This window comes from Macrotis lagotis, chromosome X (genome assembly GCF_037893015.1).
Source record: "Macrotis lagotis isolate mMagLag1 chromosome X, bilby.v1.9.chrom.fasta, whole genome shotgun sequence".
NCBI classification, from domain to species: domain Eukaryota; kingdom Metazoa; phylum Chordata; class Mammalia; order Peramelemorphia; family Peramelidae; genus Macrotis; species Macrotis lagotis.
In genome coordinates this window covers 10,794,358-10,855,305 of record NC_133666.1, presented here as the reverse complement: position 1 = coordinate 10,855,305, position 60,948 = coordinate 10,794,358, and the positions used below count along the sequence as shown (strand labels likewise).

At 42.1% G+C, this 60,948-nt stretch overlaps 1 pseudogene; it reads right to left on the bottom strand.

The window, feature by feature from the left end:
* Positions 1-325: 325 nt before the first annotated feature.
* LOC141498597 (uncharacterized) lies at positions 326-26,121 on the bottom strand (annotated as a pseudogene).
* Between the last annotated feature and the right edge of the window lie 34,827 nt (positions 26,122-60,948).

The window sequence follows — 60,948 nt, the reverse complement described above, 5'->3', positions numbered from 1 at the left end:
CCTTCCTTTCATTCTCTTGTTTTCATGGTCTACCTCCTTGGCAGGCATGGGCAATAACTCAATCTCCTTCTCAGATGTTTGATCCTAGTTCCAGGGTAGTGACTTCAGGCCTTCCTCCCTTCTCTACCTCCTTTCTGGTGGTAGTGGCTTCAGGCTTCCTCCTCTTGTTTTGAGGAGTTAATTTTGTTTTAGGAATTTGGGGGGAAGCTAGTTCTCTGGAACTCTTTTGTTCAGAACATTTCAGGTTTCTCAATGATAGACAAGATTTACCTCTACTAATGAGACACACTATCAAGTCTGCCAGCTGAGCAACATCTCTCCTGCATTAATTATATTCACAGAATTTCTCTCCACTGTGAACTTTCTGATGTCATATAAGATGTGATTTCCTTTTGAAGGCTTTTTTACATTCATTACATTCATAGGGTTTCTCTCCACTATGGATTCTATGATAGTGAATCAGGTGTGATCTCCTCCCCAAGGCTTTCTCACACTCATTGCTTTCATAGGGATTTCCCCCATTATGAATTCTTTGATATCCAATAAGATGTGAACTCCTACTGAAGGCTTTCCCACATCCAATACATTCATATGGTTTCTCACCACTATGAATTCTTTGATAGCCAATAACATGTGAACTCCTACTGAAGGCTTTCCCACATTCATTACATTCATAGGGTTTCTCTCCACTATGAATTTTTTGATGTTGAATGAGATGTGAACTCCAGATGAAGGCAATCCCACATTCAATACATTTATAGGGCTTCTCTCCACCGTGATTTTTTTGATGTCCAATAAGAGATGATCTCTGACTGAAGGTTTTCCCACATTCATTACACTCATAGGGCTTTTCTGCATTGTGAATACTCTGATGCTGAATGAGGTGTGAGCTTCTGCTAAAGGCTTTCTCACATTCATTACATTTATATGGTTTCTCAGTATTATGACTTCTCATGTGTCTCACATATTCTGATTTTTTGCTTAAAGGTACAGCTATATGAATCATAACTCTGGGGCTGTTCCCTTATTAAATCTACCTCATTGGAAATTGGATGGCAGTCTGACTTACATCCACTGAGACTCATCATTACATATTTCCTGATTATGAAGAGATTCCATATTGCCCTTCTCAGGCCCATCATCTGAAATGATAAGAACAAATCATAAATGTCACTTGCAGAGAAGAAAAAGTGTATCTAAAGTCAAGGAATGAGGTTCACACTTAAATGAAATCAGTGCTTGGATGACATTTCCTGCTGCTTTATAGAGTTGAATTTGTTGTTGTTTGTTGTTCAGTCATGTCTGATTCTTTGTGACCCCATTTGGAGTTTTCTTGGCCAAGATACTGGTTTGACATTTCCTTCTCCAGTTGAGTTTACAAATGAGGAAACTGAGACTAGTAGGGTTAAGTGATTTGTCCACATAGCTAGTAAGTATCTGAGGCCAGTTTGAACTGAGGAAGATGAGTTGTCCAGACTTCTGGCTTAGAACTCTATCCACTAGTCACCTTGCTGCCCCAGATTTGAGTTTGCAGATCCCCAAATCTTACTTTATACTTGTATAGAAACTTCACATTTCCAAGGTACTCAACATTAATTATTTCATTTGATACTCACAATAACTTCCTGTGGCCTTATCACCCTCATTTTAAAGATGAGGAGCCCAAGACTTCCTAGAGGTTAGAAGACTTGGCCAAAATTACATGACTAGCAAATGGTAAGGATTTTGGATTCCTAAGCCATTGACCTTTCCATAATCTGGCTACAGGTACCTTTCCAAATTAATTTAACCTCTTTTTCTCCTACATATATTCTATATTCTAGCCAAATTGGCTAGTACTCACTATTCTATCTCCCACCTCTAAGTCTTTGAACAGGCGGTGTTCCACTGCTTGGAAAAAAACATGCTCCTTTTGTAGCCTCCTCTGGCTACTTGAGTTCAGTTCTGCCTATGTGGAATCATTATTAAGAATTGGGAAAGCAAGGGTGGAAATAAAACAAAAATTTATTAAAAGAAGTTACAAGGGGGGCAGAGCCAAGATGATGCTGTGAAGGCAGCATTTCCTGAGAACTCTGACCCCCCCCCCCCCCCCAATAAAGGATGGCTCTAGACAAAATTTAGAGGGGCAGAACCCACAGAAAGACTGAGTGATACATTTCCCCAGTCCAAGAGAACTTAGAAGTTCCTTGGGAAAGCTGTGTTTCACCAGGACCAGGGTGCAGTCCAGCCCAGCCAAGCCTAGCGCAGCCCAACCCAGCTCAGCCCAACTCAGTTCAGCCCAGCACAAGAGATCACTGGCAACAGCTTTAAGGGGCAGGGAGGGAACTCTGCTGCACCTGGGTGAGTATAGAATGAGGAACATGGCTGCAGAATCTGCAGTGAGAATTGGGAGAAAGCAGCATGCCCCCCCCAGAGATGGTAAGGGAAGTCTGCAGAGATTTCTCTGCTCTCCCTGGGGTAGGACTCTGCTGTTTGCCTACACTCACATATTACAGTTTGGGTTTCCATACTAAATATCCAAGCTGTATCTCTCCTTATAGCCCCAGGGCAGAGGGTAGTGCTGTGGTCATCTACATATCAAAGCACAGACTAGAGAGCATAAGACCTTGGAGAAATAAAGATACCAGTGGAGTGTCCCCCCAAAAAAGCCCAAAGCCTTGTAAGTGCAGTAAATTAGTCTTGTGCTGAGGAAATGAGTAAACAACAGAAGAAGAAGAATCTGACCATAGAGAATTATTTTAGTTCAATGGAAGATCAAAACACATACTCAGATGATGACAAAATCGAAGCTTCTGTATCCAAAACCTCCAAGAGAAATAGAAAATGGGCTCAGACTATAGATGAGCTCAAAAAAGACTTTGAAAAGCAATTAAGGGAGATGGAGGAAAAATTGGGAAGAGAAATGAGAACGATACAGAAAAGTCACGAAAACCAAATCAAAAGCTTAGTGAAAGATATACAAAAAAAAAATTGAAGAAAATAATATGTTAAAAACCAGTTTAGGCCTAATGGAAAAATCAAAACAAAAGGCAAATGAGGAGAAGAATGCTTTAAAAAGCAGAATTGGCCAGCTGGAAAAGGAGATAAAAAAAGCTCAAAAGAGCCATCAAAAGGGAGATGCACTGGTATGGGAGACCACAAAGAAAATAACTCCTTCAAATACAAAATGGAACTAAAGGAAGCTGAAGACTTTGCAAGAAAGCAGGAAGAAATAAAACTCTTCCAAAAAAGTAAAAATTAGAAGAAAACGTGAAATATCTCATTGGAAAAACAACTGACCTTGAAAACAGATCCGGAAGAAAAAAATTAAAAATTATTGGGCTATCTGAAAGCCACAATCAGGAGAAGAGCCTAGACTTCATTTTTCAAGAAATAATACAGCAAAATTTCCCTGAGATCCTAGAAGCTGAGGGTAAAATAGAAATCAAGAGAATTCACAGGTCACCCCCTGAAAGAGATCCCAAAAGAAAAAACTTCCAGGAATATTATAGCCAAATTCCAAAACTCCCAAATCAAAGAGAAAATTCTAAAAGCTGCCAGAAACAAAATTCAACTACTGAGGCTCCATAGTCAGGATTATACAGGATCTAGCAACATCTACATTAAAGGCTTGTAGGGATTGGAATATGATATTCTGGAAGGCAAAATATCTTGGTTTACAACTGAGAATCAACTACCCAGCAAAACTGAACATTCTCTTTCAGGGGAAAAGATGGACTTTCAATGAAACAGGGGACTTTCAGACTTTCCTATTGAGATGACTAGAGCTGACTAGAAAGTTTGATCTCCAAGTACAGGACTCAGGTGAACCATAGAGGGAGTGGAAGAGAGGGACTAACTATGAGGAACTTGATGATGTTGAACTGTTTGTATTCCTGCATGGGGATAAGATACTGATAACTCATATGAACTTTCTCATTTATAAGAGCTGATAGAAGTAGCATATATAGACAGGACATATGAAGGAGTAGAATATAATGGTATGATCTGGTAAAGGGATGGAGTCAATGGCCGATGGGGGAAAGTACTGGGAGGAAGGAAAAGGGGATAAAGAAAAAGCTGAGGGATTTCACACGAGAGTCAAGAAAAAGTTTTTTCAATGGAGTGGAGGTGGGGAGGCAAGGGGGAATGAGTGAGCCTTCATTCTCATTGGAAATGGCTCAGGGAGGAAATGACATACAACTTAATAGGGTGAGGGAATCTATCTTGTCCTGGAGAAGGATGGGAGGAAAGGGACGGGATGGGGGAATGGGGGGAGGGAAGGGGGGAAGAGGCGATAGAAGGGAGGGAAGATCGAGGGGGAGGGTACTCAGATTCAACACACTTTTGGACAGGGCCAGGATGAAAGAAGAGAGAATAGAATAAATATGAGTGGGGAGAAATAGAGTGGAGATACAGCTAGAAATAGCAACTGTGGGAGAAATATTGAAGCAACTTTTCTGTGGGACTTATGATAAAGAAAGCAACTCACACCAGAGACAGAGCCATTGGAGTCTGAACACAGACTGAAGTACAGTTTTTTTTTTCCTCTCTATATTCTTGAGGTTTCCCATCTTCTTGGGGGGAGAGGGGGTTTATGTTTATTCTTATGTTTACTCTTATAACATTCAATTTACATCAATGTATGGCATGGAAACAATGTAGAGACTGTCAGACGGCCCTCAGAGGGGGGTGGGGATTGTAGAATTCAGAGCCTTGAAAAAAATGATGGGTACATATACTATTGTATATAATTGGAAAACAAATAAAATGTTAAAAACAAAAAAAAAAGAAATTCAATGGAGTGTCACCATCAGGAATAACCTGTAGGCCGAAGTGAAGTGAAGGCTGCAGTGCTGCAGTATAGCACTAATTAGATATGTGAATCTACTAATTTCATAGTTTTTCTTTGTAATTAGCTACAGAAGAAAGCTTGTGGGGTTTTGAGCTATTGAATAAAATAAAGAGTTGTCAAATATAAAATGCATAATAATAAATTTAAAGCTTTTCCTTAAAAAAAGAAGTTATAGCACATAGGAAGGGGTAGGGAGAGGGAGAGGGAGAGAGGGAGAGGGAGAGGGAGAGAGGGAGAGAGGGAGAGAGGGAGAGGGAGAGAGGGAGAGAGGGAGAGAGGGAGAGAGGGAGAGAGAGAGAGAGAGAGAGAGAGAGAGAGAGAGAGAGAAACGAGAACAGCCAAGCAGCATTGGCTGGGCCAGCAGGTCAGAGAAGATTGTGGCTTTGAGTGGGAGTCCAACCCAGGTTTTTATGTCTTGTGTCTCATCCAGAGGCCAAAAGGTGAACTCCCTTTCGCTTACTGGACCCCAGAATTAGGTAGAAGGTGAAGCCTAAGGAGATCAGGATACAAATTTTACATTAAACAATGAATCAATGGTAGTTGATTTACATCAAGAATGGTGATCTCCACTCTATTTGACAAGATTAACAGCCTTTAAGATTACAAATTTTGTTTTTTAAAATCATAATTCTCTACATCTCCCCCCCCCCCATAGTCAATTTACATCTCAAGAGCAGGTGCTAGTCAATTTACATCTCCATCCAATTTCTACATTAACAATTCTCTTCATCTTTCCCCTGCATCACTTTCACTTTGAATCCTTAGGCTCAAGGATCAACTCAAATATTACTTTCCCAAGGGAACCTTTTCCTGAATTTTCTATTAATTAGTGCTCTCCTCCTCCTCAGATGATCTTGATTTTAGTTATTATCTGCTTGCATGTTAGATTCCATTTTATCTTCATTTGCCCAGCATCCTTGCATAAGAGGTAATTAAACCTCTAATTAAAGACTAAATTACATTCTCCTGTCTAACCTCACAAAGGAGAATTGTTTCTTACTATCCACTATGCCTACATTCATTTAGTATTAAAGGTTGACTAGTGGTGCCTTGAGTTACAGCTCCATGGGGGAGCTCGCTGAGAAAATGCTGTCACCTCCAAGAAAGTCTGGCCAGATTCACTTCCTTTGCTTTTCTAGCAGGGATACTGTAGAGAATGTTTGTTGAAGTTCCCTTCTTTTTTTGTTTGAAGCTCCTTTCTTAAAGTGCTTTGTATTACTTTGCATTTATTCTGCATCAACTTGTATGTGCACTTGTTACCGCTCCCCGTTGAAGCGCCTAATAGTAAATGAGGCATAGTAGGTGCTCCATAAATGTGCATTGATTGATTGGTCTGGGTTACCTGGATCTCAGCAAGACATTTGGGAGATTACATCAAGAAATAACTGTGACCAACAGAGAAACACATGAACTGAAAGATAATGCTGTTCAATGGATGAGGAGCTGGCTAAGTGCACAGACCTAGAAGCTGGTGATTATTAAATTGATGTCCAGTGGTCAGATGACAATCTGGGGGTGAAGGGTCTCTGATAGAGTGCCACAGGGATCTATCCTCTGCCCAATTCTATTCAACGCTTCTATCTATTTGATGAATGCACCAGATGGTGGGTTTGTGAAACTGGCAAATGACCCAAAGTCAGAAGGCATAGCTATGTGAAATGTGGGATGAAAGACCCAGGGTCCAGAAAGCTCTTGATAGGCTAGAACAATGAGCTCAATTTAAAATGAAAATTAATAAGGATAAATGTGAAACACTTAATTTGAATTCAAAAAGCTAACTGCATGGTTAGCAATGTGAAAGGCCTAGCTAGACCTAGGTAGAAACAAATTCTATGAAGATTGAATAGGTTGGGGCAGGGGAGGGAGTGTCATGCCTTACTGAATGACTCAAAGCAGCAGGTAGGTGGGGATGCTAGAAGCCCAAAGTCATGTCTGGGGTCGAGATTGGATCAGATGACCCTTCTTCCCAAGATTCACTTTCTTCAACCCTAAACAAAAAATCTCTCCTTAAATTAGCTTCATATATTCAGAATTATCACTGATCTTAGCAATTTCCAAGGTAAAAAAAATTTAAGAATCAAATTTAAAGAAATACAAACTCTTGGATACCTTCATTTAAAAATTCATCAATCTGACAATCAGCACTGAAGCAAACCTTGGCTTTTTAAAACCTATTCTCTTTTAAGAAGAAGCTTTTATTTTTCTCCTAAGGAGCCTGACTCCAGCTTCTAGCACCTGACTTCTAGTTCTGACTGCTCAAGTGAAAATTTATCTGTGTTCTGTTAATTCCAGGGACCAAACATCCCTGTATAACATTCCTTCAACTGTGAAATTGGTTTTTCCTCCTCTGGCTTTCTCAGCTACCCTGTGGTTCAGTACTTGGTCAGAAGGCAGAGTTTAAGGAGACATCATGGGCGAAGTGGGCTTGTTTTTTACCAACTTGATGTTTCCTGGCAACAGCTTAAGAGTCCCCATCTATATCCAAACTGATCAGTGTCTAAGTTATTTTGATTCTAATGACCTAGGTTTCATCGTGGGCTAGCCCCACTCAAGCCTTGTCCTTCATCCCAGACTGCTTTGTAAAGGGGTTCCCTCTGACTTTGTCCCACCAGAATATTAAAAAGACACTGGAAGAACATTGGTCTTCTCGCAAAGTTGGGCAGCTCCCCAAGTGGCCTGTCAAACTTGAGAGAGTAGAATTGGGGAAAAGGGCAGGGCAATACAATAAGCCTTTGGTAAAGCTGGCACAAGCTTTCCTTCCTGCCAATCACTATGGACAGGAAGTCGGCCCAGAGAACTGCAAACCAGCTTGGGGTAGGGAGGAATAATTAGTTTGTATTTTGACTGGAAAGAGGAATGTCTACCTATGAGAAGTGTGGAAAAAACCCTACAGACTTCAGGAAGAGGTGTCATCAAGAAGGGAAGTATGGAGAGTACTCTTCATGCCACTGTCCACACTGCCAGCCTTTCGGCCTTCCAGCAAAGCTAGGCTGGATCCACTCTTTGAGACCCAGCTGAAGTCCCCCAATCTCATTAGGCTCCCTCAGGGGCTCCAGACCACACACAGTTCTCCTTTTGGAACCCTTCTGGGATTCACTACCTATAGCACACAACACATACCTCTCTGTACAAAGAGTTTTGTTCTTTGACCAATGTTTTTCAATGATTTATAACAGGCAATTATTTTTGGCCCAGTCCTGTGGTTTCAACAGTGGAGGGAACCAAGTCCTCAGAAATGAAAACTTCCTCTACCAATGTAGGATGTAGGGTACTGATAGATGAAGACACTGGACCAAGGTCACATAGCCAGGACTGGTCACACTTTCCTGACTCTTATGCCAGCTCTCCATCCACTACACCAACAGGACCTCTCATTATGAGAGAGTGAGAAATGTCATACTGTCTTATAAACTATTAGGGCTAAAAAGAATAAGAGATTATCTGCTCCAACTTGCCTTATTCTAATGATGAAAAGAGACCCAGATGTGAAATGACTCCCTCTAGTCATCACCCAATTTCACATTTATTTGTTTTGTCTTCTTCTTTAAAACTCAAAGCTCTCTGACTGCTTGAGTCAGGTCTTATGTTTCCTTGTTTTACAGGTCACAGTCCCTCCTGTTGGTCAGCCCACATGCACTCAATAAATGTTGTGGGGTTGACGTCACTCTCTTACTTACCAGGTTGTATAGTTTTATCATCTTCTGTCTCCTGTACATCTGGGACCCAGGGCATTTCGCCTTGCTCCAGCTGGGAGATCATTTCAGGCTTGCAAACAGAAAAACCTTCTCCCATGGAAAGGAGAAAGATATGAAACCCCTCACCACCCCCTCAAGTGATCATCTACAGAGCTTTCCTCCCTATTCCAGACAAACTTCTGGAAAAAAGAAGGAAAGAGGGGCAGCTAGGTGGCGCAGTGGATAGAGCACTGGCCTTGGAGTCAGGAGTACCTGAGTTCAAATCCGGCCTCAGACACTTAATAATTACCTAGCTGTGTGGCCTTGGGCAAGCCACTTAACCCCATTGCCTTGCAAAAACTAAAAAAAAAAAACAAAACAAAACAAAAGAAGGAAAGAAATGCACATTTCTTGGGTACTTACTATTTGTCAGGTACTGTGCTGGTATCTAGGGAGGGGGGTACCAAGAGAGGCAGTCCCTGCCCACAAGGAGCTTACAGTCAACATCCTAATGGGGAAAGACCTCTCCCCCACATACACACAAACAGACACATCTCTACTACCTTTATTTATTGTTTCCTCTTTCTCATCTCCCACTCATTTCTGCTCCCTGCATTCTGGCCTCCATCCCACCACTCGACTGACATTGCTCTCGCCGAGGTTCCCAGAACTGGCAACTTCTATTGATAAACTGAATGACCTTTTCTTGATCTGTAGTCTTCTTGACCTCTCTGAAGTCTCTGACACTGCTAACTTCTCTGCCTGGGATCTCCTATCCTCCCTGAGGCCACATGGCCTTTCTGTGGTCCTTTGCTTACCTAGTGAATGCTCATATTTCTTTGCTGGCCTACCAACTCTATTCTATTCCCTGTGTAGGGGTGGACTCCAGAGCTCCATCCTGGGTCTTCTCCTCTTCTCTCTAGGCTATCTCATCAAGTGTCCAAGGTTTCAATTCTCATCTCTATAAAAGTGACTGGATGCTCCAATATAGAATTCATGATCTTTCACCCTCCTTTTAATTTCCCTGTTTCTGTCAAAGGCACCACATTCTTCATGTCAACAAGGCTCCCAGCCCACGTGTGACCTTTGCCTCTTCACTTTGCCCTGCCCTCCTCCACCCCCAGGCCCTGTCCCCCAGCTAATCAGTTGCTAAGTCTTATAGACTATCTCACCATCTCTTGTATCCATCCCCTTCTCTCTACTCATACTTGACTATGTTCATTAGAGCCCCCATTGCCTCTTGCCAATAGAATCCTAAGAGGTAGCCTCGACATAGCCCTATGTCTAATTCTCTTCTCTCTAGAGCAGCCTCTATTCTAGTGACAATATAATTTCCTCAGGCTCCTGTCTGCTCATGACATCCCTCTGCTCAAGAGGTTCCAGTTGGGGGCAGCTAGGTGGCACAGTGGATAGAGCACCGGCCCTGGAGTCAGGAGGACCTGAGTTCAAATTTGACCTCAGCCACTTAATAATGACCTGGTTGTGTGACCTTGGGCAAGCCACTTAAACTCATTGCCTTGCAAAAAACCAAACAAACAAAAGTCAAGTGGTTCCAGGGGTTCCCTCATTGCAAGGGTTTGCTTTGTGTCTGCCTTCCCAGTTGCCCAAACATGATGCTCCTAGAGTTCAGCCCTCCCCTCTTAACCTGTGTGCTCTTCCCCATCCAGGACATTCTTCTTTCCATTACAATGGCTATCTGGACAAAGTGGGTTGTTGTGGCTTGCTTCCTTGGGGCCCACAGTGACAACTTCCCTCCAGGGGAGCTGAGAATAAGGAGTCAAGCCACTACTGCCTTATGCCTTCAGCTCAATTTTATTACTGCTTAGCTATTATATATATACCGTTAGGTCTTCCAGAGTAGAACAAAGAATAATGAGGGAATGGGGATGCAAGCATTATGTATGTGCAGTGTCTTGCATTACAAGATAGGGGGTACGTTAGGGAGGAGATGATAAGGCACAGCTGTGTCTAGTGCCCTTGGTCAGTGGGGTGGAATATCCAGCTCCCAAGGACTCCAGCTCACCTTATCTCTCAGGGCGGCTTGCCAGCTCCTAAGACTGTCCAGGTGGCAGTTTACTTGGGAATGATTTGTGTCATGGCTGTTAGAATAGCCTGTATACCCACAGTGGGTGGGTAACTCAAAGGGGCCCAGGTATTTCTAGAGTAGGAAAAAGAAAGAGGCATCAAAAGGTTGATGCACTGGTATGGAAGACCAAAAAGTTTGTTTGCTTGACTTCAAGAGTGGCAAAATCAAAGGGCTGAGCAAGCCTGTACCAGGAACCTGAGAAAATAGGGCAAGTTCACTTTCAGGGAATGGGACCAATGGAAAACATCAATCAATGAACATTTATTAACTGCCCGTTATGTGCTAAATGTGAGGTTACAAAAAGAACACAAGACAGTCCCTATCCTGAAGAGTTTCCAGATAACTCTTTTGTTGCTGAATTGTGAATGGCTGGCTGATGTCTACACAGTATTTTCTACTGAATTAGCTTCCCCTCTGGTCTATGTAGTATTCAAGTCAACCAAATTAATCAAATTTAACAAACATTTATGTCAAGAAAATATTATATGTAGTGATCTTTGATGAGTAGGAGAGATAGAAATATAGACAGGCATTGGGTTTGGAGGCAGGAAGACCTGGGTCCAACTGCAACTACAGATACTTAAGAACTGTATGATCATGGGCAAACCTCTCCAGGCCTCCGTTTCCCCATCAAGAAAATAGGGATAATAATAGGAGGTGGTTCTAGTCTGCTGTGAGAATCAAGTAAAAGAATGGCTGCAAAGTGCCTGCCAACCTCAAAGAGTCATCTGTGGAAGTTGTTATTACTATGAAAGATGACATATCCCTGTCCTCAAGGAGTTTTTAATCAGAGATACACAAATAACCTTGCCCACAACAAAACTAGTCAGTGTCTAGCATGGGAATTGAACCCAGCTCTTTTCTGCTTTATATAGAGAAGTAGTTGGAGGATGAGTGTAATTCTCTTATAGATACAGAGGATTGCTTGTAGGAATTTCCAAAAATAATATGATTGCAGAACAGACTCTCCATTCAGTAGAATGGACCAAAGGAAATAGTGTAAAATCAGACTGTGAAAGGAAACTGGGATAGACTGTGACAGTTGGGGAACTGATTCTACAGACCATGGGGAGCTAGCAAAAGCTTTGTAGCAGGAGACATGCCCTAGTCTGTGCCCTCACAGCTCCCATCCTAGTGTAGGCCCTCAACACCACTGACCTAAATTGGTGTGACAGCCTCCTAAGTGGCCTCTCTGCCACAGGTCTTCCCATTCCAGTCCATCCTTACCATGAGATTTTCCTATTAAGTGCTTCCTATGAGGTAAGCACTGCTGGATCATAGATCCGCCCATGACTCCATCTCTCAACCAACTTCCATGGCTCCCTATCACCTCTTGGATGAAAAGGAAACTTCTCTGTTTAACCGCTTACAAACTGGCCCCCAAACCTATCTTTCCAACCTCACTGGTCATTATTCCTCCTTCTGCATATTGTCATGGGGTCACCCTGGGTTTCTCTCCATTCCATCTCCTGACTGGTTGCCTTTGCACCAGTCATCTGCTTTTCCTGGGATGCCTTCTTCCTCCTGACTTAGATGCAGGTTCAGGACAGCCTTCCCTAAGAAGTCCCTTTGGATCCACCCCCACCTCCTAGTGCCTTCCTTCCCTCTTTCTCTCCCAACCCACCTTCTCTTGAACTACTTTGTATGGATTCTTTTTCCACATACCATATACTTATAGACACATCGTGCTTCAAACACGTAGAACATACATTCCCAAGAGTAGGAATGGTTTTATTCTTTGTACTGTATCCCCAGATCAATGTCTGGCACATGGTTGTACTTAATAAAAGTTTTGTAAAATGAATTTTGACTTTTTTTTATTTTGTATTACTCAGATCTGTCCATCAAGATCATATAGGGAAGGCATATAAAGTTCATTAAAACCCGAAGGAGAATGGAGAAGAGAGGAAACACAGGAGAAAGACTCCGGAGGCAGATTGCTACTTGGACCCTGAGAACTGTTTAAATTAGGTGGGAGAAGGTGTAGTCAAGAGGGAATGGTCAAAGACGCTTTCCAACCAACAGTAACGTCACTGACAAAAACAGAGAAGCCGGGTTCCAAATCTGAGAGTCCTAGGCATAGAGATAATAAGGAAAGCCAGGGCAAATGAAATTGATGGAGGGGAGTGCAGGAGAGAGTGAGAGACAGCCTCGGGTGGAACCCACATATAGGTGTCCAGAAGGAGAGGAGTTCAGAGTCTGAAGGGATGTATGATGTTTTCTACTCCAACCCATACCTGAAAGGCAATCCCAGACTGACAGATATGATCACCAGTCACCTGACCCTTTCTTAAAGATCTCCTGTGAGGAAGACCCAAAGGAAATGGTCATCTACAACGTCAAAGGCAACAGAAAGGCCCAAGAACTTAGGAACGGAGAAAAGGCCTGTGGATTTGGCAATCACGTAATTGCAGAGAAAATGTAAAGAATGAAGGGACAGTTAGATGGCACAGTAGATAGAGTACTGGTCCTAGAGTCAAGAGGGCCTGAGTTCAAATTTGACCTCAGACACTTGATACTTACTAGCTGTGTGAACTTGGGCAGTTAACCCCATTGCCTGGCAAAAAAGAGCAAAATATAAAAAACAGAATAGGTTTAAAAATCAACCAAACAGAACAAAATAGAGTTGAGATCATATGCCAGACAAGGTAGTCCAGTAACTGCATCTAGCAACCCCAAGAAAACCAAACAAACCAGAGGAAAAGGAATTATGCATCAAACAGTAAAACTAAAACTGAGGTCTACATGATAGATAATCAAATATAAATATCATGAAATAATGTCAAGAATATGGTGAACAAAAGCAAACTTACACACTTGATTCAGGGAAAAAACAGCTAGGGTCAGGCCTGGGCAATTTAGTCTGGGTAATGACCCACGCTCAGATAACCTTCATGCTAACAGCCAGCCTTGGCAGTCTGATCTGGACAGCACTTTGAGGTAAATAAGAAAGCTGAAAGCCCAGAAGATCCAGAGAGAGAAAGGTTGAATAGAAACTCACAAGTGGCTAAATGGACAGAGAAGGTCATAAATGCCAGAGGGAAAGTGAGTATTAACTCAAAAAGAGGTCAGAACACCAGGTACAAGTGCTATATAAATGAGAGAAAATGAACCCAAATTATCCAATGAAAAGGTATCCTGTGGCCACCCAAGAGGACCATGGAACAATAGCAAGAAATTTCAGAATGATCCAAAAGAGAAAGAACTTTTTTAAAATAAGAAATTGGAAAGGATACAGGTCACAAATCAGAGGTCTCAACAAAAAAAATTTTAAAAATACAAAGACCAGCAAAGGGAAAACTGGATGTGTGGTTGAGAATCTCTCTAAAGAGAGACTCAAAGAGGAAGAAAAACAGATTTGTAATACAAAAATACTTAACAGGAGAAAAACTGGCCCAAGAGAAGGTCCAACAATAATAGAACACAAGAATCTGATATTAGCCTTGTTATCTTTCTTTTTTTTCTTCAGGTTTTTGCAAAGTAAATGGGGTTAAGTGGCTTGCCCAAGGCCACACAGCTAATTATTAAGTGTCTGAGGCCGCATTTGAACTCAGGTGCTCCTGACTCCAGGGCCGGTGCTCTATCCACTGCGCCACCTAGCCTCCCCTATCTTTCTTTTTTTAAAAAAAGTTTTATTTTTCACACTCTTTTTTCTTTTTACTTTGAGTTCCAAATTATCCACTTCCCTCCAGTAGATCACTCTTTTTCAAACAGGATGTGCAGAGATAAATTAAGAACTCTAGGCATCCCAAAAGAAAAATAAAAAGGGCTGAGTAGTATTTTGCAGGATATAATGTAAAGAGCTCTGTCCAGAACTTCTAACTAGAGATAGCAAAATATTAGTTGGTAGCATCCAAAGAGAGATAAGGATGGGGAAATGGGGTTTGGGAGGAATTCGTCTTTCCAATTTCAGAGCACATAGTAGTTATATTTCACAATTTCAACAAGGAATACCCTATTCAAACAGCCAAAAGAAAGATCTTGAAATATGAAGGAAAGGCCTTTTGGAAAAGCCAGGATCCTTCTGTTTGGAAGAGAAATCAGAGAGCAGAATAGCTTATTATAAAAAGGGCTCAAGTTGCAAGCCAAATGAACATTGCCTCATTTTAGGCAAAGCAGCAGCACCACCTTCCAGAGGGGATTAATTATTCAACATGCCAACACTCCAAACAAAAGAAACATAAGAAAGTAGATAACTACATAGAATTAGCAAGAAAAGGTTAAGTACTGAAGTCATTTCTGTCATTGAGAAGCTTTTGCTTTATAAAAAAGAAAACCAAAAAACCAGAAAGGTTGTATGGGGTAAAAGAAATAACAAAGCCAAGTCACCAAGGGCGCCTAAAATTGCCAGAAGGGGCTCAAGTTTGATTAAGGGGCACTTTGAAAGTTAGGAGAAAAGAAGGAAGAAAAGCTGAAATGATCATACTTTGTAGACAAAATCTGTGAACATCCTCAAAGAGAATCAAGACATTTTATGAGAGGGAAGAACTAAATGAGAAATTGATGAGATGAAGAAAGAGGGGATGAGTGACAGGGGGAAGGGATGATATGCCCCACTATAGTGAGAGATCAGCTGCTAAGAATTTCCTCCAGTCCTCTGATAGGAGCAAAGGATGTGGGAGAACAGGACTGAACAAGGACTGAAGGAAGGGAAGGACAGGGGAGCAAAAAGGGATCCAGGGTAATTAAAACTATCCTCAGTGAGGGGAGATATTGAGACAGGGATCTTATAATGGGTTCCATCTTGGGGAAATGTGTATATGAGAAGATGAACTTCTCTGAGAAAGAATCGTATCCATCCTGGGAGAATATCCCATTCCAAGAGTGGGAATGTGTGAGGATTAAAGGAGAGGCATCAGCGAGCAGAGTCAGTTGAACATGACTTTGGCAAGAAAGACTTGATGTGGGTTTGGGAAGGTTGGGACTATGTCTAATGAAGAGACAACAGAAGGATCAGCATACTATATTCTTCTATCTGATTGCTACAGCTTCCTTCACAAATTGGAACGTTGAAGAGATTCTTCCTCTGTCCTTCTCACATCTCATCTGTTGCCAAGGACCATCCATTCTACCTGGGTAATAACTAACTCTTACGTGTGGCCCTTCCTCTCCTCTGACCCAGGCCCCACCCTGGTGCATCCAGACTATGGCAATAGCTGCAGGTAGGTCTGCCTATCTCAATCTCTCCCTACCCCAGACCATTCTCCACTCAACTGCCAAAGTGATATTAAAGCCTAGGCCCCTGATCAGTGAACTTCAGTAGCTCTTTATCATCTCTGGGAGCAAATATAAAATTCTCTTGATTCAAAGTCCTTCTTAATATACACCCCATACTCTTTCTAATTTTCTTGTATTCTAGGATCAAGTGACAGTGGCCTCCTGGCTAATCTTGCAAGACATTGATCCCTACTTGATACACTTTCCCAAATGAGGACAATGCTTGGAAAGCTCTGCCTCATGGCTGCCTTCAAATTAGCTAAAATCCCACCTTCTACAGGAAGATTTTCCCAGTCCCCCTTAATTCTGGTCTCTTCTCTCTTAATTCTGTGAATAGCTTGTTTGCACAAAGCTATTTGAATGTGGTGGTTCCCCTGTTATCTGGGGGCTTCTAGAGAACATGGTCTTGCTTTCTCCATCTCTGGATTCTCATAGTAGACACAATGTTTACTGGCTGACTGACTGGGTGACCATCTGCAAAAGGCTACAGCTATGCTTCTCCTTCCCAGTCTATGCTCATTTCCTCAGTTTCTCTTTCTTGTCCTAAAGGGCATGCTGCTGCCTGACTGAACTGATACTGCTTCCTTTACCCCTTGATGATCCCCTGGGTCTCTGGCATTGAAGAATTCGGTACAACCCAACATGGTCCCCCTCCCTGTGCCCTCCATACCCACCTATCACAAATAACTTCTGGGTCTTCTTCCCACCCATAGGTAAGTTGCCCCTTTCTGGGACAAAAAGCCTTAGGGGGCATCAGATGGGTTTCCTCCTAGGTTCCTGATCTTGGAACCATCCATCTCACAGAGCTAGATAATTCAGTTCCTCTGAACTCACATTTATTATGCAGCTATGGGCATGGGCATGGTGTTGCTTTGGGCTGCTGAACCCAAAGAAGTGAGATGGGGACCGAGCTATGAATTTGGGGGAGTACATTTTATTACCAATGACTATGTGGGGATGCCTCCTCAGAGCGCATAGCACTGAGTGTCCAGAGAACAAGGTTTTTACAGTATTTTGGGGGGGAGTATATTGTGAGCAAGCAGGATACAGACACAGAGACAGCGGTTAGATAGATTTTCTTGTCAGATTATTACAAACATATGCAAACATATGGCCTAGTATAGATCTTGCTTTATGTCTTAACATGTTTCTCGAGACAGAGGGAATCACAGATTCATGGGCTTCCCACAGGTTCAAGATGAGTGGAATTTACTATCTTATGGTTCCAGCTGTATCTGGGGGAAGGGGAGGCAGTCTTTGGAGAAAGCAGGAATTTTACAGATACAGCAAAATGATTAGGTTAACAAGAGTGTTTTGTGTATCTCAGACAAATTTATGGTATATCTCGTGACCCCCAGAGTCAAGCATTTGGGTCCGATTGTTCTCAGACCCAAAGCATTTGGGTCCGATTATTCTCAGATCCAAACACGCCTAGCCAAGTTTATATTTCTGAGGAGTTTCTCAGGGCCCATAAAGGTGTCAAGGACCTCTTCTATACAGGGATTACACAAATATTGATACTGTACTTTAAGGCAAAGCTCTTTCTGTATAAGTGACACCTCAGCAATGGTTCACCTTTGTATGTGTGAATGAATTTTCCAACTTAATTCAATCCAATATGCAATTATTAAGTGATTACTGTATGCCACATACTGTATGCTCGACATGTGAAAAACAAAACTGAAAGAGACCCTGGCTTAGGGAGACTGCACACATACAAGTATATATGGGGTATAAATCCTATAATAACAAGAAAGGTCAAGAGACTGGGAGTGAGAACATCTGGGAGAATCAGGAAAACTCTTTTGTAGGAGGCAGCTTCTGAGTCAGACTTGGAAGGAAGCTGGGGACTCTAGGATGTGAGAAGGGGAAGTCCTGGTGACTTAGGGGCAGTGTGGGCACAATCTACCCACCCACCTTGCCTCAAACAGGGGCACCATCTGTATGGGGAGTGGCAGGGATTCCCAGATGCTCAGTTCTTGGGAGGAACGGCAGAGCAGCTGGGCAAGCAGAAACTTTCATGTAAGGAGGCTGCAGCTCTTCTGTGGTGATGGTCAAGTTTGTTATACCAACTTTTGGACTGGGTTCTTGATCTGTGATGGGCTGCAACAGGGCCTGGGATGTGACTGGGTCAGGCCCATGGATATTGGGAATATTTGCTATTCATTAATTTTCTCAATTTTACTTTTAAGAAATGGTTCATTCAGAAGAACGTTGTACACCCTAATAGCAACATGGGGGTGATGATCATTATTAATGGACTTGTTCATTCCATTAGTGCAACAATCAGGGACAATTTTGGAGTATCTGCGATAGAGAATGCTATCTGTATCCAGAGAAAGAACTGTGGAATTTGAACAAAGACCAAAGACTATTTCCCTCAATTAAAAAAAAACTATTATCTTATTATGTAATTTTGCTATCTTTTATACTTTATTTTTTTCCCTTTAAGGATATGATTTCTTTCTCAACACATTCAATTTAGATTAATGTATAGCAGGGAAACAACATAAAGATTAACAGACTGCCTTCTCTGGAGGGTGAGGGGAGGGAAGCAAGTTTAGGAGGAAAATGTTAAATTCAAAAATAAAATAATTAATTAAAAAGAAGAAGAAATGGTTCATTGTCATGGCTACCAAGTGGGTATCATGTAATGAACAGTCAAAATGACTTGGTCTCTTAAGGAAGAAATTCAGAGAGAGTGGGAGATCAAGAGCATTCCTTTAGCCACCCTGAACCTGCAGGAGGCAATAAAAGTTTAAGAGCAGCTGAGGGCATTCTACTGGGGAAGCAGAGGGTTCATCTTTTTAGGTTCAACCAATACCTTACTATACCAATAGATGAAAATGAGGCCTATTTCCACAGGAAGAAGCTCCAGGTCTCAGAACTAACAAGCACCAAAGCCCAGATCTATTATTTCAGCCTAGGGGCCAGACATGGCAGCAAGAATGCAGATACAGATGCATCATGATTTGAGATAGGAGGATCATATTATAAGCAGAATAGAGAATGGACCTACCTGTGCTTTCATTGGTTTAAGGGAGAGGAAATCTCCCAATGCAGCATGGGCATGGTGTTGCTTTAGGCAAAGATCTTTCTGTATATACACCTCAGAAAAGAACTGACCTGCTCAGGGGTTATCAGTCAATGCAGAGGAGGTGGCTAAACCCAGGTCAGTTTACCAGCCACTTTACCTTGCTATTTCTAGTAGAAGACAACACCAATTTGCTGACTTTTAAACAAGGAAACACCATCTGTACTGTGCTCAATTTACTGTCAGATGACCTGTATGCAAATTCTGACCCATCTACCTTTGTGACCTTGGGCAAGTCACTCTGGCTGTCTCAGCCTCATCTGCTAGTCCCAAATCCATGACCCCAGAGACTACACCTTATATCCTCCATTAAAATCTGACACCAATGTCTCATTCAAGTGAAGCAGGGACTCTGGAGGCTGAAAAGCTGTAACCATTCAATATGTCCCATGGAAAGCTGGAAAGGTTTTGAGCTAGGAATCAGGCAACTCTTTGTGTGTCTGTGTGTGTGTGTGTGTGTGTGTGTGTGTGTGTGCGCGTGTGTGTGTGCAGTAGGCTAAAGCCCATATGGCACAGTTTATCTCCCTTTGTTTAAGAAGTGGGGATTGATTCTGAGTCCTACCGTGAAAAGTAGGCAAGGGGCAAAATCCTTACCAAGTGCAAAGTAGGCAAGGGACAAAATCCTTACCAAGTGAGACCACATTCCCATAATTCTCCAGCATCACATCTTTGTAGAGGGCTCTCTGAGAAGGGTCCAGTTGACCCCATTTCTCCTTTGAGAGATACACTGCCAACATCCTTGAAATGTCACCAGTTCCTAGAACAATAGATGCCTGCTGATCCAAAGGATGAGGACAGAGCCTGCAGATGTCAGAGAGCAGAGGAAGGGGCCTCCAGCAGTTAGAAACTCTGACAATAGTGATTAGTGGGCAGGGGGAGACAGTGAAGGAGAAGCCTCCATGCTGTCACCAGCCCCAGCAGGAGTCAGAAGACTGTTTTCTAGTCTTGCCTCTGCCATGAACTTAATGTGTAAACTGAGGCAAGTCATTTAACTTCAAAGAGCCAGCCTCAGTTTCACCATCTGTGTAATGAAATTAATCACTATCAGAGGGAATAGCAGTGAAAAAAATTAGAATTAAAATCACAAAAGGAGTAGAAAGAGTAGTAACCTGGGTTGTCGATCTAGATTTGTCATCAATAAACTGTATGACCTTGGGTAGGTCACTTAGATCTCTGCTCTTGTATCCTCACTATAAAATGGAGATAGAAGGGGAGAAGATAATAATAGGTAATCTTTACAATGATTTTCATATGTTTCAGCATATTATATTCATATACAAGAAGGACTGTGATCCCCATTTTACAGATGAAGAAACAGGCTCAGAGGAAGGAGGAAACTTATCTAAGGACATGTGGCTGTTAACTGGGAGTCAGGATTGTCCCCAAGCCTGGAGTTCTATCCCCGTGGTCAGATTGCCTCTTCAGAACAGCCCAACCTGTGTCTCTTGTGTTTCATATTAGAAGGCTATTGCTGTGGAAGCAAAGGCATCAGGTTGTTGATACCCAGCAGTACCAACACAAAACGCATTAGAAGCTGCTAGAAAGAGGAACTCAGTGATGTTTCTTTAGTAAAGGAACTGATTCAAATTTGTAGGACTAAGAGCTATTCCCCAACAGATAAGTGGTCAAAAGTTATGAGGTGATAGTAATTAAAGGAAGAAATCCAAGTTACCAGCAATCATATGAAAAAACATTCCAAATCACTACTAGAGAAGTGCAAATTAAAGCAACTCTGAGGTTCCATTTCCCTTCTATCAATTTGGCTAACATGACTGAAAAGGAAAATGACAAATGTGGAAGGGGAAATGGAAAGGCAGACACATTAATGCACTGCTGGTGGAGTTGTGAACTGGACCAAGCATTCTGGAGGGTAATTTGGAACGATGTCTAAAGGATAGCAAAACTGTGTATAGCCTTTGGTCCCAAAACACTAGGTCTGTATTACAAAGAGATCCAAGGAAAAAGAAAAGAACCTATAAGCACAAAAATATTTCTAGCAACTCTTTTTGTGGTGGCAAAGAACTGGAATTGAGGTAACAACTGGGGAATAACTGAACAAATTGTAGTATATGATAGTGCTGGAATATTATTGTTCTGTAAAAAATAACGAGCAGGATGGTTTTAGAGAAACCTGGAAAGATGTACATGAACTGATGCAAAGTGAAGTGAGCAGAACCAGGAGGATAATTTAAACAGTAGCAGCAATATTGTGAAAAAAAGGAACCATTTTGAAAGGAAATTAGAGCTCTGATCAATTCAATGGCCAACTCTGATTGCAGAGGCCTGATGAGGAAGCCAGTTGGCCACCTTCTGAGATAGTGAGGTAAGGGATACATATGCAGAATGAGACATGGCCAAAGCAGAAATTTGGTTTCTGGTTTGGTTTTTTTCTTTTCAAGGGTGGTGGGAGGAAGGAAGAGAAAATAAATGCTTTTGAAAAGTGTGGAGGAAGGAAAGAAGGATGGGAAGAGAGAGAGAGAGAGAGAGAGAGAGAGAGAGAGAGAGAGAGAGAGAGAGAGAGAAGAAAGGGAGAAAGACATGAGGAAGGGAGAGAGGAAGAAAGACACAGAAGAAGGAGAGAAACAGAGAGAAAGAGGGGGGATAAAGGGGTGTATCTATCCACACAGGGCAGGGAGGGAGACAGAGGAATGGTCAAAATACTGAAGTAACTTTAGATGCCTCTGCAGTCTCATGAAACCTATGAACAGCTCGAAATTTTTTTTTAATGTATAAAATTTTTAAAAGACAGGATTATAAAGAAAATCAAGTAATTTGAAATACAAAAAAAGTTGACAGACTCCAGGTTAAGAACCCTTGTCTTCAAGTGATTGAAAAGATAAACTGAAATTTTATGAGTCAAACTTCATCAAAGTATAAATAATTGATTCTTCAATTGACAAATGGTCAAAGGATATATACAAAGGCAATTTACAGATGAGGAAAAAAAGCGATCCATAGTCATATGAAAAATTGCTCTAAATCATTACTTTTTAGAGAAATGCAAATTAAAGCATCTCTGAGGTACCACCTCACACCTCTCAGACTGGCCAATATGAACAGAAAGGACAATGATCAATGTTGAAAGGGATGTGGGAAATCTGGGACACTAATACATTGTTGGTGGAGCTGTGAACTCATCCAACCATTCTGGAGAGCTATTTGGAACTATGCCCAAAGGGCAACAAAAATGTGCATACCATTTGATCCAGCAATACCACTACTGCGTCTATACACTGAAGAGATGATGAAAAAGGGTAAAAACATCACTTGTACAAAAATATTCATAGCAGCCCTGTTTGTGGTGTGCAAAGAATTGGAAATTCAGTAAATGTCCTTCAATTGGGGAATGGCTTAGCAAACTGTGGTCTATGTATGTCATGGAACATTATTGTTCTATTAGAAACCAGGAAGGATGGGAATTCAGGGAAGCCTGGAGGGATTTGCATGAATTGATGCTGAGTGAGATGAGCAGAACCAGAAAAACACTGTACACCCTAGCAGCAACATGGGGGTGATGATCAACCTTGATGCACTTGCTCATGCCATCAGTGCAACAATCAGGGACAATTTTGGGTTATCTGCGATGGAGAATACCGTCTGTATCCAGAGAAAGAATTGTGGTGTTTAAAGACCAAAGACTATTTATTATCTTTAACTTAGAAAAAAACTGTTATTATTTAATTTTGCTATCTCTTATACTTTATTTTTCTTCCTTAAGGATATGATTTCTCTCTCATCACATTCAACTTAGATCAATGTATACCATGGAAACGATGTAAAGACTAACAGACTGCCTTCTATGGGGGTGGGGGGGAGGGAAGCAAGATTAGGGGAAAAAATTGTAAAACTCAAAATAAGTAAAATCTTTCTAAAATATAAATAATTGCAAAGCAAATATAACTGTTTATACTGGTGCTTAATATTATTTGCAATAACTCATTTTCAAAAGCAAGAGAAGTTGTGGGGCAAAATGGGCCTGTAGGGATATGAGCTTGAGGAGAACAACAGAACCATATATCTCACCTGGGGCCTAGCCATCAGGATAGCTATCATCAGCTGGTCTCCTCTGGGTCCTTAAGGGAGAAATACAGAAACCTGGGGATAAAAAACATAAATTAAGATTTTATTTATTAATTAATAAGCTTGGTTCACTCACCAAAAATCACTGGGTACCTCACTTTACAAGCCATTTAAAAGTAACAGAGCTTGTAACTGAGACATCCTCCTCAAGGATAGGAGCTCCCATCTCTCCAGAGGCTCAAAGCATCCCAGTGTGACTTCCCTGAATTCTCACTATCCACCTGTTCTCAGGATAAAGGCAAGGTTTTCCTTAGGCAAAATGTCTCATTTGGGCAAGTTTGATTCTGTTCCCCTCCCATCTTTTTCTTCCTCCTCCCTAACTCCTAGAGTACTCTGCATCTTCCCATTGGCTAGTAAAAGCTTACACTGAGTTGTCCTACACCCAGGCTTGCAGCCACTGTGATCCCATCTGTGCCCAAATGAAGGGATATAGGAGTTTCCCTGAAAGGGAGAAAAAGAAGCCTTGTATGAGGCTGGCAGCCCTGGGACCTGAGTTTCTTCCTGTCCCAGTTTATACTTACACTGTATGCCCTCAGATCCCATGCCTGGGGGCTTCAATAAGAAATTCTGGGCAGCCCCTCAACCTTGCTCCATTCCCAGCTCCAGGATGAGTACAGTAACATTCTCTTGATTCTGGCTATAGCAGGCTCTTTGCTGCCTGCCTCCCTCCCAGCCCAAGCTCTTATCCCAAACCCCCCCCTCTTCTTCACTTCCTTATTCCCAGTCCACCAGGTTTACAACCTAGCAGTCATCCTTAATTCCTTCCTATCTCTTTCCTTGCAGATCCAATCTGATCCCAAGCCCTGTTGATTATACTTCTGAAACATCTGACATTGGCACTGCTCTAGTGCAGGCTTTTATCATGCCACATCTGGATTACTGGAATGGCTTTCTCAGTGGTCTCTCTGCTTCAAGTCTTTCTTCACACTAGGCCATCATCTACTCAGTTGTCAAAGGGAATTTCCTAAAGCACACAGCACCCCCACTTTCCCTTCTCCCTGCTCCCCTATCACCTCCAAATCCTCTATTTGGTCCTTCCACAGGTCCACAGCCTCTGCCATCCAGTGAGATGGACTTCGCTGACTCCACCTCCTAACTCAGGCCATTTTCACTGTCTCCCTTTGTGCCTGGAATGCTCTCCTTCCTCACCTTGACTTCCTGATTTCCTTCATTCTCCTGGCAGCCTCTCTTGGTCCCCTTGAGTGTGAGTACCTTCCGTCTCTTAATTATCTGCAGTTTGTCTTGGATAGATTTGTTTGCAAGTTGCCTCCCTTGTTGGATTGTAAGCTCCTTAAGGACAGGGACTGCTTTTGCCTCATTTTCTATCACCCAGCATTTAGCAAAGTTCCCAATACAGAGTAGGTGCTGCCTGCCTGGACAAGCAGGTTTATGGCTGAAGATCTCCGGGAGAAGGTAACTCCAATTTGGGCTGGAATTGTAGCTTAAACTGCCTGACCCAATAAGAACAAATCTAGTACTTCCTGCAGTAACAGCCCTTCAAAAATCTGATCAAGGTTATAACATGCCCATAGAGGCCCTTTTTCAGCTCCTTCCTTCAATGTTCACACAACATGAACCAAAGTCCCTTCACCATCCTGGCTGTCTCCCTTCAGCCCCTCTTCAGTTTATCAAAGGCCTTCTAGTAAAAGCTTACTTTAAGTTGTCCTACACACAGGCTTGCAGTCCCCTAAGCCACTGTGATCCCATCTGTGCCCAAATGAAGTGATATAGGAGTTTCCCTGAAAGGGAGAAAAAGAAGCCTTGTATGAGGCTGGCAGCCCTGAGACCTGAGTTTCTTCTGGGCCCAGAAATGTGAACAGAGGACTCCAGAAGTGGTCCTGCTGTAGGCACATTCAGCTGGGTTTCCTTATTCCTGGCAACTATGCCTCAGTTTCCTGGGGTTCATTTGGCTGCCCCATCACTCTGTTGACTTAGAGTAACTTCAAGGTGTCTGAACAAGCCTGGAAACCTTTGCAAACAAACTGTGTGCCCTCTAATCTTAGTTTGAATTTGGGAGGGTGACTTTTGGTCCTCCAATGTAAGATGTTACACGTTCTCTCTTTTTTTTAATAGTTTGGAGATTTTATTCTAATAGCTTTAATTACAGTGAAATGAAAACTGAAAACAAGTATACAAAACAGTCCATTACTAAATGTGTACTGAAAGCAGTAAGTCATCACATTCTGACAGCGCAGCAGTAAATACATGAGAACTCTGAGGAATCTCAGGGGATACAACGGGAAGACACGAATGAACTAAAGTGAGAAAAAAAAAAACAGTTCCAGGTCAACAGTAATACACAATGCCCTACCCGATGTAGGGCACCACGTCGTATTAGGAGCACTGAACTCTGAGTGACTGGAAAGCCAATGGGGCAATTTCTGGCACTCCTAAGCAATATTACTCAGTTTATTTTATTGTAAAAAAATCAACTCACTGTTTCATACTGGGAAGGGATTTAAAACACATTGACACTTGGGTTGCTGGGCGTTAACGTGCAAGCAGCAAAGCCGAATGCTACTCCTACTGGCTAGTGAGACCTGTGTTGAGATCCATTTTGGTGGTTGGTTTTTAACCTGAACTCGGTGTATTTTTTTAATATGAAAAAATGTAAAAAAAGACAAGTAAAACACTTGAACACAGAACAGAGAAATATGCTTAGTACAGGTTTTGCAGTAACAACTTGAATACCAGACCATTGTAATCATCTGCAGTTTCTCTTTTGAAACTTGAGAAATGACAAAAAATCAAACAAGTAATCAATTTTGCATGGTTAAAAGAGAGATCCATGTAATGCTATTTCTTTGGATCTTTATGTATTTCATAGAGTTTGTGCTTGTATTTGTGCTCCCATGGATCCTTCTTAGGAAAAAAAGCTTTGAGGTTGTGGTTCTGAGCAGGCTGCACATTGAGATTATTAGATCTTCAATCATAAACCGTTCATAACTAGACTTTTTACCCCTTGCAGTTCAGGTCAGGCTGTGATTAGTTCTCTGTCACACTTTACATTAAATAAGAAACCTTTTTCAGACCTGAATTGGCCACATTAACAGCATGGTGCAATACATTCTGTGACAAGGGGTGAGAAAAAACAGCTTCCGGACTCCATACCACAGAGTAGCACAGTTTGCTCCATGAGAGTAGAGCGAAGGGTGAATAGGAGGAAATAAGAGGGAGAGAAGGAAAGAGGGAGGAGGAACTGCTGTTGTTTCATTCCTGGTTGCGGAGCTGATCGGACAACCTGTCCAGTCCTTCATAGAGCCCATGCCCACTAGTGGCACAGGTGGCTTGGATGTATCAGTTTCTGTGACGAAGAGAATGCAGTCCAAGCTTATCTGTGATTTCATCTGCATTCATGGCATTGGGAAAATCCTGTTTGTTCGCAAACACTAATAAGATGGCATCTCTAAGCTCATCCTCTGCCAACATTCTCATCAGTTCTCTGTCATTACCGTCAACCACAGAAATCAGCCCTTGTGTGTTCTGGAAGTAACGGGGTCAGATCTTGTCCTAGCCACTGACATCCCACACCGTGAAGCTAATGTTTTTGTATTCTACAGTTTCTACGTTGAAACCTATAGTGGGAATAGTAGTTACTATTTCGGCCAACTTCAATTGTACAAAATAGTTGTTTTTCCTGCAGCGTCCAGACCAGCCATTACAATTCACATTTCCTTTTTGCTAGAGCCCCATGTTCCAGGTGTGATGTGTTGAACAAAAGAAACCTCCCTTTTCCTGAGCCTCGGGCTTCCTGGCTCCTCACCCCCACGTTCTCTTTACTGAGCATCCTCAGCCCAATGTACTAGTCTGTTAGGATATCATCTCCTGTCATCCAGTGTATCGGTTATCCTCTCCAGCTCTGAGTTATCTGTACCCCATCAAGTCTCCTGGCCCCAGCTTGGTAATCAATTCTTCTCCATAGAGTTGAAACTCCCCGGGTAATTTTTAGGTCATTCTCTGATTCTATAAGCTGCTTAGAATGGGAGCACTGGTGGCCGGGGTGAGACAGAGCCTCCCTACAATAATCATGGGGGGCAGGACAGTGGAAGGACTCAGAGATTAGTCTCTTGGGAAATGAGCTCAGATGAACAGAACTGTTGGGTATCAAAAGAGTAGAGGGGGATGGGTAGGGAAAGGAAACAAAAAATTCAAGAACTTCTTCTATTATGCCTTTCCTTCTCCATGGAAAAATGTGCCCCTTGGCTACATTGTACCTGGTCCAATCCTCCGGGGCCAAGTAGAGTATGAGTCAAAACTTTTCCATATGATGATACTGGCAAATACCATCAGGGCTCCTATTAAGGTTCCTCAATTTGTCTGAATGATCCACATCAAATTTCAAGTCCCATGCTATGTGCTCCAGCTCACCAACTATCATAATGTGGCACCCAGGGCAAGACAGACTATTCTAGCCATGGTCTATCCAGAACAGAATAACGTGGGGGCAGCTAGGTGATACAGTAGATAGAGAACCAGCCTTGGAGTCAGAAGGACAGAGTTCAAATCTAGCCTCAGACACTAGCTGTGTGACCCTGGGCAAGTCACTTAACCCTGATTACCTCACATCCAGGGCCATCTCCAGTTGTCCTAATTCATATCTGGCCCTTGGACCCAGATGGTCTAGAGGAGAAACTGAGGCTGGTGTCTTAGCATAGCCCCCCTTACTCCAATCCAATTCATGTGCTTGTCATGGCATCACCTCCCTGATGGCATGGCATTCTTCAAAATTGGACAAAAACATTATTAACCTGGGGAGTATCACCTTCCTTATTCTGGATACTGCTTCTCCAGCAATGGAAGCCAAAGTTGCAGGACTGTTGAGTCCACTAGGAGGGAACTCAGACACACACCAATGTGATGCATTAGCTGGTTCCTTTATTGATCACAGGATACATACTTTTATACTCTTCATTTACGTAACCACTTACATAAGTGTTTTAGCAAGCACTTTTTCACATGCATATCCTTGTGTTTGTCTTAGGTGAATGTTTTGAGAACCAAACAGTGTTTTAAGAACCAGAGTGCAGAATGCTTTGAGAACAGTGCAGAAGGTATTTTCTCAGAATGTGCTTTCTTATCTGAGCCTGGGAATACATCTTGTTAGCTCAGACATGTAGCTACTCCCTTATCTAAGCTCTGAAGTACATCTTGCTTGTTAAAGCACGTAGCTATTTCTGTGTTAACCCTTCATAGCTCTTCTGAATCCAAATTTAGCACTCTTTCCAGTATTATTATTACCAACAGGGCCAGGGTCATGGTACTCATCCTTGGCCTAAAGTGAAAGGTGGACACACACCTCTGCTCATTCACCATTTTGGATGTGGGGAAGCAAGAAGGCAGTCCTGTAATTTCATTAGCAATTCTCTTTCCCTAGGTAGATCTGCAGCTTCTAGTGGTTAGAGGTGCCTGGGCCACTGAGAGGTCACAGAGTTAAGGACTGCAGAAGGGTCTGCCTTCAAATCTTGCTGATTTCCAGGACAACTCTGGACCAGTCACTGTCTCCCTTGCTCACTGCTATTACTTGTATCACACCAAGCTGGGGGGTGGGAGAGGGTAGGGAGCAGTCATCACATTCTGAAAGTGCAGCAGTAAAAAAAATGAGAGCTATGAGGAATCTCAGGGGATACGGGAGGACACAAATGAACTAAAGTGAGTGAAATAAACAGTACCAGGTCGGCAGTAATACACAATGCCCTTACCCAATGTAGGGCACCACGTATTAGGAGCACTGAACTCTGAGTGACTGGAAAGCCAAAGATGAGCCCATAGTCCACAAAAGGAAACTTCCTCCGGAGTTAGGCAAGGGGCCCCCTAACTGGGAAAACGGCCCATACACCATCAAATGAGATCACTCGAGCAGTTGGTTTTCTTTGTTACAAGAGAAGGTAGGAAAGAATATATCCAGAAAGGATCATGATATAAAAACAGAAAGGCATCAATAAGACTTGTTTTTAAAAAAGGAAGAATGAGAAAGATCATGCCCAAGGGTGCAGTGACCTCAGATACAGAAGACCTGGGTCCAAGAAGAACAATGCTTAGGAGAAAGAGCCAAAAGGCAGAGCTGCTCCATGTATTTTGCTGATTTTTCCAGCCAAGGAGAACAATCTTTGGGTTGGCAAGGTTAGAACAAAAATGTTTATTAGGGAGTTGATACCAAAAATGATTATTAGAGGTACAATAAGAAAGTACTTAACTTCCCTAGTCGAATTTGAGTCCCTTGGCCCAGATAACTGAAACCAGTCAGCAGCAGATGTAGCTGCTGAGCCATGCTGAGAAATCATGGCACTCCTCCCATTCTCCACAGGATCAGAGAAGAACAAATAACTCAATTTTGGGAAAAAGGGCAGAACAGAGTTTATAAGAAGGGAAGAACAGACTCCTCAGTGAGTTTGACTTCAGTTCTTGGCAATTCTAGAATCTATTATTAAAGGAATGCTTAGTGAACACTTGAAAAAGGAAGTGGTAATCATGAAGTCAGTTTGGCTTCATGAAAACAAGGCCACACCAAACATTTTCTCTTTGAAACAAGGCTCTAGACTGGCAGAACTCAAGAAATGCTGTAGGTATAGGTTACTAAGCTTTTTTTTAGGTTTTTGCAAGGCAAATGGAGTTAAGTGGCTTGCCCAAGGCCACACAGCTAGGTAATTAAGTGTCTGAGACAGGATTACCGCCACCTAGCCGCCCTGGTTACTAAGCTTTTAAAAAGCATTTGACAAAGTCTCTCACACCATTATCCTGGACAAACTGAAATGGCCTAAAAGACGATGGGTTTGGATCTGATGGAATGATGGCTAATTGGAACTGGTGGAATGATGGCCAACCTCGGAGATTTGCTGCTCTGGGGACAACCCAGAAGGAGGTCTCTAGGGGAGGATCCCAGGGATCTATGTTTAACGATGTGATGTTCAATGTGGCCCTCGATGACTTGAGAAAGGACACAGGGATGATACAAAGCTATGAAGAATAGTTAACATGCTGAATGAGAGTAAGAATTCAAAATTACCTCTGCAAACTAGAGACTAAATGATAAATGCTGGGTTAGGTGCCACAGGAGATGGATTCAAATCCCAGCTTGGTGGGATGTGATACTAGCAAGACCTTAGCCAAGGAGCTGGATTGGATGACTTTCATCATTCCACTTCCAAATCCTAGGAACATTCATTAAGATAAAATTTGACAGGGATATTTGAAAGGTCTGGATTTTTGTTCAGTTGTGTCTGACTCTCATTTGAGGTTTTCTTGGCTGAGACACTGGAGTGGTTTGCCATTTCTTTCTCCAGCTCATTTTACAAATGTGGAAACTGAAGCAAAAGTTATTTGTTCAGGGTCACACAGCTAGTATCTCAAGCCACATTTGAACTCAGGTCTTCCTGACTCCAGGCCCAGTGTTCTATCCACTATGACACCACATGGGATTTCAAGTCCCATCAAAATCCAGGTTGCTGTGTGCTCCAGTTTACTAATTCTTGGCATGTGGCATCCAGGATGAGAGAAACTATTCTACAAATGATCTGTCCTGAACATAATAGACTAGTGAGTATCACCTTCCTCATTTTGAACACTGCTCCTCCAGTTTAGGCTGTAGCTCCGTGGGTGGGGGGGTGTTGGAGTTTATGGAATTCAAGGTCCAACAGTATGAGAGGGCCACCAAAAAGTTATCATGGCCTTAAGTTGCATCATACCTTAGAACAAGGGAGATGAAAATTCTTGATTGTCTCATGGGTCATATTGACTTGAGTTCTAGATACCATGTTTTAGGGGATGAACTGATAAACCAGAACCCCCAGAGCATGGTGACTGGAATGGTCAAAGAATATGAAGATCTGATGCTGCTGTCATTAATAAAATACAAATTCAATTCAAAGCATTATTCAACTCAGAGAAGCTTCTTTTCATTGTAATTTTCTCAATTGCCAGACATTAAGAGTAGAATTACAATCACAGATACTATGACAAAGGACCTTAGAGATTTTTTGATGCAATCCTCTTCTGTGAAAAATGAAGAAACTGAGGTCAAGAGAGGTTCAGTGACCTACTCAGTGTCGTGTAGGTCATTAAGTAGCAGGACCAGACTTTGAACCCACACCTTCTCTAGCTTTAAATACAGCACTAGAACCCATTTTTTCCTTTCTGTGGGGAGTCCTTACACTTGCAGCATCATGTATTATATCTATTTGTCTTGGTGTCTCCTAGACTCCTAGAAGATTGTCACTTCCTTATAGGAAGGGATTGTCTTGAACTTTCCCTAGCACAGTTGATGTTTAATAATTGTTTGTGCTTATTACTGCCTTAGATGTCGTTATTTTGCACCTGTGGGCTTGAAGTCACGAAAAAATCAAGATGTCAGGAGCAGAAGGTCCTTTAGAAGGCATCTCTTGCAAATGGCTCTTAAAAGATATGCAAGGAGGGGTGGCTAGGTGGCACAGTGGATAAAGCACAGGCCCTGGAGTCAGGAGTACCCGGGTTCAAATCCGGTGTCAGACACTTAGTAATTACCTAGCCGTGTGGCCTTGGGCAAGCCACTTAACCCCATTTGCCTTGCAAAAAAAAACCTAAAAAAAAAAAGATATGCAAGGGGCAGTTAGGTGGCACAGTAGATAGAGCACTGGCCCTAAATTCAAATCCAGTCTCAGAAACTTAATAATTGCCTAGCTGTATGACCTTGAGCAAGTCACTTAACTGTTAAATAAATATCTTAAGATCTTAAATAAATAAAAATTAAAAATTAAAATAATGATATGCAAACAGGTTGAAAGTTATGACTCATCTCCAGTAGCATGGCTAAAATCTCCAATATCTGGAGTTCTCATTCTCTTTTAACTCTTTCTTCCTCTTCCTTTTTTCTTCTCTTCTTCCTTCCTTCCTTTTCTTCCTTCTTTCTCTCCTTCCTTCCCTCTAACCCATTCTGGCTGTGTGACTATGGACAATGCTAGTTCTCTAAAACCATGAGGTAAACAGTAGTTGTAGATCTGCATAGGGACTACTACATACCCACTGAAATCACAGAGTTTTTTCAAAAGCATTTTTAGAGGCTAAAGAGATGGCTCTTCCCCTCACTACACATGCTCTCGATCCAGCTTCATTGCCTTCCAACTTTTGTAGGCTGTACAACTATCATATCCTAACTCTAATCTTTGTTCCCTCTCTGCTGCCTACAAAGCTCCTCTCTTTGAAAAACTGATTCTATCATCTGTGACAATTATCAGCCTTCATTTCCCTTCTGTCTTCATTCCAACTCTGAGAAAGCCATCAAAATACTATGTTTCTCTACTTCCTATCCTCTTACTCACTTAACCCCCTGCAATCCAGCTTCCAATCTTATTATTCAATTGATCTTTCTCTCTCCAAAAGTACCAATAATTTCCTCTTTGTCAAATCAAATGCTCACCCGAGACCTCCCAGCTGCATTTGGCCCTGCTGATCCCCTCTCCTCCTGAATAATCTCATCTCTCTGGGTTTTCAGGACACTCTTCTCATTCTGTTCCTTTTACACCCTACAGCTGCTGTCTCCAAGTCTTCTCTGAAGATTCAACATCCATTTCATACCTAGTTAACTCTTGAGTGGATTCCAAGGCTCTGTCCTAGGCCCTCGTTTCATTTTCTCTCTATACTTTCTCTGGGTGACCTCATCGGCAACATTAACTTCCAAGACCTAAATTTACAATCCTTGTCTGTCTCGAGCTCTAGTCCTCTATCACCAAATGTCTATTAAATATTTCCTGGATGTTTCATAGATATTGCACAGGCAACATGACCAAAATCAGAACTCGCTCCCCCAAACTCACATCCGTCTCGTCTAAAACTTTCCTAGTATTGTCATGGGCACTGTCCTCCTTCCAGAAACTCAGGTTTGTAAACGTAGTATCTACTCAACTCTATATTCATCCCCCATATCCAATGAATGGCCAAATCTTTTTCTACCTCCACAGTCTCCTCCTAAGGAAATAGCCACCACACAAGTTTGGGTCTCTAATGACACCTAGGTCTCCCTGTCTCAATCTTCTCACCATTCTGCCAAAATGATTTTCCTAAAGCACATTTGATCAAGTGGCTCTCTCCCTGCCTCCACTTCCAACAAATTCCAGTAGCTTTCTGTCACTGAAAGTATAAACTTTTTTGTCCAACATTCAAATCTCCTCCCAGTGTTTCCTTTTTCAGTCTTCTCATGACTTACACCCCTTTTACAACTCTGTGATCCAGTCATGCTAGCCTATTGGATGGTCTGCACATAGAATAGTCTCTCCTGTCCATATACCTGCAGTCCACTCCTTCATCATCTCCATCTCTTGGGATCTTTTGGTTTCCTGTCTTCAAGAGCCAGATCAAAGGCTGACTTCTTCAAAGTCCCAGGACTTCCTGGGCCCCAGAGATGCTCTGTGGCCCTAAACTACGTGATGTTCATTTTGTGTGTATTCTACGTATAATCATATGTGTATACATTTTACCCATTAGAATGGATGTTCCTCCAGAACAGGGACTGTTTCTCTTTTGTCTCTATATCTCCAGTGTGGAGTTTGTATTTAATAAACACTTGTTCATTTGATCTTCAATTCCCATTTCCTGGGATCCAATCTCTTATGAAAAAGATGCAAAAAAAGAAAGAGAAAATCTTTATTAATACCAATGAACATATATATATATATATATATATATATATATATATATAGAGAGAGAGAGAGAGAGAGAGTCTGAAGTGATGGGGAACCATGTCAGCTTCAGGGCACAAGTATATTTTTTTCTATTCTTTTCTAGAACCGAGCAAGCAACCCATATGACAGCTTGTTCCTTCTGTTGGCCTCAGTGGTAGATGGAATTAGAAAGGGGGCACCTATGGTATGGTAGAGAGATGGAAACGTTTAGAGATCAAATCCCGTGTCTGCTATTTATTGTGTGACATTGGGGAAGCCTTTTTTTCCTCCCAGGGCCATATAGGGAAACAAAGAGGGCTCCCTATTTGTAAGATCATAGGTACTACTAAGTTAACATTTCTTAGGCAGCTACTATTTATTGCTGAAAAAGTAGTAGGCACAAATTAGTATCTCGTTCATATTAAAAAGCTAGAAGAGTGCCACTTTATTTTATCTATACTATTCTATATTTATTCCATACAAATGCAGAAATAGCATATTTGTAGGTTTTTTAATATGAAGAAATAGGAATTGCCTGCTGGCCAACTACTTCTTCCACACTATGAGCCCAGCACTGTGCTGTCCTTTTCAAATGTTCCGGTGAGAGGAGCTATATGGGATGAACACGTGAGTGTCCCTTCTGCTCCTCCCCACAGCCCTGGGAGGCAGGTGCTGTTATTACCCGCACTTCAGAGAGAAGGAAATGGGGGCAAACGGGAAAAGTGCCTTGCCCAGGCTCAGGCGGCTAGCAAGTGTCTGAGGCCGAGTTTTCCCCAGGGTTTTTTGGCCCCGGGGCAACAAGGGCTTCTCTCCTTGTAAAATCCACCAAGTGAAAGGGCTGAATTAGCTGGCCTGGGGGGGGGGGGTCGTTCACGTCTGGGGGTCAAAGACCCCGTGGCCTCCCCTTTGGCCCGTCCTTCTCCCGTCCCCTGGCACCAGCACCCCTCGGGCTTCCCAGGGCCACCCAAGCGTTCGGTGGATGGAGGAGCTTCTTTCGGCCTGAGGTGCGCGCCCCGGCAACGACAGGCCGCAGGGGCGGCAGGGCTGCGCCTCAACCGCCCGTCCCGCTCCCTCGGCCAACGAAGCAGGGGCCTTCGGTCTTCTGGCCGGCCGCGCGAAGCCCGCTCAGCGCGCGGGGGCCTGCCGGCGTCTCCCAGGAAGCGCGCGCAAGGCCGAGCGGAAGGAGCGGCGAGGCGCCCGGCGGCGCAGCGGGGCGGCCCCCGGCGGAAGGGGCCTCTCGGCGCCTGCGCGCCTCCCGGGGCCGCTTGTAAAGCCTGCACAGGGGCACCTGCAAGGCGAATTATGGAAGTCTCATGGCAACGGGCCCCACGAGGAAGCAGCGCCTGTGCCGTGCAGCGGCGCCTGTGCCGTGCAGCGGCGCCTGTGCCGTGCAGCGGCGCCTGTGCCATGCAGCGGCGCCTGTGCCGTGCAGCTTCCTCCTCTAATGCACTCGGGCTCGGCGCCTTCCGCCGGCAGCGGAAGCGGAAATGTGCTCTTGGGGACTTCCTGCTTGAGCCGGCTCGCGGCTTCCGGGCCTTCTCCTCCGAGAGGGCGGGATGCGCCCCCCCCGGCCCGGCGCGGGCTCCGCCGCTTTCCCGTCGCTGCCCTTTGGCACCCCTGTGGCCCGAGAGGCAGCCCGGAGTTTGGGCCTTTCCGGGGGGAGCTACAGGAGGCCGTTTCCAGCCCGGGAGCGCGAGCCCTGGGGCCGCGGAAGCCCGGGCCCCCCGGCTGGCTGGGGCGGCGGCCGGGGGCAGCGCCGATGAGCCGCGGCGCACGCAGGGAGGCCCGTGAAGGAGGCCACCCAAGGCCGGGGCCTGCAGGGGCGGCCGCGCCGCAGCTTCCGGGGCCAAGGGACGGGGGCGGCTGAGTCGCGGGACTGGGAAAAGGGGCCTCTCAGGCCGATGCCGCGGAGCAGAGGTTCCGCAGGCCAACTCGGGTCCCGGGCGGCCCACGAGCCGGATCCCAGGCCACAGGCCCGTCACATCCGGGACCGCGCTCCCCAGAGGCCACGCCCCCAGCCCGAAGGGGGGGGTGACAAACCTCCTTGTGCAGAGCACATTGTGAGCATGTACACACACACACACACACACACACACACACACACACACACGAGTCTGCCTGTGGCCGCACCCATGGACTCAACCCCACCTGGACCAGACCCGAGATGAGATGAGCCCCGCCCCATGGGTGGAGCTGTGTTACTGTTGCCTCCCCTGCGCGCATTACTGTAGTGACCAGGACAGGGACAATGTATGGTGGTGAATGCACCAGGTAGATTGCAACCCTGACTGAAGATTGGCATAAAGGGCAGGAAGAAGTCTGTCAAACTACATGGAAGACTGGACCTTGTACTTTGCCGCCTTTTCTAGCTAATGGCACGACCTCCTGCAGACTTTTAATAAAAGCTATTTTAATCACTCTAAAAATTTTTATTATTATTATTGCCAATCATTATACATAATAATATCTATAGTATGACAGTTGATAACATGAGATTATTATGATAATTATGACCACATTAACATTGATCATCCCCACAGAAGAGTTGCAGCCTCTTTACATGAAAGATGCCCCAGGAAGGTCACAACTTTCCTAACCAGCTGCTCTGCAGCTCCTCCCAGGAGCTGGGCATCTGGGAGCCCCTGCCATTCCCCAAACAGATGGTGCCTTTATTAATGGACCAAAGAGCAATGTCTGATACCCCCTGTGGCTTTTCATCCCAGAAAGAGGCAACCCAGAAGGAGTTGGTCTCCTCAGAAGGAGAAGGTGTTTCTAATACATAGGAATAGAGGGCACAGGAAGGGTGACCATGTTGAGTCGTACCAAATTCTACAGGGCCAGAGACCCAGGGGATCACTGAGGAGTAAAAGGAAACAGTGTTAGCTCAGTCAAGCAGCAGCATGTCCTTTAGTACAAAAAACTGAGGAAATGCACATAGACTGGGAAGAAGCACAGCTATAGCCAAGCAATGATACTCCAACTCTAAGACCTCTGAAGGATCCTGTAAAATCAATTGAAACAATATCAGGAAAGTTCAGCAAACATGATGAAAGAGGAAAATGACAGAGGTTGGTGGGGATATAGACTATTTGGGCTGTATGAATTGGGCCAACCATTCTAGAAGGCAGTTTGGAACTATGATCAAAGAATTGCAAAACTGAACACCCTTTGCCTCACCTATACCACTCTTACCGATATACCAGAAAGTTATCCAGAAAGAGGAAAAGGATCTACAAGTACTAGAATCTAACTGGTCTTTCTTGTGGTAGCTAAAAATTGTTAACTATGGTGGTGTTTTCCTACTGGGAAATGGAAAAGAAATTATAGTGAATGAATAAATTGAAATAATGTACCATAAAAAATGATGAAATGTACAATTTCAGAGCAAATGGAGAAGACCCCTGTGCAATGATGCTAAGTGAAAAAAGCAGAACTAGGAGAACAATGTATACAATCCATACAAACATGATAGAGAAAAAAGTTGTTTGAAAGACTTTAGAATTTTGATAAACACAATATAGAACCCTGAATTGAAAAGAATAAAAAAGAAATGACAATCTCACCTACTAGAGGCAAGATGAACTTAAAAATGCAAAAAAAACCCCAAACTTCTAGCTAATATGAGAATTTGTTTGCTAGATGAAAGTATGTTTTGATATTTTTCATTTTTCTTTTTTTATAATTTGCTCGGTGGAGAGAGTAGGAGCAACAAATTTAAAAAAAAAAACCTTGTTACTTGAAAAATAAAAATAGACATATTAATTTACAAAGTTCAAAATGGGCATATAAATATTTTAAAAGACCAAACTTTTACTCTTTGCCGGCACTATGGTAAGTACTGGAGTTAGAGAGAAAAGGAAAAAGTTTTTCTCCTCAGAGTTCACAGTTTAATTGGGGAGAAAATATGTAAGTAGTATGGTGTGTACCAGTTATATACTGAATAAAGTAGAGGTAATCTTTGAGGGGAAGTGACTAGCAGTAGAGCATGGGAGACCAGCAAAGGCCTGCTTGAGCTGAGTGTTCAAGGAAGCCAGGAAGCTGAGAGATGGGGTTGAGGATGGAGTATTCCAGACATGGGGAGCAAGCAATGCAAAGACAAGGAGACGAAAGATGGAGGGGAGTGTAGGAGGAAAGGAATATAATGAGGAAGGGGTGACATAGGGAGATCTCTACTTCAGGAAAATGATATTGACAGCTTGGTGGCATGGAACCTAAAAAGCGAGACAGAGACCAGAATTTGATAAGTTTGGAGATCTTTATTATTTCCCAGGGACAGCCTGGGGATGGAGTACCCAAATCAGACAGTACCTGAGTGTTCAGGGAATAGGGTTTTTATAGTGTTTGGGGGGAGGGGGTACTGAGAGCAAGCAGGATACATACAGAAGCAAAGACAGCAGTTAGACATATTGTCTTGTCATACTAAAACATATGTAAACATATGGCTCATTATAGATAGGGGGCTAGACAGAGTAGGAAAAGGGTCAAGGTCTTTGTGTTATGTCTGAACAGATTTCCTGAGACAGAGGGAGTTACATATTCACAGGCTTCCCACAAGTTTGAGGGAGTGAAATTTATCTTATGGTTCCAGCTGCACCTGGAGAAGGGGGAGGCAGTCCTGGAATTTAACAGATACAGCAAGATAATTAGTCTAACAAGGGCGCTTTGTAAATCTTTAGACAATTTTATGGTATATCCGTGACCCCCAGGGTCAAGAGCTTGGGTCCTATCAGCCTATACACAAATATTGATATTGCAAATTTATGGAAAATCTGTGACCCCCAGAGTCAATCATTTGGGTCCTGTCCAGTTATTTTCAGAATCAGAGAGGCCTAGCCAAAGTTACATTTCTAAGGAGTTTCTCAGGGCCCAGAAGGATGTTAGGGACCCCTTTCTATGCAGGAATGTCACAAACATTGATATCGTATTTCATTTCCCACTTTTTTTGCAAAATAACTCAAACCCTTGAGTTTTCATCTTCATAACCTGGATAAGCATAAACTACAAGCATCTTTACCAAGGATCCAGGTATCATGACATCTCAATCCACCTAACTCTTTAAGTTGTACAGGCCAGCTAAATCAGAGATAAGACTCTTCTTAGATACGATATAAACATACCACCCAATAGTCTTCCTCCTTTTCTTTCACTGGAGAACATCTGCAACCTGCCTCTCCTCCTTTCCATAAGGAAAAGGGCATAAGGAGGGGTGTCACACTTACATTATCAAGGGGAGGTTACAAAAACATCCCTTGACTCTACAATGTATACATAGGTGAGAAATGGTAGAGATGAACTGGTCCAGTGTCTCGTCTCTCTTCTCTCCAATGTCCTTCTGCATCTTCTGAATCTGTTCCAAAAAGGCCTCTCCAGCTCAGGTGACTAGTTGAGACTTTGTCTTCTGGTAAAGAATCTGCTTAATATTTTACTCAGATCAAAACACATGTTTTCTTTTCAAGACAATGAGATTTTGGAGCTTATTGCAATTTACATTTTGCCTTATTGCTATATTGATGCACATACTTCAGTTTAACACAACAAACTTTCATTAGTGTTTTGCTATATGAGCAAACTCCCAATGAGAATGATCATACTGACCTAAGTTTGTAACATACATTGAACAGTCATCTACCCAGCATATGGTTTAAAATAGAACAATCTTAGCCTTTGCTCTCATTACAATAATGGCTCAAACATCCTTAACCAAAATGAAGTTTTTCAAAATATTCTCAAATATACCATTGATTTTCTTTTTCCTGATATACTTATCTGACTCACATTCCTTTACGTTTTTTTAGATTTTTGCAAGGCAAACGGGGTTAAGTGGCTTGCCCAAGGCCACACAGCTAGGTAATTATTAAGTGTCTGAGACCAGATTTGAACCCAGGTACTCCTGACTCCAGGGCCTGTGCTTTATCCACTATGCCACCTAGCCGCTCCTCACATTCCTTTACTTAAGCTAGGCCTTAAAACTGTAATTATCCTAAGAATTTCCCATTCTTCTTCTTCATACCTAAATACCCCTTCTAAAAATTAAAGAAACTTAATTCCTATCTTAACATGTAGCTGTTGGCAGGTGTCAGAGCCACACACCTAACACACCTAACCTATCTCTGGCTATTAAACCCAATTTACCTAAAATTTCTTTTTCTAGTTTGCTTAGTAACTAACTATAAAGATCCAGGACATTAAAGGAAAATTCCTCTACAGACATAAGTATTGAATGTCAGTGTCCAGGCAGAGGTCACGTGGGTAAGTCAAATGTCTTAGGCCAGATTTATTCTTCCAGGTAGATAGTAGCCAAATGTCATTTTGGGGAAATCAAGTTAAAGGGGTCCAACCTCAGCCATACTGAGAAGTTACCCCTTTGGCTGCCCATCCCAGTCACCCGACATCTTGGCTTCCTTTGCTGCAAGAATATGACATTTACCCAGTAGCATTTCCTTTTGCTGACCATCCTGGTATCTGATATAAAAAGAAAATTGATTAAAAGTCCAGTGATCTAAGTTGTTTTACCTAATTAGATCTCCAAGTGAATCCACTTCACAATTTAGATTGGGGGGGTGTCATAATCAGCTCCCTTATACATATATCACATATATGTACTCTGAGTGTCCGTCATTGGAATACATTCAATAGGGTTACTTTCTAAACATTCAAAAAGCAGGATGTCAGGGACCCCTTTCTATGCAGGAATTTCACAAACATTGATATTGTACTTCAGTGGAAGCTAGATTGGAGTGGAAAGACTTCTGGCAGGAAGACTAAGGCTATGGTAATACTCTACTTATTTTTTTTTTTAGATTTTTCAAGGCAATAGGGTTAAGTGACTTGCCCAAGGCCACACGGCTCCATAATTATTAAGTGTCCTCAACCGGATCTGAACCCAGGTACTCCTGACTCCAAGGCCGGTGCTGTATTCACTGCGCCACCTAGCCGCCCCCAATACTCTAGGAGGTTGTGAAGGGTCTGTATCAGAGTGGGGGCTGTGCAAGACGACAGAAGAGGCAAAGAAAAGAGATGTTGGAGAGGTTCCAAATGTCAAGATTTGGTAGCAGACTGGCTATGTTGGGTAAATATGAGGATTTGAATATAGCACTAAAAGTTGGGAGTCTGGGTGAGTGGGAAGATGCTAGTACTCTTGACAGTAATAAGGAGGTTTAGAGGTGGGTAGGGGAAGACAATCAGTTTTGTTTTGGACATGTTGAGTTGTAGATAAAAACAGGACATCCAGTTCAAGATCTCTGATAGGCAGTTGGTGATTGTGAGATTGGAGGCCAAGAAAGTGTTTAGGACTGGATAAATAGATTTGAGAATTATGTGCATAGAAATGATAATGGAAACCCTGAGAGGTGATTAGCTCACCAAGTGAGATCTTGTGTTTTGCTCTGTTTTTCCTTGTATGCCCAGGGCCTAGCATCATACAGGCTGTCATAGGGGGGAGAGAGTGCCAGCTTCAGAATCAGGAAGACCAGGTTAAAGTCCATATCTGATACATACTATTTGTATGAGAAACTCACTTAGCAAGTGTCCAGTCTGGGCAACTTTCTGTCCCTGAAGGACAGAGCAAGTGTTAGTCTGTACTAGTAGAGATTCATCTTCTGGAGATTCCTATGTGTCTAATCTCCCCGCCCCCCATCATTACCTGGTGCAAAAGTTGACCAGCCCCCAGGAAAGCAGTTAGCACAAAGGCAGATAGTGAAAGGGTTTTTACACTCCATTGTAACAAGGAAGGGTAATGAAGAACAGAAGAGGAGAAAGAGGGAGAGCATGTAGGGAACAGGATGAGAGGAAAAGGTGAATTTGGATATGAGGAGGAAAACCATTGGATTATATAGACTTGGGAGAAACCAAGGAGGTCAGAAGGAGAGGAAGAGTTCCCAAAGAGGAGAAAATGAAACAGAGTGAAGAGGAAGCTATAGAGAGGGGGTAGAGAAGGATGTGTAAGAAGGATGCTAGAAAGAGGGGGGAAATCCTCTTGGTACAAAGGTGAATGGCACCAAAGTGAAAAATGGTTCATGCATTGCCGTACCCTCTCTTACTGTAAGTCATGCCATATGAGAATTAGTTAAAAAAGGGAGCCCTTTAACCTGTTTAAGAGATGACCTGCGGTTGGGGCCATGATAGCTTATGTGATGACTTATGCCATAGAAGAGAACTTGTTCTGCTTGGTCCAGAGGGCCACCGAAGGACATTAGGGGGGACATGCAGGCTTGATGTAAGGAAAAACTTCCTAATAAAGCTAACTCTTTTGTTTTGGTTTGGTTTTTGGCTTTTTTGCAAGGCAAATGGACTTAAGTGATTTGCCCAGGATCACACAGCTAGGTAATTATTAAGTGTTTGAGGTCACATTTGAACTCAGGTTCTCCTGACTCCAAGGCCAGTGCTGTATCCACCTAGCTGCCCCCCAAAGCTAGCTCTTAAGTGAAATTGGCTGCCTCCAGAGGTAGTATAGCTCTTTCCTCCTTGGAGGATTTCCAGCAAACATGCTAGAAACATGTACATATGACTAATCACCATGGTATGTTGTACAGGAGGTACTTGTTGAGGTGGGATTAAAAGAGATCTAATGTCCCTTCTGATATTGAGGAGGAGAGTCTTTACTTCTTTTGAGTAGAATCTAATGGGAGCTAAGGAGGAGGCAGAGTGGTCAAACCCCAAAATTAGCCATTAGTGGTTCCATGTCAACTTGGAAGGGGTTCACCAGGCTTAAAGGATCTAGACTTGACCTGGTGCTATTTAGTATTTTTTTGCTCATCAAACATTTTTTAAGCCTTTCATTTGTGCCAGTTGACAAAAATCTAGGAAAAAATAATACTGTTGAGATCTCAGAGGATCTGAGCTCATTTGAAAATTGGGCTTAGTTGATTAAGCTGAAATTTAAGAGGAATAAATATAAACCCATTTGGGTTCAAAAAATCAACTTCATAGCACAGTGGTTAACAGTGAAAAAAATTAAGTAAGAAAAACCTTAAGAGGAATAGAGAGTATAATCCTTAACCTCTATGGGTTTATGCATCCTGAGGAAGGAAGACTTAGTTTGGACAGAGAAGTAATTCATAGGCTTATCTGGAACATATATGATCTCCTAGGCTAATTTGCATGGCAAATCATCTCCTTTATCAACACACCACACATAGCTTACCCATACCTAGGGTAAGGTGGTTTTTCTGTTTTTGATCTCTGTCCCCACCTGTGCAGGATACTTCCCAGGGAATGACTTATGCCTGGATTTAGGATCTTCCAGGGCAAAAATAGCTAAGGCAGAGTCTATCTTGTCCCTTCTTCTATGCATATCCTTGTATATCTTTTCCCCTTTTTGAGTATCTTTTAGTAAAACTTCAATAAAACAGTTAAGTGACTCAATGGATAGAGTGGAGGGCCTGGAATCAGGATGCCATGAGATGAAATTTGGCCTTAGACATTTTCTACTGTGTGACCCTGGGCAGTTGCTTAACCTCTGACTGCCTCCATTTTCTCCCCTGTAAAATGGGAAGAAATCTATTTCCTAAGGTTGGGGGTGGGGATCAAATGACATAATGCTTGTGAAACACTAGCACAATGCCTGCCACGCAGTATTCACAATGTAAATGCTAGCTATTGTTCAATGAAAACAAAACTCCAATGTTTAACTATTTTGGACCATTTGAAATCTTTAACAAAATCATTACAAACTGTTTCACTTTGAGATATCCAGTCTCCCATGAGCCATGTACTTAATTGATACTAGATCATGATTTCCTAACCAAGGTTCATGATGTAATTTCTCCAAGTGTGCCTTAGAAAGTGGGCAGATTTCATATGTGCAGGCACCTTGTCTCCTGGTTCTTACTGTTCTGTAGATAAACATGATCCTAGATATTATTCCTGATGTTTCTCTTTTGCAGCTTTAGTCCTAGACAAAGCTATCTACACTTGCTGCCTCCTCCTCATCTTCTCCACATCTTAACTTTTCACAATCTGGTTTTTCTCCACTATCTTTGGAAAATAGTTTTGGGATAAAGTTCTCTCCAAAGTTACAATGCTTTCTCTGTTGTCAAATGCTCCGGTCTTTTCTCAGTCCTGATTCTTTCTGAACTCTCTACAATGTTTGACACTGTTGACTACATTTTCTTACTTGATACTCTTTCCTGAGTTTTTGAGAATACTTTTTTTTGCAAGGCAAATGGGATTAAGTGGCTTGCCCAAGGCCACACAGCTAGGTAACTATTAAGTGTCTGAGACCGGATTTGAACTCAGGAACTCCTGACTCCAGGGCCGGTGCTCTATCCACTGAGCCACCCAACAGCCCTGAGAATTATTTTTTGATGGCTCTTTCCAATCTGTCCAATTGATTCTTATCAGTTTCCTTCACAGAATCATGATCCATATTCCATCCCCAACCATGGATGTAGCCCAGGACTTGTCCTGGCTTCTTTTTTCTTTTTACTCTACTGTAGTGATCTCCCAGAAATTTGACTATCCCCTCTGGGCAGATGATTCCCTAATCTGCAAGGCCAGCCTTCTCTCATCTTTCTCCTGAGCTCCAACCTCACATTTCACATCTCATTTCCACGTTGATGGTCCATAGGTATCTCAAACTCAGCAACTCCCAAAGCAGACTCATTATCATTACCCATAAAACCCAACCCTTTTTCTGCCAAGGGTACCACCATCCTCCTAGTCACCCATGGTCACAAAGGAGTCAAAAGCAAACAAATGGGTTGTTGTGGCTGTTCAGTTCTGTTGAACTTTATTTAGCAAAGACAGATACTGAGAAAAGTAGTAAATTGGGAAACAATCTTTACAATTAATGATTCTGACAAAGGACTCATTTCTAAAATATACAGAGAACTGAGTCATATTTTTAAAACAAAAAGCCATTCCCCAATTGACAAATGGTCAAAGATTATGCAAAGGCAATTTACAGATGAGGAGATCAAAGCAATCCATAGCCATATGAAAAATGCTCTAAATCATTAATTATTAGAGAAATGCAAATTAAAGCTTCTCTGAGGTACCACCTCACACCTCTCAGACTGGCCAATATGACCAGGAAGGATAATGATCATTGTTGGAAGGGATGTGGGAAATCTGGAACACTATTACACTGTTGGTGGAGCTGTGAACTCATCCAACCCTTCTGGAGAGCTATTTGGAACTATGCCCAAAGGGCAACAAAAATGTGCATACCCTTTGACCCAGCAATACCACTACTGGGTCTATACCCTGAAGAGATGAGGAAAAGGGGTAAAAACATTACTTGTACAAAAATATTTATAGCAGCCCTGTTTGTGGTGGCAAAGAATTGGAAATCCAGTAAATGTCCTTCAATTGGGGAATGGCTTAGCAAACTGTGGTCTATGTATGTCATGGAACACTATTGTTCTATTAGAAACCAGGAGGGACGGGATGTCAGGGAAACCTGGAGGGATTTGCATGAACTGATGCTAAGTGAGATGAGCAGAACCAGAAAAACACCGTACCCTAACAGCAACATGGGAGTGATGTTCAACCTTGAAGGACTTGCTCATTCCATCAGGGCAACAATCGGGAACAATTTTGGGCTGTCTGCAAAGGAGAGTGCCATCTGTATCCAGTTAAGGAACTGTGAAGTTTGAACAAAGTGCAAGGACTATTCCCTTTAATTTAGAAAAAAAAACAGATATCTTATTGTCTGATCTTTTTACCTCTTAGACTTCTCTTCTCTTTAAGGATATGAGTTCTCTCTCATCACACCCAATTTGGATCAAGGTACAACATGGAAACAAAGTAAAGACTGACAGAGTGCTCTCTGTGGGGGGAGGGGGGGAAGCAAGATTGGGGGGAAAATGTAAAACTCAAATAATATCTTTAATAAAAATAAATTTAAAATAAAAAAAGAATTAAGGAAACTGAGGTAAACAGTGGTTAAGTGACTTTGTCAGGGACACACAATGAGTGTCTGAGTCTGGATTTGTTGACTCCCTGCCCAGTGGTCTAACCACTGCATCACCTAGTTGCCTCTAGTGGAAAAGCATTAGACATGAGCCATAACCAAAGCTATAACCAATTTGTCCCTGGAGTGCTGAGGTAGGGAAGGTAATGAGCCAAATAATGTGAGGAAAGGGAGCCCAGCCCCTCTAATTAGAGGTCATATTCCCCCAGGGCTGAATTGAGTTGGACTGTGAATCAGTCACTCCATAAACATTTATTATGTACTTCCCACTGTATTGCAGGTGCTAGGCTGCAATTTTCAGTGTTAAGCCATTCCCCCCCCACCCCGCCCCCCACATAGACCAGAAATGCTCTTCCTTCTCACCTCTTCTTCATCTCCTCACTTCATTCCCCAGCTCCCTTCAAAGCTCAACTCAAATACTTCTTCTTTCAAGAGCTTTTTCATGATTACCTCAATTGTGGATATTCCCCTCTCCCAGCTTATTTTCTGTATATTCTGTAGAATAGAAAATCTGTACAGTTATACCTTTCGCATTGTGAGGATGAGGGCTCAGTGCCCCAGTGATCTGGAAAATCCACATAAAACTTTTGACCATTCCTTTGTCCCTGAGAAGTCTGAATTTTTCTTTTTCTTTTTTATGGGATATTTACAGTAGTGATGCAGGGGAAAAGATGTAGAGAATTATGAATGTAGCAGAACCAAAATCTGTAATCATAAAGGCTGTTAAATCTTGTTAAATGAATGGAGGTCCCCCACTCTTGAAATGTAAATCGACTGCCATTGTTTCCTTGTATCCTGCTCTCCTCAGTCTTCAACCCTCTACCTAATTCTGAGTCCCATGGTGGGAAGGGAATTCACTTTTTGTCCTCTAGATAAGGGGCAAGACTGTAAACATCTGGGCTGTACCTCTGCTCAGGGTCAGTCATCTCCGCTTGACTGATCTTTTATCTCTGTCTCTCTTTACCAATCACTTTCATATGGGTTGTAACTTCTTTTAATAAATCTCTATTTTCTTCCACACCTACATTCCCGGGGTCTGAATCGTGATTCATCACAGGCAGATCATTGAACTCAAGCTAGTGGCAACAGTAACTTACTGTCAAATTTGTCATAGGCTCAATGTTGTCTGCAGGCTTTTACAGATTGTGGCTTCCAAAAAGCTTCTCCATGATCCTCATTTGATTTCTTATGCTGACCCAAGATACATCAAAACTACTATGGGGAAAGTTGTGATGTGGAAGGGATAACTATTTATTTAACTATGAAAGTATTATAGACACCCTCAGGTAAGGACTGTGCCAGGTTTGTATTTGTTATCTCCAGTGGTCACCAGCACCTAGAACATAGGAAACACTAAATACTCGATTCTCTCCATCGGAGGGGTTAGATTTTAGAGATCCTGGCAAACAGGGAAATTGACAAGTATGTGTTGCTGAAAATGTACAATTCTCTGGCCAAGCTGCCTGGGTTGTTCTTGGGAGCTCTCATTTCTTCAATGTTCAGTTCTTATAATTCTATCAGGAAGACTGCTTCTCTGAGTTCTACTCTCTATTTGACCTCTCTATTTAACATCTGCTAATTTGCTTCTTAACATTGTGCTCAGAGAAACTCCACCATTAGAAGTAGCAGCAGTAGCTATGACTGACATACATAAAAGGTAGAGAGCTGGTCTTCAATTTGAAACTGGGTTCAAATCTGGTCTTTGAAATATACTGCCCTACAGGGTCATACAATCTGAGGAGTCAGAGGAGAGGCAGTCAGTATATTTGCCTCACTGAAGAGACTGTGTGTGTGTGTGTTTGCACGCTATCTCTATTAGGCTCAAACAGTGCAAATCCAGACTCTGATACTGCCTACCCAGCCATGGACCCCACTGCATATAACCAACTGGCCATGTGATCCTAGCCAAAGGTGCCATCTTCATTGGTAGAGGGAGTTTCCTCCTCAGAGTTCTTGATACCAGTTTTTAAGTGTGGACTCAGTTAAAAGAAGAGCAGTGTGGGTTATTGTTCTATAAGAAATCATGAGGGACAGGACTTCAGAAAAGCCTGGAAAGACTTGCATAAACTGATGCAGAATGAAGTGTGTAGAACCGGAACATTATTCGCACTTAACAACATGGGGTGATGATCAACTATGATGGACTCGTTCACTTCAGCAATATCAAAAACAGTTCTAAAAGACTTGTGATGGAAAATGTCATCCATATCCAGAGAAGGAAATGTGGAATTTAAATGAAGACCAAAGCTTACTGTCTTCAATTTTTTAAAAGTTGTCTTATGTATTATGTTGTTTTATTTTCTGTAATTTTTTTCTTCCATTTGGATTTGATTCTTCTTTCACAACTTGGGGCTACAGTCTTCTCTGACAATGGCACAGCCATTGTAGATCTATGTTTAGCATGGTTATACAAGTAGAACCTATACTAAATTATTTTTAGTGGTGGGGAGGGAAGGGAAGAATGGAAAAAAATGTAAAACCAAAACCTTGCATAAAAATAATTGGTAGGGGTGGCTAGGTGATGCACTAGATAAAGCACCAGCCCTGGGGACGGCTAGGTGGCGCAGTGGATAGAGCACCGGCCTTGGAGTCAGGAGTACCTGGGTTCAAATCTGGTCTCAGACACTTAATAATTACCTAGCTGTGTGGCCTTGGGCAAGCCACTTAAACCCATTTGCCTTGCAAAAACCTAAAAAAAAAAAAAAAAGATTGGTGAAAACCAGTTACATTGTAGTTGGAAAAACAAATAAAATATTTAAATTAAACCTTTTTCTAATATAGGACCAGGAGGTAGTTGAATCTATGATAGGTTGGCAGAGTGTTAGGGAAAATGCAAACTTTTGAATCCATTAGAATAAAAGGTTTTCTATTTGAGCCTTGGGGCAATTAGCTGGCTTTGTGGATAGAACTCTGGGTCTGGAGTCAGGAAGACCTAAGTTCATATCCAGTCTCAGACAGTTACTAGCTGTATGACACTGGGCAATAACTAACCTATGTTTGCCTTAATCCACAGGAGAAATAAATGACAATCCACTCTAGTATCCTTGGGGGGAAAAATCCCCTGGATAGTAGGTTCCAAGGGGTCACAAAGAGTCAGACACTATTGGACAAAAATGTATACCTGTTTCTTCACCTGTAAAATGAGGATAATCATGGCACCTACTTTCCAGGATTGTTGTGAGGATGAAATGAGAGAGTGTAAATAAAGTACTTTGTGGACCTTAAAACTCCTTCTCCATAAATCTTAGCTGTCATTATTATAATTTGTGCTCAAATAGACAGTGATGATATTATTCAGTATATCTAATCTGGTTGGCCTAATATGAGGCAACATGGCACAGTCTTGGTGTTATAGTCAAAAAGATTGGTATTTATTAGCCATGATACTTTGGATAAGTCATTTCTCTCTGAGTCTCAGTTTTCTCTGCTGTAAAATAAAGGATTTAGGTTTGATAAATCCTGAGGTTCCTTCAGTTCTTCAGTTAGCATGCCATGAAGTATACAAACATTCACTGCGTCTTTTTTGAAGTAAAAAAATACAATCATGTTAGTTTTTAATATATTCTCTTCCTATCATCTGAAGTTCTTACAAATAGGATCTATGTATGGTAGAGTAAGGTAAGAGGGGAAAGGCTCAAAAGCCCAGCCCAACCTAGCCTATTACAGAGCTAATCTAAGGGGAGAAAAGGATGTCATGGAGCATTCTTAATTTCCAACAAAGGAGAGGCAGCTAGGTGGTACACCCTGGAGTCAGGAAGACCTGAGTTCAAATTCAGCCCCAGAAACTTAATAATTACCTAGCTGTGTGACCTTGGGCAAGTCACTTAACCCCATTGTCTTACAAAAGCCAAAAAAAATTTCTAACAAGGAACTGTGACATAGAGAGCTGATCTTGGAGACAGGAAGATCTGGATTCAAATGCTGCCTCAGACACATGCTGGTCATGTGACCCTGGTCAAAAGGATTTTGTTCTTCAAGGAGGAGTGCTTTTTTTTTTTTTTTAGCGTGGACCCAGTTGGATAGAGAATAAAGAATATTCTTGTTGCCTCTTGCATTAGAAGTGTGAAGAATCACACTTTGAGATCCGGGAATACAGGTATAAAAGAAAAATCGAGATTTATTAAAGAAGTTACAACACAAAAGAAAGTAATAGAAAACTTAAGTAGAGATTAAAGAAAAGGCCACATGGATTGCTAATTGATCTTGGCAGACCTGCTGCCAAGACTCAACAGGAGTCTGGAAAGGTATGAAAGAGTGAGCCCTTCCCCAAATCTCCTTAAATTCTCCCTCAGGGTCCATGGGAGGGGTGGTGACTTGGGAGTGATCCAAGTCTAGAGATTTTGCCTTTTGGGAAGGGGTCACTTATGGGTGGTTTTACACATGTTTCCAGCACCTGTGGGCCCTGGCTGCCTGGACCAAAAGAGAATGTAATCCAGATCAAATTGAAGGTCAGGCCCTTGGGCTGTGGTCCAAATTAGAAAATAAAGGAAGATTCCCTTAACAAAACTAACAAAAGATTTACAAAATTTGTCTCCAACTGATCTCAATGCTCCCTGTGCTCATTGTTCCCTGCACCATTTTGAATAGCTGGGGGAGAGGAAAATGTCAGATTGATGGGATACCAGTGCTTGATATGAGGATAGTTGAAAGGAGGATAGTTCTTTGACACTAAGGGAGATAAAAATATAAGAAACTAGTGAAGGAAACAATACTCCAGTTGTCTTTGATTGGAACAGGAAAAAAAAACTGGCCAATGAAGGGAATTGTTGAAAAATCGGGCATGTCAAGGCATTGACTTTTTCTTCTCTTTCATTTTTTATTCTGACAAATCACAACTAAAATGAACATTTCCATCGATGTTGGACAGGTGATTGTATTCAAAACTGGAAGTGTCTAATTTTGTACAACTTGCTTTTCTTTTTAAGTATATAATAAATCAGTATGTAATTTTTTTTGACTGTACTGCTTGTTGGGATTCCTTCTGGTCTTCTGTCTGCTTTCATTTGTTTTGTTGGGAACACTAGGCATTAAATTGTTGGGAACCCAAGGCATTCAATTGCAGAGCAGAGGTGGCTTTGTGAAAATTTGCCCCTCTCCTTGCTGTGCCCCCATGAGTGAAAGACAATGGGGGGATCAGGAAACAAGAATTCCCTTTTGACTCTTGGTCAGCACTTTGATTACATGATTCCCACAGTGGTCTGTTATTTTTATCCTTCAAAGGAAATACCCATGAGTCTTGTAATTGATTCACAAGTTGGGGGTTCCTTTGGGTTTTGAAGCTCTCTGTCCCTAATAGATCATGAGGGCCTCAGGCAGAGTAGTATTAAGCCCCTCCTATTAAAAAAACAAGGGAAGACTACCTGTTGGGCTTCAACAGAGTTCATGAGAAAAGGACTGGAGAGTAAAAGATTTCTGAAACAAAATAATCTAAACATTTAGAAAGCAAAGGACAAATTTAAAGAAAATAGCCCAATTTATATCAGGAATGCAAGACTGGTTCAATAGTAGGAAAACTATCAATATATTAATAACAAACAACAAAAATCATGTGTTTCTCAATATGTAGCTGCTGGCTACCCAGGTTCTGTTCTGCCTATGAGGAATTCAGACTTGGGAAAGCAAGGGTGGAAATAAAACAAAAATTTATTGAAAAGTTTACAAGACATAGGAAGGGCGAGAGAGAGAGAGAGAGAGAGAGAGAGAGAGAGAGAGAGAGAGAGAGAGAGAGAGAGAGAAAATGAGAACAGAACAACCAAGTAGTGTTGGCTGTGCCATTGTCAGAGAAGACTGTAGCCCCAAGCTGGACTCAAGCTCAGGTTTTTATGTCTTGCCTCTCATCAAGAGGGCAAAAGGTGAACTCCCTTCCCCTATACTGGACCGGAATTAGGTAGAGGGTAAAGCCTAAGGGAATCAGGATAAAAATTTTACATTAAACAATGAATCAATGGTACATTAAGAATGGGGAGGGTCTCCATCCAAGATTTGTTTCTGTTACAATCATAATTCTCTACAAGTCAATTTAGATCTCAAGAGTCAATTTACATCTCCACCCAAATTCTTTCTGTTTCATTCACAATTCTCTTCATCTTTCCCCTGCATCAAAGAGAGGTGGAATTTTTGACAAAATATAATCAACATTCATTCCTATGAAAAACACTGGAAAATGAAGGAATAAGAGGAGTTTTCCTTAAAATGAGAAGTAATAGCTATGTAAAAGCATCAGTAAGTGTTATCTATAATGGGGTGTGAGAGAATAATTTCTCATTGTGATAGAAAATTAACTTCCTTTAGAGAATATTTGACTTCATATGGGTCATCTTGTTTCCAAGTTAAAAATTAAGACTCCAAAAGTCTTCCTCCTATGTTAATCACCAAACCTGGAGGACAATTCTCAGGAGACAAGGAGACCATCCTCCCAGGAAGAGATAGCCAGAGTTCAGATATTAATTGTTCAGAGATGATAATCTTTGTAGATCAGTTTCTAGTAACGATATTATGCAAATTTCTATGGTTATACCACTAAGGAGGTTAATTATTTTCTCTATACTTTGTTTTTATTTTAAAAAAATTCATTCCTATTTCTTTGTGACCATCTTAGATTGTCTCTACCTATGAGTTTATTGGTCAGCCCCAGAGAATAAAACTTCATGTCTAATCTATATTTTTCTGTCATGTTAACTCTATATTCTAAAGGTTACAGATTTTAAGGTTCACAGGGGATAAGCTAGAAACTTTTCCAAAAAATCTGGGGTAAAACAACGATGTCCATTTTCACCATGATTATTTAATATTGCACCAGAAATAGTGTATGAACCCTAAAATTGCAAAAACCTTAAAATATGAGGTTAAAACAAAATTGACAAAAAATATTGATTTAGACATTTTAAGTTTTATTCTCTAAGATCTTGCCTCTAACCTATAGGTTGAGGTCATTAAGGTAATAATGACCCTGAACTGAAAGAGAGAGGAAATAGTTATGCAAAAACAAAGACCAGGGAAAAGTATTAGCCTCTTTTGTGACCTGACAGTAAAGCTTTCGCAATATGAAGTTGCCCAAATCGCTCCTCAAAGACTATCATTCTGACACTATATACTGTCTAATGAATTGTCACTTTCTGTCAGGACAAGTCTTCCAGCATCCTGATCATTGTCTTCCTGAGTTTATAATTAACACAGGGAGAGATACGCAGGAGTCTTGGCTTCTCACAGAGCGACAAGGCTACTGATGTGTGAAGAGTGAGTATGCTCCCAAAATCAGTCTTTTTACCGGGAATATAGTTTTGAGAAACTTATTATACTTTTACATTCCCCCATTTTGATCACAGCTGATGTCAACTAAAGAGGTGTAGAAAAAAAATGAGGGACATATTGGAGGGGAAAATAGCATCTCTTAGAGACCTAGAATTGTTTAGCAGAATTGGGCAGGCAACAAACGAGGTCTCACTATGAGGGAGCATAAGGATGGATGACATTTACAGAGATCAAAAGGGGAAAGTTCCCTTTGATTAAATAATCTGTACAAATTAAAAAAACCTCAAGAGGGAGAGAGTAAACAATAACATAAAATCCTGGTCTATTTCTCCTTTTTTTCTGGAGAAATACAGTGTTCTTCTGTATCTCTGGGAATCTGTCGACGACCAGACTCATCCATATAATTACGGCTGCTGTATCTTCCTTTCTGGTAAAAGAAATATCTGAACACCAAATTTTAAACAGGTCAAAACTCAAATTTTCGTCGTAGAAAATAAAATTCTGGAACTTTTTAGATCATGCCAATTTACAATTTGATTTGCCTACTGTCATGTTGCTACACACAGAAAATTCAGTTACAAATTGAAATGAACCTAGTTTTGTTTTTGACATCTTATTCATCCATTCATTCTCCATTACTGTCCCTCTTGACAAAATAAACTTCCATAAAATTGAGGATTCCACTGCAAAAGTGGACTGATTCAAGATTGGCTGAATTAATTTGAGCTTGTAGTATATACATTTGATTATCACTTTTGAACATAGAGTATCCAATAATCAATTTACAAATAAGGTGGCTTTAACCTTTTACTAATATTTAAAAATGAATCAAGAATCCTTAACTGAAAATATATTTTCTCTTTATATTTCTAAAAAGACTATAGTAATATATGACTGACAACAGATGCCAAAGCTGTACACTAACCTAGCTGCTATTAGAACATGGCAAAAACGTCTATACTTGATTTTTTTTCAGTTCAATGACCTTTATTCCAGGGTTAGAACAAGGTTGTGTACATTGCAGATGGGGGGGGCACAGGGAAAAAAAGGAGACCCTCACTGCAGTGCAGGATAATGGGAGGGTAGGTTAGTATTTTTTTTAATGTAAAGAGAAACCAAGGCACAGGGAATTTTAAAACTAAGCTATCCCTGCCATTGTTCCCTTCCTTCTCAGCTAAGGGTGGGGTGATATACCTCTCCTACCCTAACAGTATATACCCCCTAGCATAAGAAGGAAGAATTCATTTCTCTCCCCAATCCCACCAATTTCTTTTGCTTTGGGGAAAAGGAGCTGGTGTCCCCTTAACTCCTGGGGAAAAGCCAGATAGGACTAAGGGGTCTCAGAAAGATCCTTAAGGCAAAACCGAGGAGTGTATAGAAGTGTTTGTTAAGGCAGGTATCTCCAGCAGTGGTAGGACAGGGAAGTGGGTATAAGAGATTGGAGTATTTAAGAGTAACCGCTAGCCCTCTGGCTTTTTCCTTTTTCCAATAACTTGCATAACCCTCTCACTTTCTTTCTACTCTTACTCCTTCCCTAGAAGTATCAAATACAAAACTTACCCTAAATCAACACTAGGCTTGAACATGTTTTTGTTAACTCTCCTGTGTAGTAGCCCTTCAATGCCTCCCCAATTCCGTCTACCCCACTTTCCACAAGCTCTCTGGTCTGACCTAGACAGTAAGTTATTGCTAGAAAACACAAAAGGGCAAACACGGCAGCGCAAGTTTAATATACATATACATAGAATATATATATACACATAGTTAGCATGGTCAGGGTGAGGAGGGGCATCTTGGGGTCCATAGGCTGGGGTCAATACCCCCTAGTGGTTTGGCTAGGAAGTGGCCATAAACCCAAGGAGCCAGGAAATGGGGCCAAGTAGAGGAGTGATATCAATGCTCCCTGTCCCAGACTGAGCCAGGTCTCTTGTCTAGGGGTGCAAGATTAGTACAAAAGGAAATATTGTAGTTTCCCCCCTACCCTTCTCTATTGTCTGGGGGCATTCCAAATTTAAAGTGATAGGGACAATTCCTTATTAGCCAATGGTGGGGGCATGAACCCTGAAAGTAGGGAATGGATTGGGATTGGAACCCATAGGCTCCTTGGGCCCAGAAAGTGTTTTTCTTGGGTGGGGGGAGGGACTGTTTGAGAATAGGCATCCAGTCTTCCTCAGGGTATTACTGTAAAACAGTCACCAAAGAGGAATGGAAGAGCAAGGGAAGGTCCCCTGCTCCCTGCCATCCCCCTGCTGGGCTTTGACCTCCTACTTCCTCTGCCATTCTAGAGAGGAACACAAACAGGGTTTTCAACTTTAGAAAGCTTCGTACACCCATCTAAGGTGGAGTGAGAGAAAAGTGAAAAGGGGTTGGTTTATTCCCATCCTTCCATCCTATTAGAGAACAGAGGGAGGGCATTGAGGAGATCTGCCTGATAGTTCAGCTGCAGTGAGTGAATCTCAATCTCAGTGAGCCTTCCCCAAGGGGGAGTTCAGGTCCATTCCTGGGTAATCTTGGCCTAGAACTACTACTTTATTCTTTTCTTATGTCTTCTCTTCTCAGCCCATTCAGGACCCTTCCCAACCCCTCAGCATTCTTAGTTTTACTCATCCCCATCTTTCCTCATTTCACTGGGAAAAATCAACGCCCCCCCCCCGCTCCTATACTTATCTGAGTTACATCTAGTAGCACTTATGGTGTTAGAAATTAAAAAGTTTTAGTACTTTTATGAAAATAATTTTTACAGGGGCAGCTAGGTGGCACAGTGGATAGAGCACCAGACCTGGAGTCAGGAGGACCTGAGTTCAAATATGATCTCAGACACTTAATACTTACTTAGCCGTGTGACCTAGGGCAAGTCACTTAACCCCCCACTGCCTTGCAAAAACTAAAAAAACAAACAAAAACTGAAGCAGTTTGAGACCCATTCCTCCATATCTAGAAATTTCTATGCTAGTATAATGAGGTAGTCACAAATGCCCCTACACAGTTTGGGGAGACAGAAGCAGTATATCCCCCAGTGGACTTGAACTAACCTAAACTAGAAATGTCCAATTTCTTTGTTGGACTGATATTTCTTTACATGTGACCCCAGGGGTAAGGAGGTCCCTTTCCTCTTCCTATAAAACACATAAACAACCCTGATCTTTGAGTGCCCTTGACCCTAGAGAGGTCTAAAGTTTGACCCCCAGGAGTCCCAGTAGAAGTTGGGTCTAGATCCTGGGAGCAGCCTCTTTGGTAAGCTTCTCTGCTGTGACATGAATATCATTGTGTTGAAGGCTGTCAGGTAGTAAATCTCTTTCCTAGTTAGGCCTTAAGGTAATCAGTCCCAGACTCAATGAGGGAGGTGGACTGCCCTAGTTTTTGGAAAGTCAGTCCTGGGCCCATTGAAGGGTATGTGTGTGTGTGTGGGGGGGGGGGTGTATGTGTTTGTGTCTATGTGTAGGTGTGTGTGTGTGAAACCCTGTCTCCCATTCCCTTGGATGGCTGACCCAATTAGGCCATGTGGCCCTCTCTTAAACATAACAGTGAAAGGTCCTTCTGTTTTCAGCCTTGTCTAGCATGCCTTATTCCCTGGGATGGCCCTGTTTATTCTTGGGCAAAGAGGCACTGTGGGGTAGTGAAGATGTATGCTCAATTTGGAGTCATGAAAATCTGGATTAACACTGCACCTTCAACACTCCAGCTGGTGGGCCACGGGCCACTTGATGTCTCTTAATCTCAAATTCTACATCTATAAAATGAGAACAAGTATAACTACAGTCCTTTCCTCAAAAAATAATTCAGATGGCACAAATTTGTTTTATAAATGTTATCTCATTTAGTTCTCACAATCAACGTGGCAGGTAGGGGCTATGATTGCCCCCATTTTACAGATGAGGTAACTGAGACAAAGAAATGGCATGTGACTTGCCCAGAGTCCCAGACTAAGGCATAGTCTGAACTAATTCTTCCTGATTTCAGGGCTAACTCTCTATCCACAATGCCACTTAGTGACCTGTTAAAGCATTTTATGTCAAAGAATGTGTCAACATTTAACTTTTGGTGTGCTTTGTCCCCTAGCTGGGTAGCACAGAGGATAGAGTTCTGGATATGGTATTAGGAAGACCTGAATTTGAATTCTGCCTCAGACCATGGGGCAAGTTGCTTTTACTCTCGCAGCCTCAGTTTCCTCATCTATAAAATGAGGATGATGATAATAGCATACACCTCACAGGTGTATGAAATAACATCTATCTCTATCTCTCTCTACCTATACAAAGCACTTTCCAGCCTTACAGCTCTATATCAATACTGTTATAGAAAGTAGGCTCCTCCAGGGAACAAACTTTTTCTTTTGTTGATTATTCAATCAACCAGCAAGTTGTTGTGGTTTGTCCTTTGTTTTCAAAGAGAATCAGTGACATCCTGCATGAGCCTTGACTTGCAGATGAATTAGATTTGAGTGAAGCAGAGAACTCTAAATTGTCAGTTTCATTCTGTTTTCTAGAGTCATCCAAGTCCAATGGCAGGACAGAAGTCAAGATGACCCAGGATACAATGGATGACTTTAACTTCTTCCATGTCTGACCAAGACCACTTCAGCTGCCATCATGATCATTAGAACAATTTATTCTCACCCACCCATTCCTTCAGGGGGAATATTCATATGCTTGGGGTAGACATCCCCCTAATTCACTGACAGGTTATTAACCTGGTTTAATCCATCTGCTGAGGTAGCTTTCCTTGGGTGTGGCTACTGCACATACTACAGCTTCTTGGAGCCCCAGGTAAAAGTTGAGTAGTAGGTTGTTGAGGGCCAGCTCCTGAGAGTGAAATACACATATTTTTGGTGACCTTGGCCACCAGAGATATGCATATATTCTTGCTCATTAAATGAATTTGTTGGCTCACCAGTGAACCCTAACCTAAACATCTGCGGAGCTAGAGGTATGTAGGAAACTTTCTAATAAGGAAGTCTATGGACTTTCAAAGGATAAAAATTGTAGATTATATCCAGGGAGTGATGCAGCAGGGTTTAATCTAACCTGTCATGTCTGAGATAAGTTTTGTTATAAAAGTCTGAGTATCAAAGAATAAAGGTAATAGAGTTTGTATCATGACCTTATGTGTATGTCTCTATTCAACCTGACTCTTGCCAGATGTTTAGACACACATCAGAACTATCATGGGCAATAGTAGGTGAACATCAAAGGTAGAGGAGCAGCCCTAAAAAGGGTTCAGCAGACCTCACTTCAGAGGGACCAATCCTCCCTGAAAACTCATACACCCCTAAGCAACAAGTTAGCTCGTCAGTCCAAGCATTGTACTAGACACTAGGGACATATATGCAAACAATAACTTCATATTCCAGTTTCTTTGCATCCCCCATTTCTGATTTTTTAAAAAAAAAATTGGGGGCAGCTAGGTGGCACAGTGGATAGAGCACCAGCCCTGGAGTCAGGAGGACCAGAGTTCAACTCCAGCCTCAGACACTTAATAATTACCTAGCTGTGTGGCCTTGGGCAAGCCACTTAACCCCATTTGCCTTGCAAAAACCTAAAAATAAATAAATAAAAATTTTTTTATTTATTTATGGCAATGGGTTAAGTGACTTACCCAAGGTAACACATAGTAAATATTAAATGTCTGAGGCCAGATTTGAACTCAGATCCTCCTGACTCCAGGGCTGGTGCTCTATCCACTGCACCACCTAGCTGCTCCCATCACCTAGCTGTCCCCGCATCCCCTATTTCTAGTACATAGTGAGTACCCACTACATGTTTGGGAGTCACATGGATCACTAGAGTAGCGAAGGGAGCCCAGCTCAGCTCACCACATGCTCCCAAAAGGTGAACTCTAACCAGATCAGCACAGATCAAGGTGTCCTTGAATACTCCTTCAATTGGATTAGATTCTTCCTGTAAAACTTGTCCTTTTGTTTTTTTGCAAGGCAATGAGATTAAGTGACTCACCCAAGTTCATGAACTTGTTCATGAAATGTCAAGTGTCTGAGACTGGATTGGAACTCTGGTCCTCCTGAATCCAGGGTTGATGCCCTATCCACTGCAATGCTATCTAACTGACCCATTACTATTTACTCTTGATGGCTACGACTACTATAGCATACCAGAGCCTGCACCTGGTCCCCACTACCTCTAGAGACAAATGTAGAACATCCTGGCTAGTTGGAAGCCTGTTTCTCCTCCCCCACCCCTACCTGAGTCTTCTTTGCTTACAGATTGACCAGTAGTGAGAGCTGATGGCACTGTCTACCTTGCTCCAGGCTCAATCTTCACTGGGTTCCATGGGCAGGGGCCCCAAACAACTATATCTAGGGTGGGCCAGCTTCCAGCCCTGCTTTCCTTACCTCTGTCATCCAGAAGCTACTAAGACAAAAGCTCCTTCCTTCTACTACTTCTCCTCATTCTCTAGAATCTATACTCTCTTCTTAAATCCCTTTCACCTTGCCTTTGGAACTCTTTCTCAATTATTTCCCACTTCTTCAATCTAGATTGTTTTATCCCCAAAGAGTGGACATTCTCCAGGACTTTGTCACAGGCTCCTACAGCTAACAGAGACTTCAGAGACCATTAACCCAACTCCCTTATTAATAGAAGAGGAAACTGAGGTCCAGGGAAGGGAAACAACTTATTCAAAGTCATAAAGGGGATTATACAGCTGAAAGGGATCATCAAGTCTGACTCATTCATTTTACAGATTAGTATACTGAGATCCAGGAGTGCTTAAATGATTTGCCCAAGGTCCCACAGGTAATTAGGGTTGAGAGGTATGCCTCACCTCCAGCCCTTCAAAGTCAGGAACTACCTGTTTGGTTCTTTCCTGTCCTCCACACTGCAGCTATTCCATAATGTCCTTTCCTTTGTCCTGTATGTCACCTCCTTGCCACTCCCTCTTTACAGTATTCCCATGTCCTATTTTCCCAAAGAGTTCACTCTTTGCCCCTACTCCACACCTTGAAATTCTTCTTTCTGGTCCCTTACTCTTTCCTGCTTTACTCCAGTCTCTGGTTGTATTCTTGTCCCAACTCCTCCTGTCTTCTCTAGAAGCTTGCCCAGGTCATTCCTTCCTCTTTCATCTTCAATCTTTCCTTATGCTCTGGTTCCTTTCTGGTTTCTTACAAACAGGTCTAGGCTCTCTCCCTCCTCCAACTTCTACCTTTCAGAGCCATGTTTCTCGAAAATCAAGGTCATTGCCTTCATTTTCTCACCTCCCACTCACTTCTCAAGCCCTTGTGACCCCAACCATCAATTGAAAGGCTTTCTCTGAAGATAATAGTGATACTTTAATTACTGGTCCCACTGGCCTTTGCTCAGTTCTTCATATTTCTTAACTTTACTGCTTCTTTTAATATTCTTCACCACTCCCCCTCTTCTTCCTTGGTTGATGTTGGTCTCTTTTTTTAGAAAGATTTTATTTATTTTGAGTTTTACAATTTCCCCCATTCTTGCTTCCCTCCCCCCACCCACCACAGAAGGCAATTTGCCAGTCTTTACATTGTTTCCATGGCATACACTGATCTCAATTGAATGTGAGGAGAGAGAAATCATATCCTTAAGGAAGAAAAATAAAGTATAAGAGATAACAAAATTAATAATAACATAAGGGTTTTTTCCCTAAATTGAAGGTAATAGTCTTTGGTCTTTGCTCAAAGTCCACAATTCTTACTCTGGATATAGATGGTATTCTCCATTGCAGATAGCCCAAAATTGTCCCTGGTTCTTGTACTGATGGAATGAGCAAGTCCATCAAGTTTGATCATCACCCCCATGTTGCCGTTAGGGTGTACAGTGTTTTTCTGGTTCTGCTCATCTCATTCAGCATCAGTTCATGCAAATCCCTCCAGGCTTCCCTGAATTCCCATCCCTCCTAGTTTCTTTTCTTTTTTTTTTTTTGGTTAATATGACTTTATTTATATATTACTAAAGTATTCTTGTTTAAGAGTAAACATAATACCCCCTCCCCCACAAAAATATAGAGAGAAATGAGAAATGAGAAATAAAGTAAAAGAAAGAGAAAAAAATGTGTTTCAGTCTGTGTTCTATCTTGGGTGCATCACATTCTTTATCATAAGTCCATCACAGAAGTTACTTCCATATTTTTCCACAGTTGCTGTTGCTGATTGTAATTCCCTCCATCCATTCCTCCCCACTACCATCTATTACATTTTCTC